The following is a 72089-nucleotide window of genomic DNA, read 5'->3' on the forward strand; positions in this document are numbered from 1 at the left end:
TATGTCACACTGCAACTATACACGAGTCTCAATGAAGCTTCACCACGTATGTCCAAATTCCAACAGCTTATGAGCTCAACAAATTAAAGTATACTAATTAATTTTCTCCCATTTTTTAATCTTAAAAACATCATCAGCCACCTTTTTTCTTAAAATAAAATTTTATCCTAAACATGAAATATATATAATTTGATTTGTGCTCGTCATAACGAGTTGCACGGATATATACATGGCATTTAAACAGATATGCATGATCACACAATATTAAGCAGCGTCCACATGCTCTTGATCATTTCGTATCAGTTTCACACTCTATATAGAACAATGTGAACTCCTCCAATTAAATAATTGGTGTTGGAGATACTGAAGGGGAAAAAATAAGCATTATAGTTCAAAGTTTGTTGAGGGCTATTGAACACATCTCAACAATAATATAACGACATTCACATAACAAAATATAAATAAATTGTTAGTTTCCATTTGTGGAGGGAGGGAGGGGGGTAAAGGAAGGAGGGGGTGGGGGAGAAAGGTCAACTCTCATGACGTGGAAGCTATTTAGGGCAAGTTCCCCACAAGCAAACGCTAAATTTGCGACAAGTAATATAATTAATGAACTCGATTTATTTGTGTGCAAGTAAATCCCAGATCTTTTTCCATGATGACGAATTATAAGCTTCAGTTTCTTCTTAAAACAAAGATTATGTAGAAATTACCCAACATGCGACGGCTTAGCGAATACAAAATTCGGAGTTTTTTGTTTGAAAATTCATTTTTTAATATTCAAAAGGCAAATTAATAGAGACAAGTGGCAAGAGAAGTTGATCAAGAAAATCTCCATCATCTTGTTAGTAATGTGATTTTCTTAAGGATTACATTAGTAATTTTTAATTAGGAGTTTGTGAGATTGAGTTGTCTCGTGGACACCAAACAGGGAACACAAGATGAACATTATCATCTTATTAAAATATTAATTTGCATGTACTAGTTATATTTTTTTCTATGCATATGTAAGATTTCGAAAATTACAGCTGAATATGATAGTAAAATGGAGATAAAATTACGCAGCTTTTTTTTCTTCTAGAACAAATTATACTTAATAAATGAAGTGGATGAGGTAGACAAGGCGATTAAGCAATGCTTGTATAGTAGGAGAAGGAAGTAATATTTGACGAAATTGTTTCGTTAGCTAAAAGTTTGATGAATGAAATACCAGAAAATCAACGACTTTGAATTATAAGCTTTTTTAGGGGTTTTGGAGTGAGCCCAAAGAATTACTTGCTGGACTGCCACAGTGGAAAAAACCAATGTATCGCATTTTTATTGCTTTAGGGGTATCTTTTCAAGCTTTGAATGTAAAGGGCTATACAAGACAAGTTAACGCTTTTTGGCCGAAATAACTTTGGCCTTTGTTTGACCATGTAACTTGAAATTGAACAATTATCGCATTTTAACTTCTTGTTGTTTTCTTATTCTTCTTTTCTCATAGTATAATTTGCATCTCTTAGCTGTATCGATCTTCCTCTAATTAGGACAAATTTAAAATGGATGATCGATAAGTTCTTTGACTCGCATTCCAAATTTGTTGTAAAGATATAAGCTAAATGGACCAACTGTTAAAGTATCTCACATAGTTGGTTTAAGAGATGTGTGGACTCCTTGTATGGACTTGGGCAATCCTCCCCTCATAAGCTAACTTTTGGGGTTGAATTAGGCCGAAAATTCATTCTTACAAACACATAAAAGCTTTTTTTTTTTTTAATAATGAGTGATAATAAGACTCGAATTCAAAGAAAAACTTGCCTGCTTTATTATAATTTTGAAGTATGTAATTATCGAATATAAAAGTTTAAGCCATTCTCTTTTACTTATTTATTTATATATGTATTCAATTGGCTATGGTTCTATCTATGCCAATATATTTTTGAACGGTCTTCTAATGTAAGAGGATCAGAATCATATTCTTAAACTCATTTCATTTCAATGATTTAATTGCTTACATTTTTATATCATATGGAGTATGTGATGTTTCTCCTTTTAGTCTTGTTTTTTCAAAATATGAACTTACGCCATGAGCTTATGATAGTGTGTAATATTATTTGACATGAAGGGCCACCTTTTATTACCAAAATCTAACTTTTATTTACTGGTATGAACATTGCTTTAAAACCTTCCAACAGAAATTGAAAAATGTTAAATTAGCGTATTCGAAGATAGACCGGAAGATTTAACAAATGTTTATTGGCTAAAGTTTGGTGTGCTAAAGGTGTATGTTATATCATTAGAAAATATAACTTACATTCTTAATGTATACTATAATTTAAAGAAATAAGTATACTGTAATTTTATTCCAACGACGATACATATAGCAAAAGCATTCTACACTGTGCACATTTTACAACCATGCATGGCTTAGAAAGGAAAACGTATGTTGTTAAGCAAGTGAGATTTCAAAGTTGATGTATTGGTGTGTAAGGTATTGTCAATAACTAAAATGTCCACACTGGGGCCACTTGTAATCAGTGGTTGTGATATGTGAGGCTGCTGGTTTTTATCCGATTAATTTTAATCAGCACCGGTACAGTGAGGGCTATGAGAGATCCATATAAGAAGATAGCCTTGTTGACTTGCTCTATTAGATGTAAACTTAAAATGACACTTGTCCCTAGGCTACGTGTATGGTCTTGGAGCTGACCTCATGACAAGAATCCTCAAAGTAGAAATTAATTAACTTAGCGTCTTTTATATAAACACGCGTTCTTTAAAAAAAAAAAAAAGTTTTCTGTAAATAAAAATTAAATCATTTTCTCATAAAGTTCTCTTTTTCTGATTAAAAATGACCTTGGGGCAAAAATAGGTCCTAGTTGTATTGTATTTTCTAGAATACGTATTGATCTCCTATCAATCAGTATGCCGTCCTTTGCCATATTGGGGGTGTGTTGCTCTTTAATTTCTTTGTTATATATTGACTTTATTCCCAATATAGTAGTTGTCCTTGATGCTTTCAGAATACAAGTTCAATCCTCTAATCAGCTGGAACCTTGAAATCTCCCCATTTTAGACATCCTAATTCCAAAATGAAATACTATTAATTAAGAAGAAGAAAGGGAGCAAAGATTTCTTCCTGATTATTAAGAAGAGATTTTAGAAAATGTTAAATCGCCATAACAATATTTGAAGTTTCAATTAATAGATTATGTGACCATTTCATTAGTCAATTTAAATGACCTCTATATTCCACGTGAGCCTAAGGTACATATTTGATAGATTGTCCGTCTGTTTTTTTTTTTTTTTTTGAAAATGACCTAATAATACTACTTAATACCCAATATTACAAAACATAAGGATATTTTTCCTCATTTACAAAACATACCAATAAAATTACAAAGTATACCAGATTTGGGCTTAATCGGATACTCACGATTTTGGGCTTTTTTTAGGAAAAGAATTTGATTTTAAATGTGGGCTTAATTTTAGGATAGTTATCAATCAACTTCTTCTTCTTTTTAAAAAGATTTCTCTCTCTCTCTCTCTCCCTCCCTCCCTCCCTCCCTCTATGATAGACACCATTTCCAGACCTAAAATTCATCTTCTCTCCTAGTATGATACGATTTCAGCTTCATCAACAAACAATTCTCCACCAATTTTAACGTTTTTTACCTGATAGAAATTCTCTGCATTTTCAACTCACTATTTTCAAACCATCTTTCACCATTGTTACTGTTCATCATTATTTTTGTATATTAACACTGTTTTCTGATCCTACATTGTTAGACTTTAATTGTGCTTCGACTTTTGTTTGTGGCAATAATGAATAGAAAATCTTATGAATTTAAGTCGCGGGATATTGGGAGTGATGATATGTTTGCAAAAAAGAAAAAAAATTCTTTAATGCAGCATGTAAAAAAGTTGAAATGTGTGTATGAGATGTGTGTTGTAATTGTGTGTATAAAATGTGTATAAATTATTTATACATTAATAATAGAAAGATTATGATTACTAACATGTGTATTAATTGTATATAAAAATTGGTTTGTATCGTTTTGAGATATATGTGATTATTGTGTGTTTGAAATAAGTACAAATTATATAAACTGTAGTTTTTAAAAATGTTGAAAACTAATATATGTATGAAATGTGTATGTAATCTGCTATGTCATTTTTGAGATATATGTGGTACAGTGTGTATGAAATGCGAATAAATTCGATATGAATTAGTCTTAAACATGTTGAAAACTAATATGTGTATGAAATGTGTATGGAATCTGGTTTGTATCAATTAGAAAAGTTATTATACATATATACTTTCTCATAATCTATACATACTTTGATCAGATTTTATATAATTTATATGTACTCTATCATAATCCAAATATACATACAACTTTTATAAATATTTCATACATAAAAATTATAACGAATTTATACAGTTATACATATTGCATACAAAAATTTATACATATTTATTTTCAGGTGTATGAACTTTGTATGGAATCTGGTTTGTATCAATTACAGATTTATTATACATATTTTCTCAAAATTTATACATACTTTAATATGATCAGATTTTATACAATTTATATATACTTAATCATAATCAAAATATGCATACAATTTTTATACATATAACGAATTTATACAGTTATACATATTGCATACAAAAATTATAAATATATATATGTTTTCTGGTGTGAATTTTGAATGAGAGAATTACTCATTAGAATGAATTTTTTTAGTAAAAGTTGGAGAAAATCAGGGATCAATGTCTCTTAAGTTTGAATGGGAGAGAAAAGTGGATGAAATAAGGGAGCAAAAGTTGGAGAAAATCAAGGAACAATATCTCTTAATTTTGAATGGGGAGAGAAGAGTGGATAAAATAAGGAAATTAGTTTCCTTACCTTATTTACTGTGTTTTATTTGCTACTTTTTAATTTACCTGATTCATATAGATTTTGTAAGAAATCTATTGATATATTTTATAAACTGAAAAGCATCGTCATGTTCTGTAAATATACCATCTTACTATGTACATATACGTTTTTTGTCCCTTTTTATATGTAGATCCTTCAAAATTTCACATTAATTGTTTTTTACTATATTATTATCTCTAAACTTATACTGTCTTCCTCCAAAGATGCATGCACGTCAAAGATTACAATGACTGTAGTATATTTTATTTCACTTTATTAATTATCAAAACTTTGTCTCCAAGATTAGGTCCTAATAAGCTTCTAAAATGTGACACGCAGAGGACTAACTGGACTGAAATAGATACGCTGACGATAGCCTACGTAATTTATGAAATTTTTTGTGGACTATGCATAATGCATATCCCTACAATTTGAATTCAAAAGTTCTAATTTTTGTTACAAAGAAGCAAAAACACTGAAACACATAAAACCTTGACATTATAATTGGTAGGAGAAATCTAACTACCGTACCGACTAATAATTCTCGGTTTGAAGACTTTGATGTTCAAGGTCAAAACCATTAGTTGGTTGCCACCTGTCCCAACTCACTCATCCAAATTTTTCACATTTTTTCTTTTTCCGGATAAAGTCCAAACACTTTTATTGTTGAAGAAAGACTATATTACTACATTATTTTATATATTATTGTTTTAAGTAACTTTTGTACATTTCAAGCTCAAGAGACAGCAGACAGAGATTGATGCATTGACATAGAAGGAGGCCGGCGCCAAATACTATTGACTTCAATCTATTTTCTCATCTATAAATATTGGTCTTCATTATCTTAAGGTCCTACAAGTTCACTTTTGTTCTCTAAAGTTCTTTTCTAGTACTACAACAACTTGAATTTCTCTCGAACACTTCCCAACTTTCTAAGTAATCTCCATATAACATCTAGAAGAAAAAAAAAAGCAATGGGAAGATCACCATGTTGTGATAAAAATGGACTCAAAAAAGGTCCATGGACACCAGAAGAAGATAATAAACTGATCCAATATATTGAACTTCATGGTCCTGGAAACTGGCGAACACTCCCTAAGAATGCTGGTATGTATATTGTTCATCCCAATTGTTTATTGACATCAAGATTGTAGATGGCTTCTTTTTTTCTTCCATGTATATGGGGTACTTTGCGTATAATATTTGATTGAAAATAATTTGCAGGACTTCAAAGGTGTGGAAAGAGTTGTCGTCTTCGTTGGACGAATTACTTGAGACCTGATATTAAGAGAGGACGATTCTCATTTGAAGAAGAAGAAAGTATTATCCAACTTCACAGTGTTCTTGGCAACAAGTAAGCAATATACTTCCATGAAGCTTAAAATTTGTTGTGCAATCACATAATTTAATAGTTTAAATTGTTAGACAGAACACAATTTTAATTTATCATTTATGTATTCTCAAAACTTATGTGCTTGTTTTACGTTTGTGCTTAGGTGGTCAGCTATAGCGGCTCGTTTGCCAGGAAGAACAGACAACGAAATCAAGAACTATTGGAACACTCACATAAGAAAAAGACTTCTAAGAAATGGTATCGACCCAGTGACCCATAGTCCTCGTTTTGATTTATTAGACTTATCATCCCTCCTAAATTCAACTCAATTTAACCTTTCGAGCTTACTTGGACTGCAAGCACTTGCAAACCCTGAAGTCTTCAGACTTGCAACTACTCTTTTGGCATCACACAATGAAAGTAACCCAGAATTATTACTACAAAAACTTCAAGAAAATCAACTGTTGAACAGTCAATTTCAAAATCTTGAAGGGTCTGATTTGTTGTTACAAAAACTTCAACAAAATCAAATATTATTGAATACCCCACTGCAAAATCAGCCTCAATTTTACCAACTCCAAAATCAGATTCAAGAAATACCCAATTTCACCACACAAAATGTTCCTTGTTCATCTGCATCACAGCCCATGCAAGGACACGTGGAGGAATCCTATTTGATGAATGGCCAAATGCTACCTCCACAAAACTATGGTTATTGTAACTCTGATACTTCTGATAATTCCACCTTTCAATCACTGAACAATAACAGCAGCAATCAGAATTTCAGCTACGATTCAGTGTTATCGACGCCCACAGAAGATGAGAAAGAGACCTTTTGCAGTAATTTGATGAAATTTGAAATCCCAGAGAGTTTAAATTTTGATGATTTCATGTAAATATCGATCGACATTGTCCAAATCTTAGTTTCTCTTTTTTGTATTGTTGTTGTTGTTTTGTTTTCTTCTAGGGGCATTTGGATGGAACCGTTGTTACATTTTTTAAGTTTTTGGTGCATCCAATTCTAAAGTTGTATTGTTAGGTGGATCTTGTTTTAGAATTTTATTTATACATACCAGTTGTTTCTTGTCTTATTATCATTCATTTTTTCAATGTAACCGGTGGATATATGCATATACTTTTGAGTTTGAGAATTTTCTTTCCCTCTCTTCTTGTTTCTTTAAGTAATATTCTTTATTCATTCGTTTCTAGTGTTTATTGTATTTTAAACGATTCGCAATCAAAATTATGTACCTAGAAAACCAACTCTAGTGATTTGATAATTTTTTTTATGGTATGTTCTGTTACACGGACGTACGGCATGTTAATGCGTGTCTTCTACTTTCCTTTTTAAAATTGTTTTCCTAATTAGCTTCGGCAGGTTTCAGTTTATAAGGAGTTTGAGGAAATCACCTTAATCCGTGATATTATGAAGAAATCACCTTAATCCTCTATGTTAATTAAAATATAGGAATAACACTTTTGGCCCTTAATTTATTGATAGTTTCTGTTTTGTCCTTGTGATACATGCCTTGGCATATCCATCTTCAATAAGTTAAAATGTGTCTTTTTTATCCTTACACGTAGAAAACATGTTATATTTGAATATTTATAATTAAAACTATATCACGGTCAAATATAAAGTAAATGTACAAATTTAACGTAACACATGAATTATTTCTCATTTTCATGGTATTAGTTCAGGTTTTTATTTCTTATTGTGCATGGTATTATTCATCTTCATATGCATTACTGTTTTGCGTGATTCAACAAAAAAGAAAGATGAAAATGAAAGACGACAGAAAACAATATTCAGATGCGAGAAATTAGAGTTTTCCTTTCTGTGCATATATTATAGTCAATCGTTGCAGTTTAGACCTTATATTAGGCAACCCAAGAGAGTTGCGCTGAGCAGTGTTTTAAAAGGCAGTTTTGGGACTTGCCTCGGGGCTCGCCTCGGGGCAAGGCACTAGCAAAATGTCCCAGGGCTCATGTGCGGGGCTTAATTCCTGCAAGGCTTACGCCCTAATAAGCGCCCGATTGTACGCCCTAAACACGCCCCAACGCTCGGGGCTCGCCTAACAGTTCTTACACAATTATATGTTAAATTCCTTAATTAAAACCGTTGACCCTCATAATTCTTTAACAAATGATTGATACTTAATAATTTTTCATTTACCGAAATAAGAAGATTGGGTATAACTCAAATAACAAGTCGTAGTATTGCCTATTTACTATATGAGAACATCGTGAGGGTGAATATCACTTAATATTTCTTTTAAGAATACATAACCGAATTGTGAATTTTCACTTGTCATTGGTCTTTTGTCCTATGTATCAAAATTATCATATTTTATTATTTCTCTATTTGAAAGTAATTTTATTTTTATTCATGAAGGAGTTACGTTTCAATTATAATACTGATAAAGTTGTTTATAGGGAGATAAAATGAATAGTATGATAGTAATATTGTTTTAACAAATTGTGATTTTTTCATTGTTTGAAAGTTAAGATGTTAGAGTTGATTTGCATTTCATAATAGCTTTTATTTCATTGTATTGTTTATACTTGTAAGGTTATATATATATATATATATATATATGCTTTTCTTTTATTTTTTATGTAATTTTACCTATTTAAAAATATTTATTATAATTATATTATTTTATGAATACAAAAAATTAAATACTCATGGGCTTACGCCCCGTGCCTCGGGGCTTACGCCTCACTGAGGCATATGTAAAACGCCCCGCCTTACGCCCCTGCCTTTTTAAACACTGGCGCTGAGAAACCATGTTCTATATTAAGCTGTGTGTCTGTTGAGTCCGACATGGACTCAGTTAGGGATGGGGGATCTCTTTATATGGTCTTGAGTATACTTCTACCCAAAGGCGGATTTAAGATTTAAATTTTAGGGGTTCAATTTTAAAATTTTAAGTATTGAACCCGTTATATTTTTAAAGTTATGAGTTCATATCTACTATGTAATACGATTTTAGTAATTTTTTACACGTAAATTTAGCTCCGCGTCGAAAGTTTGGGGTGCAGTTGAACCCCAACTGGTCATGCTAGATACACCGCTGCTCCTACCCCATGAAATAGCTTTTGAGATTGAGTTAGACTCAAGTCCATTTAATTATGGGAAAGCTCCATATCAAAAGAAGCATGACCGGTAGCGGTAGGGAGAGAGAAGTTTGGAGGCTCAAGTCCAATTAACTATGTCAAACGGAACTTCCCCATTAATCATTATGCTGAAACCTCTGCCGGTCCTTCCATACATGATAATCTGATCATGAAAAAAAGTTAAGGAAAAGAAATAGAATAAGTGAAGAAAACAAAATATAGGGCTATTAAAGCTAACAAAATATAGGACTGCTACTGATAGAAACAATATAATTTATTTTGATTCATAAGTGTTGACGCAAGTATATGTGTTTTGATTATTGACAAAGTAAAATGAACAAAGAAAATAAACCAGATCTGTAAACACATGAAGTGATTGAATTAGACAAAGGCAAATCATGAATAAAGCTACTGAACGAGATGAGTGAACCTGGTCTAGGGATATGTTCTAAGAAATGTTCTCAGGATCCTGAAGTAGATAGTTGCAGACAAGCAAAACATCTTAACACATGAACCAGGTCTGCAAACATGTTCCAACATAGAGCCAAAGTGCAGTAAACAAATCAGAGCTAGATAAGGATAGATGGACCTAGTCTATAAAGATGTTCTTCAGAGTTCAGATATGCAGAAGTGAGAAAGTTGTCACGACCCAACCCCGTAGGCCGTGACTAGTGCCCGATCTGGGCACCCAGACAAATCTATCAAATGCTATCTCAGATTTTATTAACCGCATTCAAGTATATAGCATAAGCCGACAAGACTATATTTTAAATTTAGATAATTTCCAGAAAAATTTCGGCAGAGTTTCCTTTGTTTTACGGACTATCCAATATACCCTGCGCACAGAAAATACCAACAAAGGCCACACAGGACCAACAAAGCAACATTTAAACATATGCGGACCGGCCGCCGCGGCGAATGGGATCGCCCAAACACAACATATACACGCATTCATACAGGAAGACCCCCAACCCACAAACATGTCCACAGACCTCTAAACAGACCGACAGAATAATATGACGGGACAGGGCCCCGTCGTACCCCTGAGTGACGTACATTTATACTATAGCAGGAGACTGTACCAAAAATATAGGCTCCGGATAAGAGAGCGCCTCGGAATAGCAGAATAAGATCCTAAGCGGGCGGATCAGCGAACCTGTCGTATGTACCTGCGCGGCATGAAAACGCAGCCCCCGAAGAAAGGGGGTCAGTACGAAATATGTACTGAATATGTAAAGCCTGAAGTAGAGAAACCAAAATCATAACCGGAAACAAAACGAACAGAAAGGAATGCAAAAATCCAGAATACCAAATGCATATTTCAAAACATAAGGAATGTGTACAGAAACATATGCCATATCATGCCCGGCCCCCGCCAAGGGACTCGGTAGGCAGAACGTGGTCACCCTCCCGACGCTGGTGCCACAACACATAAGGATCAAAATAGGGGATAACCCCATAACATAGCATGTCATGTCAAATGGTCATATCATATCATAATAGTGTACATGGCACAGCATACTCCACAACCCATGTACACGTATACCTGCCCCCTCACCATCGAGGCACGGCGAACAATGCAGAGGAATACGCTTGACAACATATCCTGGCCTGGGCTCAGTGAAGGAAACATTGAGACATCCACGAGTGGAGTAGTGAGAAACTAATGCAATATGAGACATAATACATTTTACAAGGACTCGGTGGAGTATTCCGAACAACAACCGTATTAATGAAACCGCACGATAGTCACGGTGCGTATATTTCGGATAACAAAAATAGATTATGTGATAATAGTCTTCTTGGGATCATTTCCATATGCCAAAATAATTTATAAGACTCAATAGAATAACTTAAACAAGTGTCATTTAGTAGTCAGAAGAGTAGTTAAGACGTTTCCTTTAAAACTTCTCAAAATAGGTTAAAATGCAATAAGAGTGAAATCGAGCATAGTGGGCCCACCTCGGGTCAACTAAAGTGATAGGCTCAATTTACGTACATTAAGTCTATAGAGTCATCCCTGGAGATCTTCGAACAATCTCCTAACTTTCCAAGCAATTTGTGTAAACTTACCAAATTCTTTAAACAAAACGTACTTATAGGATTCAATTCTATTGAATGAAAAATGAACATTTTCAGATTTAGTTTGCTATAAACAGAATATCCCCCGAGGTTCAATTTCAAACCTAGTACATCTAGGACATACCAAGAGAAAGAAAAGGATAACTTTACATACCTTTAGCGTTTAGTCGTATTATAACCTGTACTTGCTGCCCAATGGTACTTATCCTATATCAAGATATCAAGAGCTACGATTAGTCTACGAGGGAATTCAATACGTACTTTAACGTTAGCAATCCCTTTCAAACATTTAGACCACGTTTCGTTCGCATTCAAACCAAATACATACAACCGATCCAACATCAATAATCATATGTTCAATACCAATCCGGACAGCCCACATAACATTCCAAATAGCCCACATTCACAACATTCCATAACGATTCACATACGGCTATTTCATTCTCAAGTTACTCCTAATAATCCGTAGCCTTAACGTTTTCGTGTAGCAACTTCAAAACAACCCAAACAACGTAAATACAATATATATTCTTAACTATCATTAGTCTTTCCAATTTAAAGAAGACAACATGTCCAAAACAGTTCCTAACCACGACACGTCCAAAACAGTCCCTAACCAACAACATAAAGGTGCCCGGAATTCTTGCGAATGTTTACGAACATACCAAGCAAACCACATATGATTCTTACACATTATTTCATGTCTTCATTTCATATAATTTTAGTAAAATACGACCAGCAGTCACACGATAAATATATCACCAAATTCGTACGCAAATAGCTACATTGTCGACACTAAAACCTTACAACGACAACAACATGTTTAATGACATTACTTTCATGATTCTTGGAACTGTTTTAGCATCATTTCCATTCTTATAACAGCCCACAATTCATTCCAATTTCAACTTGAATCATTGCACTTCACTTTCACTATATGTTCATAACAACATTCAACATTCAACATACACTAATTCACTTCTAACCTTAAAACAGTCCACAGTTTTGGACTGCTTGTATACTTCAACATGATTCGTTTCTTTAACACCTCAATTCACATATTCAACATGCATACAATACACCATAATGCCCATAACAACAACAATCAAAATATGGCACAAAACAGTCCATAACTTCTCCTAAAACAGTCCATAACTTCTCCTAAAACAGTCCATAACTTCTCCTAAAACAGCCCCCTACACGGCTTCAACACAACTACAACAACTTCATGATTTTCATTCATTTATCCATACTTCAACACATTCAATTCATTCCCATCATAAAATTCATGACAACAACCATCAAAATACCAAGTAAAATCAGTTCACTATTTTCCACAAAAACAGTCCACTACACGGCCATACTTCATCATCAAACACATAGAAAATGATCAACTCTTACCTTAACAAGTTGGCTTCTTAACTTTGCTAGAATCTTGTGAAATGAACTAATACTTGTTCTTGTTGCTCCAATGTATACTCCACGTTGCTATACACCTTGATAAGGGTTGAAACACTTGAAGAAAATATATTTTTTGAATCTACTTGAAGAACCCAAATCTGGCCGTGAGCTATAAGAGCTTGTATGACATGTTTATGGTTTCTCCTTCGCTTGAAACTTAATGGTGAATGTGCAGAACACTTTAGGGACTTATTGGTGAGATAAAAATAGAAGGGATGGCCGTGCAATGGTGGTGGAAATGCCATGGCTGGCCGTGGCTCTCTCTCTCTCCTTCACTTGGTGAAGATGAGAGCCTCTCTCTCTAAGTTCACTTTGTCTAGTTGGGAAATGAGTTGGCATGCAACTTTTGATCAACAAGGAGACCATTTTGCTGCCCAATATAGTCATACACGTTCCCCCAACTAAGCATGGGCAAGAAAATCTGATTTTGTTATGTGCTAGTGGACCCCACACGGCCACTAGTGCAAAATTTGTGAACATTTAAGTCTTAATCCCCACTTAATAATCCAACTTGCATCGTCCATATATCCTTATCCCGATATTATTTTGACGAGCGGTTTGTTGCGTTGCAAACTAGACTCGATTAACTTAATTTTAAGCTTTTGAAACACCTTAAAACTCCTCATATACAAGGAGATATTCCTCCAACAATATGGGCTAAATATCTGGTTCGAGATTTTATTGAAGTTGTTCCGATTCATTTCGTTTAACTTCTAATCCTCTTCCAACCTCATGTAACCTCTTATACATACATATACACACTTATATACATCAATTAAAATCCATATACACGTCTCGAAGGGTCCAAAGAATCACAATAACCTTAAACATAACTAGAGAACTCACAAAGCTTTGACGAAACTCCAATCGCAAAAGTATATTCATATCTTTTGTCCATCCCCTATATCATTAGTAATAATCTCAAATACTATAAAAGGTCACTCGCATTACCTCATATACATACTCATAGCGCGATTTCAAATCCTTTAGGTAACCATGTCACCTTGGGATACTTAAGGAAACCATATATACAACGATATTCTTACTAACTCGATTAACTTTCCTTGAACCTTCTTAACTCATTCTTTCTTGTTTTAATACAAGTAGCCCGGATTAATTTATTTTGATTCATAAGCGTTGACGCAAGTATATGTGTTTTGATTATTGACAAAGTAAAATGAACAAAGAAAATAAACCAGATCTGTAAACACATGAAGTGATTGAATTAGACAAAGGCAAATCATGAATAAAGCTACTGAACGAGATGAGTGAACCTGGTCTAGGGATATGTTCTAAGAAATGTTCTCAGGATCCTGAAGTAGATAGTTGCAGACAAGCAAAACATCTTAACACATGAACCAGGTCTGCAAACATGTTCCAACATAGAGCCAAAGTGCAGTAAACAAATCAGAGCTAGATAAGGATAGATGAACCTAGTCTATAAAGATGTTCTTCAGAGTTCAGATATGCAGAAGTGAGAAAGTACAGAAGATAGGGGGAAGAAGTGTGTAAGAGAAGAGAGTTACAGAAGATTCAGATTGTGAAGATTAAGCTCATCATGAATTAAGCTTAATCTGATGAAGATGGAGCTGATTGAATTAAGATCAAGAACATGCTGACCCCAGAGATAGGAGAATGAGTCAAAGTGTCACGACCCAATCCCGTGGGCTATGACTAGTGCCCGAGTTGGACACTCGTGTACACACCGGTTATCTATAATCATTCCGCAACCAAACATAATATGGAACCTATAAAAATGAAACGTTGTCTCGGAACTGTCACATATACATATATCAAGGCAACCTGTCTCCTGAGGAGTCACAACCATCAAAAGATAACACAGCACACAAGCCGACAAGGCTGTCATAACGTATGGGAACGTCCCAGCTATACATATGCAAGCCGACAAGGCTGCCACTACATACAACATCCCAAAGTATGTATATACGCAAGCCGGCAAGGCTGCCACTACGAATGGGAACGTCCCAAAATATAAGTCATGCTAACACAGCCGAACAACATCTATACACAACCCACACATATGTCTACAGACCTCTAAGAGTATCAACAGTAACATATGACGGGACAGGGCCCCGCCGTACCCCTGGAAAAACACACACACACACACACACACACATATATATATATATATATATATATATAGATAAAGGATCTGTACCAAAAGTCTAGGCTCCGGGACAATGGAGCACTCCAAAACAGCTGAATAGAAGTCCTAAGCTGGCGGATCACCAAAGCGAGTATCTGCACCTGCTGGCATGAAACACAGACCCCCGAAGAAAGGGGGTCAGTACGGAATATGTACCGAGCATGTAAAGCATAAGAACATCAAGTACAGATAAATCACGAAAACCAGCCTCAATAATAGAATGCATCTGTGGCTAACATCTGAGAATATCTGCATAACTCTATATGACAGAAACTGCTCTACGGCGTATGATAGGTATAGACTATAATGTAACTGATAGTGTTGTGGAACGTACAGCCCGATCCATATACAATATAGTATGTTAGTGTCGAGGAATGTACAGACCGATCCATATATAATATAATATGTTAGTGCCGAGGAACGTACGACCCGATCCATAAATATAATATGTTAGTGCTGAGGAACGTACGACCCGATCCATAAATATAATATGTTAGTGCTGAGGAACGTACGACCCGATCCATAAATATAATATAGTACATATACATGCATGTAAAACTCGGGAAAGGATACTCTGAACTCTTCTGGTTACGTAAGAAGCTAATATAAAAAGTCTCTGGGAGTTATGGACATAAAACATAAGAGGCCAACGATACAAATATGCCTACACTCTCCAAGAATAGAGTCTTTGGAACCACAGACATATGTCAATATAGTATGAAACGGCTCATAGAAGTCAAGGACATCAGTTATCGTAGAGTTTCTAGGAATAGAAGCTTATATATATCGACTGTTATCCAACGTATAGGAAACTGAAGAGGGAAGCTCAATTCTAACATCAAGAAGTGAATAAGAATCATGAACCACACTCAAGACTTATGAATAGGATTACCCCAAAGCTCATATCATTCATCACTTAAATCTAAGACATGCCAAAAGAAGGAAGGGGCAGCTTTACATACCTATTAGCGACTATTCGTAAATCCGTTCGCCTCGTCGCTCTTTTAGCCTATTTAATATAAGAGTAACGTTATCGTTAGTAACTATATTTTCTAGTTCGTAAATCCGTAGGCCATCGCTTATAGAACTTATTCTTTTAACTTATATTCCTCGTTTAGGGTTTTTCTCATTATTCAAGGACTTAACAAAAATCGGACAACATTTCCCCTATATATTCGCCTAACCCGAATTTCTAATTGTCCTCCTCTCAACACAGAAATACCAACAACAATGATATACACATAAAATTCTCACAACTCAGCCCATAACAATTCTAAATCCATTTCAACCCACGATTTCACAAAATAACAATTTCATGCATTTTCGTACTTCCAATTTCGTCCAACCCAATTTTATTAGCTCCATTACAACACTATTAACACAATTACACCATAGAACAAGAAAATTTTACCTTAATTTTCTCGGAGGAATTTCTACTCTTAATTGCTCCAATTTCGCAATTTCTTCTTCCTCGATTCAATATCCAATGTTGCTATCACCTCCTTGAACTTGTAATTCACTTGAATTTGATCCAAATATTCAAAGACAACAATTTTTTTTTTTCACCACCATGGCTGGCCGAGAGCAGCCATGGCTGATTTCCTTTTTTTTTTTTTTTTTTTGAATTTTTGTGAAAAGTTGTAAAAATGAAACTTAGTCACTAAATCTCATGTATATATATGCTTGATCCTAGGGGGACACGTGTCCCCCCCCCCCCCCCACACCTTGTGAGTCATTATTCCACTTTCTTGAACATATTTTATTTATTTATATATTTTTTTTTAAATAATTAATTTCGGGTGGGGCCCACTTTAATAATTAAGCTTAATAAATTTGATTAATCACTATTTCTCATTTATTAATCTAATCACAATTAATTAATTCCTAATCTCCAATAATATTTTTACACTAAATAAAAATTATAAACAATTTATGTGCTTAATTAAAATTGAAAATTAAAGGTTCCTATTTCATGTCCGAAAATTATCCCGTCTTTAACTTAAGTCGATTTGCTTGCGAATCATTTGACGTATAAAAATACGGGATATAACACAAAGGTTGCTGCAGATACGGATGAATGAAATAGGTTTATGGGCATGTTCCATCTCAGATAAGTGAGAAGATCTAGGGAAGAAAAAACCAGGTGCTTGGACCAGGTTCAAGAACATGTTCTAGCTCACAGTCCTACTCGGAGTAGGATTTCATGTGTTTTATGATAAAGACTTGGCGGTCACGATTTGTAGGATTCCTTGCCATAATTATCAAGATACTTCAAACTCCTACAAGGACAATGATGCCACAACAGTAACTACATAACATGTGTTATTGCAACCTCCAGAGGCGGATCCAGAATTTAAATTTTATGGGTTCAACCTTTCAGGATTCTTATTTGAACCCATTGTTATTTAGAAGTTATGGGTTCATGTCTACTATTGATTGCAATTTTAATAAATTTATGCTCCGCGCGAAAGTCAGGGTTCTATTGAACCCCCACCTTGTATGCTACATATGCCCCTAGCTACTACCAAAAAAGGGCAATTTGTGGAGGTTGAAAGTTGTAATTTGTGGGGGTTTTAGCCTCCTCTAATTGCTTGAGGAGGCTAAAACCCCCACAAATTACAACTTTTAACCTCCGCAAATTACTCATTTTTTTGTATATAGCAACCGCTGCCTTATATCGAAAAGGGGTGCGATGAGGGAACCCTCTACTTCTAACAAAAGGGCTCGGGTTCGTGTCATGAAAATAGAGAAAAATACCTAGTAATTAAGGAACACTTTCAACTTTATGGGTCAAGCAGTACGAATATTAATTAGTCGGACTATGGTAATTTTTGGATACCAAAAAAAAAATACCCCGTAAATCAAAATCTTGTTTGAGCATTTAATACTCTTACTTTATATTTTATGTGTTATATTAAATCATGTTATTATCTTACATAACAAATGAGACACCATAATACTACATGATATTTAAAAAATAAATCACAGGAAATTTATCGATCGTATCAATAATGTAAAGAAACTGAGATGATTGAAATGATTTCGAAACGCCTAATTTGATATTATACAATCTAGTAATCGAAAAAATTAACATGATATAAATTTATTAAAATAACTGATTGAACCGAACCGTTAACACCTACTGTAGATATATGCTAGCTATTCTTCCAAGGATACCCTTCCTCTATTGAGCCTACTAATTCATCCCTTTAGAAGGATAATCTTTACAATCTAGTACTAATACTTTAATAGTTTATCTTTTAATAGTTTATCTTTCATACGCAGATGATGTAACATAAATTTTACAGTATCAAACTCAGTTAAAATATTAGTAACTTAGAAGATTAGATAAAATTTTCTTATTAAAACAAGTAAATTTAAATATATTAATAGTGTAAAAAAATAACGTTATTAATGTATAGAATGAGTTAATCGCATACTCCTTCCTTCCCATTTTAATTGTCGTTTTAGCTTTTTCACGCCCACTAATTATTACTATTATTATTAATAATAATAATAAAATAAAATAAAAAATACAAGGTATAGTATATTAAGTTACAACTATTTATTAGGCGCTTTTTGAAAATTGAGTAGTATTAAGGAAAACTACGTATTTGATGTTAAGGGTATAGTTGGAACAATATCAAATGTTGATCTTGAATTCTTAAAATGACAATAATTTTGGGATAATCTTTTTGTGAATTAAAATGAAACGAAGGGAATACTTTTTTATTACTCCATCCATCTCAAATTATTTGTAGTGATTACTATAAATAGTTGTCTCAAATTATTTGTCGTTTTAGGAGTTCAAGGCACAATTAATTATTTTTTCCCATTTTACTCTTAGTAGAATTCTGTCATTAATGAAGATGACACATAGATAGAGTAAACATTTAATGGAGAGAGATTATAACTTAGATATAAATAAGATTAATGTTAGTCAAATACCCTCCTAATTAATCCTCCCTCCGTTTCAATTTATGTGAACCTTTTCGAAGTACGAGGGTCAAACTTTATAACTTTGACCTTAAATCTTGACATAGATTTTTCAAATTTGTAAAAATAAAATTTATATATTTAGAAACTACATTAAAAGTATTATAAGTTATGATATTTATTATTACAATAATTTAGAAAAAGTTATGGGTTCACATAAATTGAAACAGAGGGAGTATTTCTTAAGGGGTGTGTAAAAAACAAAAAAAAAAACGATAAATAATTTGAGACGGAGGGAGTATTATTTCGTTGCTCGGGTCTCTCATTTATCCTAACATTGAGGGAAGTAATGCCACTAAACATTTGCAAGATGTAGTTTTTTGGTCTTTTATGTGTCGACTTCTGTTAATGATTTCGTTCGTCAACACAATAAAATGTAACACGTTCAAAATTGCTTATTCATGAATTGGGTCAAGGAAGTAAATGTAGAAACTACATTTTGTGCCTTTAACTTTACGTAGAGAACCACTCCGCTCCTCATGAGTTAGAAACAAAATTCGAGAACATATTCTTTTAGTTTGAATACCCCAAAAAGTGTATTTTTGTCTCGACATACACTTGTTTCTCATGAGGAACATGTGGTAGAGAAGAGAACGAGTATAGATTGAGCTTTATATGGCTCAAATTCTAACACCAGTTTTATGCAGAAGACTTGACTCAGTCCGTTACCAAAATATTAATACTGTCCATTTTCATCTATGATTTGCGTTCAGACACATCAATTCTATATAGCCCCTGCGGTTCAAAATGTTTTTCAATTCAATGATTGGTAATTAGGTGTCTCGATGAGAATTATTGATATCTCTTTTGCGTGATTGATCGAATGCTTGAATACAATAATTACTTTATGGGAAAAGGGTTAATTACTCTTTAATTTTACGCAATTGTCCAAATTGGTCATTCGTTAATAGTTGGAGTCAGATCTACTTTGGCCATTATCAATAGGGAAAAGGGTCAAATTTGCTGCTCTACTATGCAAAAGGATCGATTTTACCTAGGATCAATGGCAGAACCAGTGTCAAATCCGGACTATTTTGTAATGTTTAGGAACACATTTGGACTATTTTGCATAGTTTAAGAGTAAATTTGATGACCAATTTCCATTATAAAAAGGGTTCACGTATTGAAAAATTTATATCGTTACTCAATAAGGAAATCTAACTTACTTCTTATAACAATAAAATTTAATTTAATTTTAAGTGATAAAAGTATAAATGTGAACCATTTCACAAAGTTCGGACACAAATTTTAGACCTTTTTCCCGTATATTAGTTACGAAAGTCGCTTGACGTAGGACCTCACGAAACTGAAGGTAAAAATTGTTCGAGACTAATAACTAGTAAGAAAATGGCTATTCAGTACAAAATTCAGGTAAGCCAGGTAATATATCAAAGAAATTGAGCAAACCAAATTTAATCTTCAAGTTAAATACAAAAGGTAGACTCAAACTCCTTTTCATAGAGCTTTTTAACACTTTCTCCTTTTCTTTTTTGATTTGTTGTGTGAGGTGGTAGAGGACGATCTTTAGGAAGGTGGGTGATTATGGTTATATTGCATGCTTTAAGGTTTTAAAATTGACCATATAATCTTAATTCTTATCTTAACGCCGTCCTCACAAATCGCAATCAGAATATATTCTTGACATATTGCATTGAGTATTTCTTAAAACTTGTGTTTTGCTGTTAACCCAAATTGCACATTGCAATCACATATTAATGATCAGTCCCCTTCATCGAAATGAATGTTACTCGGTTAAAGTACGAAAGTTAATATATCAGATATTTTAAGTGAATTAATTCAAATATAGTGTTGATTTCGTAACTTTTATAAAACAAGATTTACATATTTAAAACTACATTAAAAACATTATTAATCACATTATTATATAATAAAATATATGTCAATGAAAAATTATTTAATTTCTGAATTTGAAAAGGAGAGATTATTGACTTATACATAAGCATATCCGTCTCTGGATTTGGTGGTGGAAAATCTGGCATCATAGTTGAAGAAAAAATATCCAAAATTGCATTGTTTAATGTACTAGTATTTCATACTTTCCAGCTCACGTAGTATGCCTTACCTTATATTGTCGTCATGCTTATATCTATTTCAACAGCTTGCATTTATATTACAAAGTTATTATTATTGTAATTGTACGCAGGGCCAGTGCCGGCGGTCCCCCCGCCTCCACAAACGCACACACAATTTTCGTAAGTTTCAAAAAGTTGCTATACAAAATTAATTTTGCTCCATATGTTTTTATTAGATATTCCATTACCTTTTTCAATATAAGCTGTTCCTTCCATATAGAAATCTGGCAACACGAGTTGAAAAACTTTGGCCCAATTTCAGTAATAATTTTCGCAATTACATGAATTCAAATTGCTAGCTAATCAAATATTTGCAATACGAGTTATATAACTGTCATTTTATTCTTGTATGTTGAAATTTTTTGGCCCAATTTCAGTACTACCTGTCATACAATTTTGGGCAATTCGCAGTAACGCCCTTATATTGGGGCGGTCTTTAATTTTTGTCCATCAAAATGAAATATTTAATTCGCCTAAAATCTCAGGATTCCGGGTTCACACCCCTGCTCATGCAAAAATTAAAAAAAACAATCGCTAGACAGAGGTTGTCTACAAACTCTGCCCCGACCAGGCAAACTATGCCTTAAGGTAGAGTTTTGCAGGGAAACTATACCTTAGCAAACTTTACCTGATAAGGCATAGTTTGCGGTAAACTTTTGGTCTGTCTTCCAGGTACACACATGCATCTTGCTTCTCTATTTCATGCCCTTGATTTAATGTCATTATTTATTGTACTACTTTTGTACACAAAATTCTGCCCATGCAAAACTCTGCCTTAAGGTAGAATTCTGCCTAAACCTTGTATGGTCAGAATTTTGCAAATTTCTGCCTTAAGTCGGAGTTTTGAGGCAAAACCCTGCCTTACAAATCAAAACATCTGCCTTGCGAAAATTCCGTCATTTTTTTTACTGAGCTGGGGTTCGAACCCAGAACCTCAGAGTATTAGGCAAAATTAAAGACCACCAATTTGAAGGCCAAAAATTAAAAACCACCCCAAATGAAGGACAATCCGCGCACAAAGTACAGTTTTCGCAATTACATGATTTCAAATTGCTAACTAATCAAATTGTTAGTATTTCTCCATCAAAGTTCAAACTACTCCAAATTGATCCATTAAGATTAACTTATGTAGTTGGTTTACTTGGGCCGGATGTTAAGCAATTTGTGAGAACTTGTATTCTCTACCATCCATGGCCCAGCCCAAGTCATTATTTTGAAAAACACTTTGTACAATATGAATGGTCTAACGGGTCATTTGCACTTTTATCCTGTTTTGTACCGGTCTTTAATTTTTACCTCTCAATACAAATAATTTTTTCGCTCGGTATAAACTTTCGTATCATAATATCCCACAAGTTATGCCGAGGCCCTTAAAAAATTATGTCCCCCTAGGCATAAGTTTAATTTTGAAGGGTGAAATTAAAGGCCAACCCGTTTGAAGGGAAAATCGTGCAATTTCTTCTTGTCTAACCCATCTATGGCCCAACCCAACTTATAAAATCTAAACTTCCAACTTGGTTTTGTCTTGGAGTAAACTAATTGTTATTTGCGTGACCCAAAACTACACACTCGAATTGTGCCAATGGCTTCACTATCTCTCCACTCAAGATGATGCTCTGCATTTTGAGTAAGGTGGGATTGTTGAGTAGAATTTGTTATTTGTTTATTCAAGCCTTAATGCCCTTGAACTCGTTTACAAGAAGAAATTCTTAAGAGGCACTTACAGAAAAGAGTTAATCATATCTTGCGCGAAACTAAAACTTTAGTAGTGCTTATACCATTAACCCTTACCCAACAATGTAATTGATTCATTTTTCCCACAAAGAATTGCATAAAAAAACAACTCTACTACCATTAATAAGGTCAAAATTTTCAATTCGTTGTGTTATTATTGGAATATATTGTAATCTCTGAACAATTGAAACTGTTCTTGGAAAAAGATAAAATCATTGTATTTAAAAGGCGACATGCATTTTCTAATTTTTTGTATCTATTATTAACGAGAAAACAGGGTAGAGTATATTGTTGGAATAAACAATTATGGTAAAGGACAAAGCTACTCCTATGATTGAAGCAATCAATGCATTCTCCATTCTAGGTATATGATATTCCAAGGTGGAATCTTCTTTATGTCTTAGCACATGTAAAGTGGAAGATGACTTTGATATATCAGTAGCTACAGAATTATATTTGCCTTGTTCTGTTTTGGACTTGTTACAAAAGTTGAATCAAAGCCAAAGGGGTACTTGATCAATCATGCTCAACTTTCTTACCCACTCTTCCTCTTGGATCATTTTCAAATAATTTTTCCTTGACTATGTGGTCCATATTTGATAAGCCTGATTCTTCCAATGTTGTTTTGCTTTAAGTTTCATTTTGTAGTTGTTCTTGAAAATCATCATTATAGCTACATTTGATGATTCCGACGACTAGAGATTAATTGTAGTTGAAATGTTATGGTAAAGATAATTGCTTTTTTACGGAACTCCTTACTTTTATTTTGTTGAATTCAAATTTAGTGGGAAATATTACCGCTGACCCATTCTTTCAAAGTTGCTGGGTATGTTTTTGTTGGCATTGTCAAATATAGCCTAATTTTAGATGACTAAATTTTTTTTGTTTCCCACTCATTATTCAGCGTTCTGTATTTATATTGAGGCTCAATTAAATTCAAATTAGTGTAGTAAAATCTGATATTGAAGGATGAAGCATTTTCTAACAATTCTTATCCAGAATTTGTATCCAAAACCTAAAAGTACTTACCATCTTATCATATTCTAAGTCAGAGGCGGATGAAGCATTATAGTTTGGGGTTCGATTGAACCCCAAATTTTCAATGCGGGATATAAATTTATATGTAAAAATTTACTAAATTTATAATAAATAGTAGATATGAATTCATAATTTTAAAAATATAATGGTTCATTACTAAAAAATTTAAAGGTTAAACCCAAGAGTTTAAATCATCTATCCGCCTTGTTCTTAAGTGTAAGATCACAATTTTTTTTTGGTTTTCCACCCAATCACAAAACTTTAGATCAAACACGTAACATAACTTTTAACAAGGGTAACAAAGTGCCGAGGAATAGTAGTAGTAGTTTTTAAAATAGAAGAGACAGAAAGAGAGGATTTACGACACCATCATTGCTTATCTTTTACTTGCACTTTCCGTGCTCAATTACCAAAGCTGTTTTCTTTAAGTCATTTCATCTCCTTTTATTTACATTAGATTTCTAGACTTTTATCATTACCAAAGTTGAGAAAGGATTTGAAAATTGTTCTTTAATCTTTTACTCTGTAGGATGTCTACTTCCTTAATACTTGAACTTTTTGAAGTGCTAACGTCCCTTCTTCGAGCGTGCCTAGCACACGAGTACCCTATAGCAGGAAGGCACTCGAGGTAGCTGCGAAAAAGACCCTTGTGGTAAATCACATAGGTATACTACTCATATAGTGAATTCTAAGAATTAATCATTTAAAAACAATGTGTATGCTAATGAAGATTTTGGGACTCATTTTGATAGTGCTTTTTCTTTCGCATTTTTAATGGAGAAATTCAAAGAATTTAGGGGTCGTTTGATTTGAAGTACAAGCCAAAACTAATTATGATATGTAAGTTGATATTGTTTTATATAATGTTTGGTATGAAGTGTAAAATTATGCATTAACAATTAATCTTCATATAATTGTAGCAAAGACTAAGTTTCTTGGTCCAAATTTATGAACTTCTATTTGAATTATAACCTCTAAATTATTTAACCTTTTAACTATCAATTTGAGAATTGTGCGTAAAAATAACTCAAAAGCTTAAATCATAGACTAACGTTAAGAAAACGGTAACCAAACGCAAAGGGTCCAAATCTGATGCCATATAGAAAGTAGAAAAGAAAGTGGAATTGTCTTTTTGTTTCTTTTCTCTTGTTTTCTTCAGAGTGGAAACTGGGAAACACGAGTTGGGCTACTAGCTTTTTGCAAAGAGCCTTTTTACAGAAATAATTCAGCGTAATAGGCGCTTTTGTATTGCCTTGAGACTAAAAGTACACAAATCTCAAGCTAATTGCTTTTCCACTTTACCTACTTTTTTAAAAAAGAAAAGGCCAGATGTGTGAGTCTGTTTGGAGGGGCTTATTCCAAGCTAAAAAAAAAAAAAAAAAATTTGGATAATCTAACTTATTTTTTTTAATTTATAAATTGTTTTTAGCTTATAAGCTGCTTTAGATAAGCTAAGTCAAATGGGCCCAATCATTTTTTTAAGCTTATTTTAAGCACAAAATGACTTTAAACTGATCAGGCAAACACTCAAAAAGGCTGAAAATAACTTATAAGCCAATCCAAACGGGTTCTAGTCGTTTTTGCACTAAACTTTACAATTCCGATTTGTTAAAAAATCAAAATACTTTATATGTGGTCCTTCCTGGTGTGGAAATACACGAGATAAAAAAAATTGAGATAAAAAAATTTATTCGACTCATATGTGATTAGGACCATCGTATACACTATATTATTATGTTATATTACTCAAACTAATTAATTGGGTCAATTGCAGATTGAATTGTCATGATTATATAGTACTATATATTATGAGAAAGGCAAATTTAGGCTCATCTGGTATTAACGTTTACAATATCCTGCATACATTTCTTATGCGCAAATATGTTTTGCACTACTAGCCAGTACAAGACGAAGCTCTATTCGAAAATTAAGATTTCAATACTAGAACTAGGAAGTAGCTATGGGCAAATTCTGTAGCTAAATAGAAAAATTCATGGCTAGTTCTATTTGTAACTGCTTATCAATAAATTATGTTAGCTATAAGCAATTTAGCGACAAAGCTAATAGCTAATTCCAACTCTTTTATGTAGTGTTTTGCGATCTACATTTAGTTTACTCTAGGTAATTTAAATTACACTAATATGCATATTCGATGTATAAATGAGACGGATGAGTAATTAACAACAATTTTTTAAATTTAATAACAACAAACTATATTTTAAGATATCTTAAAAAGAAAAAAGGTTGAGACATGTGAAAATGCTCTAAGCAAGACTTTTGTCCAAGTGAGAAAGCGCCAAGGATGCGTATCCACGGGCTTAGGTCGAGAAGGTACAGCTGACAACATTAGATCAAAAGCCACATACGCCCCTCACCTTCCCAAGGTAAAATGGACTTCAATGTTTGTCGGCGAACTCAGGTTTGAACATTAGTTCAAATTTCTCCTATAGTTCATTTGAATTATTGGTTCAAAAATCTTATTAAGCTAAAATATTGAAGTCGGATGAACCGTAACTTATATTTTACATTTATAACTCCTTGAATTTGTTAATAAATTTTATGTAGACGTTCGAATTATAATTGATTTGTACCTACTGAGCACGTGATCACATGGCAAATTTATTAGGCCATCTCCAACCCACCTTCATTTTTACCTCCAAACTCCATTTTGGAGTAAAAAATGGAGGAATTTTGCTCCAACCTAGCTGCAAATTTGCCCCCATTTTGGAGGTTGAACACTGTCACTTCAAATTTGGAGTGACACTATTCATCCACTCCATCACTATTCCCTATTTTTTTTATTATTTAACTCTGTTAATTTATCATATTATATATACCTAATTATGTTTATGTAATATCTTTATAGTATTAATTTTACATCTTAATTTTGGCGTATAATTTTGATAAATTAATCTTCGTGCATATATTATTTTTATGTAAAATTGAAAGTTAATTTTATTATAAGTTATAATTGTATAAAAAAATATATAACCATCACAAAAATGAAAGGTGCAAATATAAAATATAAGATGTTGCTAAAATTGAACAGTGAAAATTGAAAATACATTAAATAAAAATACAGGAAATATATTTTTTCTGTATTTTTATACCCTTTTTCGGTCATTTCTTACATGGGCGTGTCAACATGAAGCAGCAGCGCGTGAGGGCATTTTTTAACATGGCCACGTCAGCACCATGTCAGAATTTTTTAAAATTTTTGTCTTTTCCTTATTATTCATTTGACTTTTCTTTTATTAATTATATTTACACTAATTAAACTCTAATTAGCCATTAAAATCATCCAATAATTTTATCTTCTTCATCACTAAACCATTTCACCACCACATCTCACCGGAAAGACCATATCCGCCGCCACCTCCGCCATCAATTTCACCACTACATCTCATCTGTTTCAAGAGTAATTTTTTTATTTCAAAATCAAAATTAGTACCTTTTTATTTCTGCTTTATTTTGGGGTATCAGTTTTGCTATATGGTATTGATAGATCAAATGGGTAAATGGGTCGGAAGAGAAAATGGAAATTTTTGGGTTTCAAATGGGTTCTTGATCAAGTACCATGAGATAGCCAAACATGGTGGATCAAACATGGCTGAAAATGGTGAAAATAAACAATCTATTTTTTTCCGAACAAGTACCATGAGATAGCCAAACATGGCTGAAAATGGTGGATCAAACATGGCTGAAAATAGTGGAATTAAAGAATCTATTTTTTTGTCGAATTTTTGTTACTGAATTTCTTATTCTAACAGTTGAAATTTTATTTAGTAAGTGATTCGATTTTCATTTTGGTTCAATTTTTTTATTTCAACACCCCTATTGAGTTTACGATTTCAATTAGGGTTTGGTGATGTAAAGAAGAAAAATTGAAGAGACTATAGATTTGAATCAGTTGGAAAGAAAGAATTGAACAAACTGAAAAAGTGGGGGTCGTGTAAAAATGACCGAAAAAGGGTACAAAAATACAGAGAAAATAAGGCCAGGGGGTAATAGGTAGCCCGTAAAGGTTGGGTGTGTCATAATTAAACAGATCAAACGTTAGGGTGCATTCTAGGCATTTTCTCTAAAAATACATTAAAATTGGAAATACATTAAAATTGAAAATACATTGAATTGAAAATACATAAAAATTGAAAATATATTAAATTAAAAATACATAAAAATTGAAACTGCATTAAATAACATAATAATTTAGTAGGGAGGTAAGTCGTTTCCAGATACACCAAATCATTAAAGAATTGAGTGAATGAGGCAGAGGATTGTTGTGGTTGTGATTGTGGCTGTGGAAATTGTTGACTCCTTTTATCCATTATTCGTTTTTGTTCTTGTCGCAAAAATTCACGACGATTCGGATCGACAACATAATCCACATCGATGAGTAATTTTTTTTTTCTTTGAGGTCTTTTAGTCTCAAAGCTTATTTTTTTTTGCCTTCAAAGTTTTTTATTTTTTGTCCCATTTGAATCTTTCATCACCTCAACAATCTGACTGTTTTCTGATTGAACCATTTTCATATAATCTTCATCTATTTTTCACTTCATTTTTGCTTTCTTCACCCCACCGGGTCGTTGTTGTTATACCCCACATTTTCATAGCATGAGCATGACACGTGCTTCCTAAAAAAAATTGATTATGTTGTTGCTACGTAATTTAAACTCACGTTGATAGTGTTGTATCCCATATTTTAGTACGTCGGATTATTTGTTAGTTGAGGTGGGGCCCACACGTCGAGATTTTTTTTGGACATGTGACAAATTATATGAAGCACATATGTGAAGTTAAACACAACTCAAGAAGGACCCTTGAGCCAAATCGAAGTGGAAGTCCTCCAAACAAATATTTTTAAGTAACGTTTTCGGGTGATCTACCTTCGAGGGGAAAAAACGGTATTATACGTTTGGAATTTGGAAAAATACTAAGCAATAGAAGTTGTATATAATTGAATTATCTTTCCAACCATAGGTCGTGGGTCCACAGGTGACGTCGGGACAAGGAGATATAGACATTTTAAGGCAGAAAGGTCCGTGGGCTAGGCCCAATCCGAGCCCAACCGGGTTGGGCCCATGACCCATGTTTATTTAAGTGCAACTTCGGCCCTTTTCTCCTCAATTTTCATACCAAAACACCAGAAAATTCTGGAAAAAGAGAAAGAGGAGCCTTGGAGAGGAGAAAAACCAATTTTGACCAAAACTTGAGCCCCGAATCCCGAAGCCCATGAAGGGAAAAGTGTTGTACACTGCGTTGTCTTCAATATGAGCTAAAAATCAATCAAGAAATAGAGGATGGACGTGATGGCTGCACACTTGGGGTAAGATTACAATCCCTTTTCATTGTTAACAAGTTTATTTAAAGTTTTAACGGATTAGAACGGAGAAAATAGCGATATAAATTCGTTTGTTGATGTTGTTGAATTATGGTTTGAGTTTGAGGAGAACTTTGGATAATATATATATATATTTCTTATAGGATGTTGTTATTAATGTTATTGGTATCGATTTCAGCTTCTCTACGGAAATAAAATTACTAAATAGTTATACCGCAAATTGGTTGGTTGAGAAATTTAGAAAAGAGTGTGTGGGCTGTTCTATGGCATACGTTGGTATTGGAAATGATGTTAATACTATTGGCATTGTTGTTAATGTTGTTGGTTGCTCAATTGGAATTCGGGCTAGGCATATAAACAGGGGAGATGCTACCGATTTTCGGCAGGATATAAAATAGTATGATTTAAAATATGGTACAAATGTGCGATGAAAAGGCTAACGTTAGCATAAATCCCTTCAAATGTAGATTTACGAGCTCGGACAAATAAGCGTAGCTAATAGGAGATTGAACAGGTATGTAAGGCTTACCATTTCTTTCTTTTGGCATGATCTTTGTGAAACCAACATGACAAAGTATATGTATATGATTCCAAAGAAACTCCCATTCTTAGAGCCACTAGGATGGCTAACGTTCTTGATTTCCATAAGCTGTTTCATATGGTTTTGATGCGTATCTATGATGTCCGAAGTTCTGTTTGATATGTTTCCGAATGGCATTCGAAAAATAATTGATATGACTAAAGTTTTGATTTTCAAATGATAGCACGTTTGATTATTCCATTGAGTCTTTGATATATTTTGATACGTACATATGGTTCCAAGAGCTCTATCTGATTTGATGCATAACGATATTCGAAAAGTACCTAACATGATTAGTGTTCTGATTTTCCAAAAATGGCTTCTAAAACGTTCGTAGAAGGTTTTGTACTTAAAACGCCCATAACTTTCTTATACAAAGTCGGATTGACCCAAAACTTGTTTCTCAGCCTTCAGGTGTCGGTAAGTATACTTGTCTATCGAGTCTTGATTTATGTGCATATAGTTTCTCACGACTTTGCTCGTGCATGCATTAATGTATCCTCCACTGAGTCCCGGGCCAGGATATGTTCTCGTGCGTACTCCAGTGCATTGTTCACCGAGTCCCTCTCACTTGCGGGCCGGGACACGTTATATGTATATGTATATGATGATACGGGGATGGTGGCCAGGATGGCATATGATGACTTTATTCACCGAGACCGCAATAGAGGGCCGGGACACGTTATGTATATATGGTATATGATGCTGGTATGCATGATTCTATCCACCGAGTCCCTCAATAGAGGGCCAGGACACGTTATATGTATACATGATATATGATGTTGACAGGCATGATTCTATCCACCGAGTCCCTCACTAGAGGGCTGAGGCACGTTATATGCATACAAGATATATGATGTGGATATGTATGATGTTATCCACCGAGTCCCTCACTGGAGGGTCGGGACACGTTATCTGTATATATGATATGATGTGGATATGCATGATTTTCATTTAAAAAGGCAAGTGCTTTGATGTTTTAAAATGTCATACTTGATTCTGGTAAATCTCTGTTTCAGTTATGATCCTCTTTTCTGTATTCCATGCCTTACATGCTCAGTACATATTCCGTACTGACCCCCTTTCTTCGGGGGCTGCGTTTCATGCCACGCAGGTACATCCAGATGAGTGGAAGGTATTATTAGAAGACTTGCTAGAAGGTGTTCCCAGGGTAAAATGGACTTCAATGTTTGTTGGCGAACTCAGGTTTGAACATTAGTTCAAATTTCTCCTATAGTTCATTTGAATTATTGGTTCAAAAATCTTATTGAGCTAAAATATTGAAGTCGGATGAACCGTAACTTATATGTTACATTTATAACTCCTTGAACTTGTCAATAAATTTTATGTAGACATTCGAATTATAGCTGATTTGTATCTATTGAGCACGTGATCACATGGCAAATTTATTAGGCCATCTCCAACCCACCTCCATTTTTACCTCCAAACTCCATTTTGGAGTAAAAAAATGGAGGAATTTTGCTCCAACCTAGCTGCAAATTTGCCTCCATTTTGGAGGTTGAACAGGGTCACTCCAAATTTGGAGTGACACTATTCATCCACTCCATCACTATTCCCTATTTTTTTTTATTATTTAACTCTGTTAATTTATCATATTATATATACCTAATTATGTTTATGTAATATCTTTATAATATTAATTTTATATCTTAATTTTGGCGTATAATTTTGATAAATTAATTTTCATGCATATATTATTTTTATGTAAAATTGAAAGTTAATTTTATTATAAGTTATAATTGTATAAAAAAAATATATAACCATCACAAAAATGAAAGGTGCAAATATAAAATATAAGATGTTGCTAAAATTGAAAAGTGAAAATTGAAAATACATTAAATAAAAATGCAGGAAAAATGCCTAGAATGTACCCCTAACGTTTGACCTGTTTAATTACGACACACCCAACACCTAGCCTTATTTTTTCTGTATTTTTGTACTCTTTTTCGGTCATTTCTTACATGGGCGTGTCAACACGAAGCAGCAGCGCGTGAGGGCATTTTTTAACATGGGCACGTCAGCGCCATGTCTGAATTTTTTAAATTTTTTGTTTTTTCCTTATTATTCATTTGACTTTTCTTTTATTAATTATATTTACACTAATTAAACTCTAATTAGCCATTAAAATCATCCAATAATTTTATCTTCTTCATCACTAAACCATTCCACCACCACATCTCACCGGAAAGACCATATCCGCCGCCACCTCCGCCATCAATTTCACCACTACATCTCATCTGTTTCAAGAGTAATTTTTTTATTTCAAAATCAAAATTAGTACCTTTTTATTTCTGCTTTATTTTGGGGTATCAGTTTTTGCTATATGGTATTGATAGATCAAATGGGTAAATGGGTCGGAAGAGAAAATGGAAATTTTTGGGTTTCAAATGGGTTCTTGATCAAGTACCATGAGATAGCCAAAAAATGGTGGATCAAACATGGCTGAAAATGGTGAAAATAAAGAATCTATTTTTTTTCGAACAAGTACCATGAGATAGCCAAACATGGTTGAAAATGGTGGATCAAACATGGCTGAAAACAGTGGAATTATAGAATCTATTTTTTTTTTCGAATTTTTGTTACTGAATTTCTTATTCTAACAGTTGAAATTTTATTTAGTAAGTGATTCGATTTTCACTTTGGTTCAATTTTTTGATTTCAACATCCCTATTGAGTTTACGATTTTCAGTTAGGGTTTGGTGATGTAAAGAAGAAAAATTGAAAAGGCTATAGATTTGAATCAGTTGGAAAGAAAGAATTGAGCAAACTGAAAAAAAAAATCCAACGAAGTCTGGGCGCGTGTATCTCACCTAACAATAAAAAAGTGGGGGTCGTGTAAAAATGGCCGAAAAAGGGTACAAAAATACAGAGAAAATAAGGCCGGGGGGGTAATAGATCGCCCGTAAAGGTTGTGTGTGTCATAATTAAACAGATCAAACGTTAGGGTGCATTCTAGGCATTTTCTCTAAAAATACATTAAAATTGCAAATACATTAAATTGAAAATACATAAAAATTGAAAATATATTAAATTAAAAATACATAAAAATTAAAACTACATTAAATAACATAATAATTTAGTAGGGAGGTAAGTCATTTCCAAATACACCAAATCATTAAAGAATTGAGTGAATGGGGCAGAGGATTGTTGTGGTTGTGGCTGTGAAAATTGTTGACTCCTTTTATCCATTATTCACTTTTGTTCTTGTCGCAAAAATTCACGACGATTCGATCGACAACAGAATCCACATCGATGAGTAATTTTTTTTTCTTTGAGGTCTTTTAGTCTTAAAGCTTTTTTTTTTTTTTTGTCCCACTTGAATCTTTCATCACCTCAACAATCCGACTGTTTTCTGATTGAACCATTTTCATATAATCTTCATCTATGTTTCTCTTCATTTTTGCTTTCTTCACCCCACTAGGTCGTTGTGATGATGTGGAATCACGTGCAACATCCTCATTTAAATTTAATGTAAATGATGATAAGTTAGGAGAAGATACAAAGGGTGAATCAGGGGTAGGAGTCTTAGACTCCGATGATATATTAGTATAGCCTTGCTTTCTTGTTTTTTTTCTTCCAGCATCGCCATCGTTAAACTTCTCAAAATCCTTCATTATAGCCCACACATGATCAAATTTAAAACCTTTTTTGAAGTTCGGATCTTGCATAAGTAAGAGCCCGTTTGGATTGGCTTATAAGTTGGCTTATAAGCTGTTTTCAGCTTTTTTGAGTGTTTGGCTGGCCAGCTTAAAGTCATTTTATGCTTAAAATAAGCTCAAAAAAATAATTGGACCCATTTGACTTAGTTTATCTAAAGCAGCTTATAAGCTGAAAACAGCTTATAAGCCAAAAAAAATAAGTTGGACTACCCCAACTTATTTTTTTCAGCTTATAAGCTGCAAACAGCTTTAAGCTGTAAGCCAATCCAAACGGGTTCTAAATCTTTTATTTGTGTAGTCTCCAATATTAAAAAAAATTAAGGAACATAGTAAATAAATATATACAAATAAAGCATAAGTGACTACAAAATAAATACTCACAATATCTTTATATGAAGCACTACTAGGACGTAAATTTTCAACTTGGCATACACATCCATTTAATTTTCTTACAACCTTCTCAATCGTTTGAATTCGGCATTGCAACGATTTTTTGGTGCGAATCTCCCAACTCTCTAACTTTGCATTATTGTATCCATCCACGACTCTACCCCAAAAATGATCTTTGGATTGATTGACTCCCGTTATTGGATCTTGAGAAATATCTATATAAAATCGGCATTATAGAACATCTTCATTTGTATAATATTTGCTTACAAATTATATTATTTAAAAATTCATGGTATAAAATAATTTTATTTTAAATGGTTATATAAGAAAGAATTATGAATTATATGGGATGAATATGTAAAAAAGAAAAAAAGATAGAATTTGTTTAATGGAAATAAGAAAATAAAAGATAATAATATAATATAGAAGAGAGAGAAGAATATAAAAAGAAATATTCTTTTTTGGAGTAAAAATGGAGTAATGGTTGGAGTTAGTTTACTCCATTTTGGAGTAAAGATTTGGAGCGAAGGGTTGGAGATGGCCTTATACATTTTCGATTCAAATTGAGACATTCTTGCGCGTATTTTCAAGCGTCTATTAGTTAGTTATGTTAACCACATAAAATGCGGCGTCTTCTTTAATGATACGCGTCAGCATCAATAAGAAAAGGGACAACTACGTATATATACATCTTAAGGAGAAATCTTTACGAAATGTGACGATAGTTTTATATTTACAAAACATAACATTACAAACCCTATAAAAAACATGCTTTTTTTTTTTTTTTTTTTTTTTTAAATATTTTTTTCGCTAAAAAATTTATGTATGAAAGTTATATGAGATATGTATATCTCGCTCAAGGCTTAAAAAATTCGCTCAAAATTTAGTATATGAAAACGGTATGAAAAATGTATGAAATGTGTATATCTCGTTCAAGGCTTAAAAAATCCGCTCAAAATTGTGTGTATGAAAACAGTATGAAATTTTTATCTCGCTCAAGTCTTAAAATTTCGCTCACATTTTCGTGTATAAAGTTCATGTTAGATTTCTATAAAGTTGAAACAACTACAACAACATTGCATACAACTTTGTTAAGCATTACACTCAAAATTTTATGTATGAGAATGGTATGAAATGTGTATATCTCGCTCAAGACTTAGAAGTTCGTTCACATTTTTGGTATATAAAGTTTGTATTAGGTTTCTGGAAAATTAATACAACTACAGCAACATTGTAACAACTTTCATACAATATTCAACGCTTAAAGTTTTCGCTCACAATTTTGTGTATGAAAATTGTATTAAAAATTTCGCTCACACATACACATTTCATACAACTTTCATACAAAAAAATTTGAGGTAATTTTTTAAGCCTTTGAGCAAATTTTTTTTAAAAAAATATATAAAAAAATGAAAATATATGAAAATCCTTCATGTAAGGAAAATTATCTATATATTTTGTAATAAAGAATCTTAAGTAAGAACCCTATGTAATTTTCTTATAAGAAAACGTCTGAGATTTTATGATTTATTGAGGTGAATGCGTATAATTAAAAGAGGTGACATATTTTTAGTGGTTATCTTATTTACATAATGAGTGTTTAAGAATACACTGCAGGATTTTTTTTTAAAATTTGAACTGAAGTGTCACATTTTATCATATCTTCAGGTGCCCAATTGAAACACGATGTAATTCGAGTATCTAACTGAATGAGGCTGTCAATATTAAGCCTTGAGTTTATTGTTTAAACTTTATTTTCTTGTTTAGGAACAACATATTCCAAAATTAGTTGAACAATATAAATCTCTTCTTGTAAATCGAAAATTTAGACAAGCTGTTTTGATATCAATCTGATAAATAAAAAGCTTATTAATTGAAGATAAGAACTTAAAACTAGAATAGAAGAAACTCTAGCATGGTGCAAAACATCATGATTGTAAATAAATTTTCAAAAGAAAATTTTGATCCTGATAAAGCTTTAGATAGATATAAAGTTCGATTAGTAGTAAAAAGAAATTCTCGAAAAACAACAAACCGAACATTCCCTCAAAACATTTATAAATCATTAAAGATCACATTTCTGATCCAACCACTCCATGTTTTCAAACTAAACAATTCAAGTTTTGGCAATGCCAATCAGTCACAGCACATCTGCCCGATACCATATTATCATATATGAACGGAAAACATTTGTTTATTCATTTATTTTAAAGTAATATTTAGATAATGAAATTGGGTCAAAATATCTAGTAATCCTTTAGCCATATGAAAAAAGGCTATACTATATATATTACTTTTAAGTTTCAGTACTATTTCAGCAAAAGTTTATTATCAAAATCCAAATACAACAAATTTTAAGCCATTTCTTCCCAAGTCAATTGTGACTAAATCCAAGGGAGAACTAAAAAAGAATAACTTATTTATCTCGCAATACAAAGTGTTATACGCAGGTCGAAAGTTGTATTTTATAACAAGAAGCACACAAAGTTGTATACGTATACTTTTAAGTCCATTATTCATCAAAAATAACATATCATAGGGAAAAAGATTAAAAAGACTTATAAACTATTTGAAATAGGTCAATTTTATCTTCCGCTTACATTTGTTTGATAAAAAATATCTTTCGCCTAATCAAATAAGTCGAAAATGCCCTTCCTACTACCGTTAACTGTGGATAAAATCAACATATTTTAAGTCCTTTTCCCTCTATTATTTGCAGTGTACAACATTATCTTTTTATTAGTCCACTTATTCATATAATGAAAATTAGAAAGGCAGAAAAAAGCAACTTTCACAATCACACAAGAGGGGTTGACAGAGAGAGTGAGAGAAATGAAAAAGGAGAATGAAAAGGAAAAGGACAGCAGAAGAAGCCAAATCCCTAGACAGCCTTTCCACTCTCTGTTTCGTCTTTTCTTTCTGATTTCTCTATGTAAACAAACGAATCTGTATGCCTCAGGGACCCCACCACCCCATCTTCACCTTCCCCAACTTCTTCATTTTCACATTATCAATCACTCACTTGATTAAATTCTAATTCACTTTTAGTTTAGTACTAATAGGTTCACTAAAAAATAAAATAAATGCATTGTACCAGAAGATTTTTCAGTTTTGCAGTTAAATGTGAGTGAGTGACAATAATCCCACTTTAACTTGTAGTAAAAAGTAGATATTGGATCCAACTTAATTTAGTATCAGGAGAAGAAAATTATTGAAGATGCATATTGGATCAAACTTAATTAATTCATGATCTAATTCACTAGATGAAAATTATTCAAGATTATCTAAAAAGATCAAATTTTCATCCGGTAATTGATGTGGGACAAACTCAACACCTCCCACACCTGTCAATTAGAGACGGTACAACATAATATAAGAGTTCAACATCAAATAAACTAATAATTGAGATGTGTTTAACTATAATATTATGGTAAGAAATATGAATTCTAAGCCTAATTCAATCCACCGACTAATGAGGTAAGAATTGTCTAAGAAAATATAAACTATAAAGAGACCAAACATAACGGATTTGGAACAAACTCGAACACCTTTTTTATAGTAGTAATAATTTTCACAAATTCTTATCAATATCTAAACAACAACATACTCGTGTAATTCAACAAAAGTGGGTATGCGAAGGATAGAGTATACACAAATCTTATCTATACCTTAGGAGGTAGAAAAACTATTTTCCGTAGACCTCGGCATAAAGATCACCAATTCAAAACAATATTAAAAAAAAAAAAAACGAAAGCAAAAAAATCCAATTATAATTTATTTACTTAATATTTAAATCAAGATGGGCAAATAATTTATCAATAGATGACATATATAGAACCTAACCCAAAACCTCTGTGCTCGATTATATTATGTGATCCGTCACCGTCATCCATCCATATAAAAAAACAATGTTGTGAGTTGTGACCACCCACTCCCATTTCTCTCACTCTCCCCACTCCACCTTTTGCACAGTGAGAGTCCTTTTCTTTTTTTGCTTCATCTCTTTCATGTAAAATCCCACCTTAGTACTTCCTTATACACATCTCCTGAAACTCCCCCTTTTTAGTTTAAAGCAAACGCACAGAGAAAAAGGAAAAAAATAAAGCTCCCTCCCCATACCATAACATAAAAAAGTTCTCTTCAACTTCCAAGTCATTTCCCTTTGCTTTATTTTCTTTCTTTCTACAAAGAAAATGAGAGTCGAGTTGAAAACCCGACTTTGCACGTTAATTATAACTCTACTTTATTTATGCACCGGTTCATTTGCCGGTTTACTTGCTGAACCGGCTGAACCATTAAAACCGGGCGATTACAACACTGTTCCAGCATTTCCAGTTCAAACGGAGTCAAAAACATGCCATTTAGATTTATCCGATGAACTCTTCGGTGGGGTCAGTGCAGCATGTGGGTCAAACCTTGACCGTAGCCGTTGCTGCCCCGTACTCGAGGCATGGTTGTTTGCAGCACACGCGCGGTCAGCTTTGCAAATTTCGGGTGCTGTCGCACCAGCTAGTTCGGAGTTGCCTATGATGCCTGATGACTCACAGAAATGTGTTAATACGTTACAGACTTCTTTGATGAGTCGTAATATAAGGTTGCCTCAACCTAATGCCACGTGTGATGCTGTGTTGTGTTTTTGTGGTATTAGGCTACATCAGATTACTAGTCTTAGTTGTCCGATGGCGTTTAATCTTACGGGGTCCAAGAATGCTACTCCGACTGCTGCTGTGAGGAATCTGGAGAAGAATTGTCGGAACTCTTCTTATTCTGGTTGTACAAAGTGTCTCGGTGCCTTACAAAAGGTCAGTAACGTAAAATCAAAATTATTTGGACCCGTTTGGCTAATAGTAGTACTACTATTTGTCTTTTTTTCAGGAATAATTTCACTTTATTTGTGTTTGATAATGAAAATTTCAAATGTAACTTAAAGTTGTATTTCTAAATAGGCGTTTCCGCGTTTGGTCATACAAATCAGATATTTTTCTCTTTAGTTTGAATTTTTGAAATTGGAGTTGTATTTAGTTATGGTTGCAAAGTATATTTTGTTGCTTGAATGTACTACAAGTGAAAAAAAAAAATGAAAATATGATTTTAGGTATGTTTCAAATTCTAATAAACCTCGAGTTTGAAATTTTCAGGGCCAATTGTGAAAAGAATTTTTTGAAAAAAGTGAATAATTCTCGTGACTAATTGAGTTTGAAAAACTACTTCTACCAACCCCGCCCCCCTCTTTTTTTTTTTTTAAACATGTAACTAATTATATTTAAGTACATTAAAGCATGATTGTTATTTGTAATATTCTTTACAAAAGATATGAGCAAACACCTTCATCCTCAACTTTTTAACTCTATAAATTTTAAATAAAGTGAAAAGTATTTGAATTTTATGGCCAAACGTCTACTTGGAGTATTTCTTCTTCTCCACTCAACCTATATCCGCTTATTATTTTCCTCATCCTATACTACTAGTATTTTGTATTTTACCGAAATACCCTTTATTTCCATTATTTTACTATCATTCTGATTTAGGATTTTTACATTTCTGTAGCTTAACGGTGACAGAAAAAATCGAACACACAAAATGGAGGATCACGATGGCGATAGTAGAGTGAGCAAGATGTTAAGTAGAGACTGTCAGTTGATGGGATTGACATGGTTATTAGCACGTAACAAGACGGCGTACATACCGACTGTTTCTGCTGTATTGCGCGCTATCATGTACAGTGCGCACCCACCACATGAATCTAAGTGTAGTCCAGACCAGGAAAACATGCCATTAGCCGTTGATTCATTACAGTTCGTAAAAACAGATTCATCCTCACCGTTCGTTGGGGTTTCTCGTTTTGCTGTTTTGTTTCCCTTTTTGGCCCTAATCATTCTGGTTGATTTTCTCTTATGTTAGAGAAGAAGAATCCCTCTATTATTTTTGTTCACGTGAAAAGCTAGTTGACAAATTGGATGGGTGTGGGGGTGGGTGAAAAAAGGGGTTATTTTGTCTTTTTACCTCACTGTAAATTCAGGTCATTATTTGCAAAGATAATTTCTTTTTGACATCTAGTGCCAGGAAATTATTACTTACCCTTCAACTTGTGTGATTATGCTGTTCTGCTCCCTCTCATCGTTTTTCTGTTGTCAGTAATTTTTGAATCTTTTCATTATATTGGTTCAATTTTTTGCTCTGCGTCTCTTGTTTTATTTATTTAATTGTTTAAGACCTCATAGCATGTTAAAACATAATAGTGCTATTGACTGAGACAAGTTTATTTTGCTCTGTAACTTGGCTGGTTGAATTTCTTTACAAGTGGTAAAGGTAAAAAGTACTCTTAACTTACATAAACAACTATAATTTCTAGGTTACTAACCAACCTAGCGACTGATTTTGTAATTACAATTTGTAGCTATAGTGTCCGCTGTATTGAGCGCCATCATGTATAGTGCGCACCCACCATTAGCCGTTGATTCATTACAGTTCGTGAAAACAGATTCATCTTCACCGTTCATTGGGGTTCCTCTTTGCTATTTTGTTTCTGCTTTTTCCCCTAATCATTCTACTGAATTCTCTCTTATTGTTAGATGATCACTCTATTATTTTGTTCATGTGATGTGATTTGGGTTCACGGGAAAAGCTAGTTGATAAATTGGAAGGGGGTGAGAAAGGGGTTATTTTGTCTTTTTGCCCCACTGTATATTCAGGTCACTATTTGCAAGACAATTTCTTTTTGACATCTAGTGCCAGGAAACTATTACCCTACTTGTGTGTGAATCTGCTGTTTTCACCTCTTGTCGTTTCTCTTCTTGTGAGTAATTTTTGAATCCTTTCATACTTTCATGATTTTGGTTGAGTTTTTTATTTCTCTATGGATCTTGTTTTATTTAATTGTTTATGACCTCATAGCATGAAAAAACTTAATACTGCTATTGTCTGAGACAAGTTTGTTTTGCTGGTTGAATTTCTTGGCAAGTGGTAAAGAAAACCATATTTCTTTTACTTTGTTGGCCTAGTGAAATACTTGGACATCTCAACTTTTCTTCCTGATACTTGAATTTATGTAAAGCCAGCTCTTGTTTTGTTCTTATAGATCCTTTATTCAGAGTTGTTGCTTACAATGGCTAAAAGTCAAGAAGTTCGGATGTTCAAGGACTTAATATATTTTTTGTATAGAAAGTAATATTTGGCATACATATACACCGTATAATCTTTTGTCATCGGTAAATCTGTCCCTAATTAGTGGTGAAATCAGAATTTCCACTAATAGGAATCAAAGTATAAAGAAGTAAACACAGTAAATTTAGCACAGTACATATCCTATTTACAATGTTCATTTAAGCGGAAGGGTATCAATTGACATCCTCATTGAGCAAGGTGGCTCCGCCAGCCCCTAATTGCTTTGGCATTTGGGAAGTGTCCTTAATGGTAAGAAAGGTAACAGAGTGTACAACTTCTAAATTGGTGTTAAAAATCTTAACAAATTGGTGTTAGATGTCTTAGAAATCCAAATTAGCGAAAATATATTCACTTCATATGTATTTTAAGTTTGTCAAGGCGATGAGCTATTTCTTATGATCACCGCTTTATCCCACAAATAACATTAATATTTTGTTCATGTAACGAGGTTTTAGAATGACTACATAAAATGTAATCGATAGAGCATAAAATTAAACCTTAATTAGCTCCCCCATTCTTTTTAATTTTACATACATTATTCAGATATAATACAGTTAATTCCTTTCTTAGGAAAAGTAATTCTATAATTTAGAAAGGAGAATGAAATGTAAGGATAGACTGCTAGTGATGTCTGATGTACCCAACAAGAAGCAAGCTTCCTCTTGGCAGAAAAAAAAGTTTGGAAGGAAAAGGACAAAAGAGAGGAGAACAAAAAAAAGTGAATACTACTTATTAAAAGGAGGGGAATCTATAATGGAGAAAACGATGAGAATCAAAAAGTTTGATCAAGGTTGGGTATGAACAAAACTAGGGGGAAGAGCAATTCAACTCCCCAGGACTGAGGCATGTTGGTCGTATAGTTTTAGGAAATGGCAACATTGAATATTGTAACGAGGAAAAGGGTGTTTTGTTAGATCTAAAAACAACTCACATGTGGACAAACACAATGGTTTTCAATAATCAAATTTTAAAAAATAGTTGTTGCACATGTTTACGGGAGAGAATCACGGTAGGATGTTTGTCACAAGGAATTAATTAACATAGGCATCCCTTTCTCCTTCTTCGATTTTATTATTTTGTTTTTCTTCTTAGCAAATAACAGAGTAAAAATTAGTTCGGATGGTCAGTTCTAATTTAGGATCGCACATTAATAATGGTATCGTTTGAAATGTAATTGAGAAATAACAATCTTTAAGGACGGAAATAACATTTGGATAGAAATACACCTAACTAAAAATGTGTGTTGGAGTTCAAAGCTTTGAGGAGGGTTGAAACATTTTACGGAGTTTGAAACTCCATGTATGATTCTGGGAGTTTAGACTTTCACAATCTTAGTGCAAAATTTCATTTCGCATTATAAAATCGTAGCTACATTAGGCATTTTCGCAAAAGACATATGACGAAATACACTCAAATACAAGGATAAGAAGTTAGAAAAAATATGTACGAATAATGTGGTTGGTTGGGTTCGAACCTGGACGGGCAGGGGCAGAGTACACAACTCAATAACGACTCCAGCCACGGTCGCTTGATGTACTTTAGTATAGCTATGAATTATAATTTATAAAATCATTGTAGCTACTAAATATAAATAAATTAAAAGGTAGTTATTATCAATAATTACCTCTTAGAGATAGCTATGCCGAGTAATTATTCCAATTTTGAAATGCTAGCTAAAACTTAATTAGTGGTTCAGAAAATGACTATTAGTGAATTTCTCCGAATAACTAAAAGGGTTCTTCTGACCATAGCTGCTCCTTCCATTCATTTTTTTTGTGCGGACTGTCCTTCAAAAGCACTGGCTGGGATTCGAATCTCAGCTCAGTAAATAAATAAATAAATTTGCAAGGCAAGTTTCGTAGCAAAAGTAGGCCTATTCGGCCAAAAGTTAAGCTTTAAGGCAGAGTTTTTCAAAATTTCAGCTGAGTAAAAAAAATAAAATTGCCTTAATGCAAACCTCTACCTGAAGGCAAAACTCTGCCTTAAGTAGAGTTTACAGTCAAACTCTCCCTGATAAGGTAGAGTTTGCAGTTAAGCTGCCTTAAGGTAAAGTTTGAAACTCTGTCTTGCGAATTTTTGACTGAGCCGGGATTTAAACCCGAAACTCACGAGTTTTATGCTAAGGCCAAAATTTAAAGACCAGCAATTTGAGGGACAAAAATTAAAGACTACCCCTGAATAGGGACAATCGTGCACATTGTCCCCAATCATTTGCATAATTGGGTTTTGAAGCCCAATACATTCAATTAAGATATTATTTGGTTAGGCTTTTCAAGGTCGTGATTGGGCTCAATCCAAGGTCCTTTCGTATTATTATTTAAATTGAGAGAAGCTCTTAATGTTTCATGATTTGTGAAATTCTATTTGAAAAACTGAGACTAAACTTTACGACTGTTGTAAAATATATATGAATGTCCATATAGCCTAGGTTTTTCACATGTCCTAAATAAGAATAGGTACATGTACATTTGGTGGCAAGGTACATGTACATTTGATGGCATGTATGAAATGAAGAAAATGAAGCAACACAAGTTTGATTTTAATTCTTGGTGTTGTCATTGATGACTTCATCAAGAGATTTACCATCTCTATAAATAGATGGTTAAGTTCTCAATTTGAGATATCAACAAGAAGTGAAATATAATCTCTCCCTTCTTTCTACAAAGTTATTAGTTTGCTTCTCTTGTTTATTTCCAATTATATAGTTTTATAACACGTTATCAGCACGAGACTCTACCGTCTCAAGGAATTTTTGAAGGTTAAGGTACTATTTTTATTCTCTCTATTTTATGGCTAACCTTACAAAACTCGAGTTCGTTGCCCTTGATATTTCAGGCAAGAACTACCTATCATGGGTGCTAGATGCTGAAATCCATCTTGATGCTATGGGTCTTGGAGACACCATTAAAGAAAATAATAAAGCATCCAACCAAGAAAATGCCAAGGCTATGATATTCTTGCGTCATCATCTTGATGAGGACCTGAAAATTGAATATCTTACTATTAAGGATCCACTCGTTTTATGGAAAAACTTGAAAGAAAGGTATGACCACCTGAAGATGGTCTTCCTCCCAAAAGCGAATGGATCAATTTAAGGCTACAAGATTTCAAATCAGTTATGAAGTATAACTCTGAGATGTTCAGAATTACTTCTATATTGACACTATGTGGAGAAAAGATTAGTGATTCCGATAAACTGGAAAAGACGTTCTCCACTTTTCATGCCTCGAATGTGCTCCTGCAGTAGCAATATCGAGAGAAAGGTTTCACAAAGTATTGTGATTTGATTGCCCATCTTCTTGTGGCTGAACAAAATAATGATTTGCTGATGAAAAATCACGAGAATCGACCTACTGGCGCTGCACCACTCCCGGAAGTGAATGAGGTGTATGCCCACTACTCCAGGCGTGGAAAAGGTCGTGGCCCCGGTCGTGGTCATGACAATAGTCGTGGTCGTGATAATAGTCGTGATCGTGATAATGGTCAAAGAAGAAATTATTTTCCTGGTGTTAATCACTCTTCAAAGAAAAATCACCACCAAAAGGGGAAAAAGAAGGATGATAGGCATGAAGTGCCAGAAGCACGTGGCTCAAAAAATAAATGCTATCGATGTGGTGGAATTGGACACTGGGCACGTACCTGTCGTACGACAAAGCACTTGGTTGAGCTTTATCAAGCATCAATTAAAAGAAAAGAGAAAAATCCCGAAGCTAATTTTATCTCTGAAAATCAAATTGACATCACACACTTGGATGTAGCAGATTTCTTTGAGCACCCTGAACGAAAGATAAATCACTTGATTGGTGATGGTTCTGTGGTTAGAGATGATTAAGTTGTTTATTTTAATTTTTACTAGTCGTAATAGTTGATGAATAAAAGACCATGTGACAGTAGTTGTTTATATGAGTACTATTTTTAATTAGTCTAGATTTAGTCAGTTTGTTATAGTTAGTTATTAATATTTAAAAAAAAAAAAAAAAAACTGGTTTGTCTTGATTAAATAATATTTTAATATTGATATTAGTATCCTCTGCTTACTAATTATAAAGGCTCAGTGAGTATTTTGGGAGATTTATAAACTTATGACACCAATTCAATGGAGTTTGAATTATTTATATCTTGTTACTTCTTCTATTCCTCTGGCCGACAAGATTTTTCATTTTATATACACTTTACATTCTTTTAATCACTACACTTTATACTTGAAGTATAATAGAATTAATATACTACTAAAGAGCGAACTGGAAAGATGGAAATTGGTTTATCAAATCTAGTGGTAAAAATTGCAGTGTTATGCTATTTCATTTTTACAGTTACATATTTAATTCATGTTTCTTGGTATACTTCATTTTACCGGATAAAATACGTGAAACTATTTAGCATTATCTAACCTCCTTGACTTTATATGTGTATAAGTGTTAATATTTAATGGGTATTCATTTAATTTTGTGTAATTTCACTTGAAGATATGGATTATTGTCAAAGCAAGTTTGGATTAAAATCCAATTATGAAGACATTTGTTTGATTGATTCTGCTACTACACACACTATATTCAAAGACAAGAAATATTTTACTCATTTACTTATGGGTAAGGCAAATGTTAATACCATATCTGGTAGTACTAGTTTGATTGAAGGCTCCGGAAGAGCCGCCATAATTTTGCCTAAGGGAACAAAACTCATTATAAGCAATGCCATGTTCTCTCCTAAGTCCAGAAGGAACTTATTAAGTTTTAAAGATATCCGTCAAAATGGATACCATATTAAAACAATGGATGAGATGAATCTTGAATATATTGGTATCACCAAGGATGTCTCTGGCCAGAAAGTTGTTATAGAAAAGTTTCCTGCTTTGTCTTCTAGCTTATATTGGACAAAAATTGGTGTAATTGAGGCACACTCTGTCGTAAACCAGAAGTTTACTGACTCCAATACGTTTGTACTTTGGCATGATCGATTGGGACACCCTGGATCTATAATGATGAGACGAATTATAGAAAATTCAAATGGGCACCCATTAAAGAACCTGAAGATTCTTTTAAACAATGAATTTTCTTGCCCTTCTTGTTATCAAGGCAAGTTAATTATTAGGCCATCACCTACAAAGGTTGAGTTTGAATCCCCTGAATTTTTGGAACGTATACATGGGGATATTTGTGGACCAATTCACCCCCCTAGTGGGTCATTTAGATATTTTATGATCCTAATGGATGCTTCTTCTAGATGGTCTCATGTGTGCCTACTGTCATCTCGCAACCTGGCGTTTGCGAAATTATTGGCACAAATAATTCGAATACGGGCACAATTTCCTGATAATCCGATAAAGTCTATTCGCCTTGATAATGCTGCAGAGTTTTCATCCCAAGCATTTAATGATTATTGTTTATCAATTGGGATAAGAGTTGAACATCCTGTAGCTCATGTTCACACTCAAAATGGCCTTGCAGAGTCATTAATAAACGTCTGCAGTTGATTGCAAGACCATTACTCATGAAAACGAGGTTGCCCACAGCTGTTTGGGGTCACACTATTTTGCATGCAGCAACACTTGTTCGTCTCAGACCGACAAACTATCATAAATTTTCTCCGTTGCAATTGGTTTTGGGTCAAGAACCTAATATATCCCATCTAAGAATTTTTGGATGTGCCGTATATGTGCCCGTAGCACCACCACCTCGCACCAAGATGGGTCCCCAAAGAAGATTAGGAATATATGTTGGGTTTGAATCGCCCTCCATTATTCGCTACCTTGAACCATTAACCGGAGATTTGTTCACTGCTCGATTTGCAGATTGTCAATTTCATGAGACAATTTTCCCAAAATTAGGGGGAGAGAATAATGAAATAAAAAGGAAAATTTTGTGGAATAATTCATCATTGTCTCATCTTGATCCACGTACTTCTATTTGTGAGCAAGAGGTTCAAAAGATTATTCACTTGCAGAAAATAACAAATCAAATGCCAGACGCATTTACAGATTTGAAAAGGATTACCAAATCACATATCCCTGCAGAGAATGTCCCGATTCGGATTGATGTCCCTGTAGGACCATTTACTAGTATCATAGCAAATGAGTCCAAAGCACGCCAGAAGCGTGGTAGACCATTGGGTTCTAAGGATCGAAATCCTAGAAAAAGAAAAATAAATGGTCAAGATGACACTACGAAAGAACCTCACAAAGAAATTCGAGATTTGAGCAATAGTGATATTCTTGAAGAAATCAATGAGCCTGAGACTCAAGAAAATGAGGAAATATCAATTAATCCAATTAATGTTGGGACTAATTTGAATAGATTGGAAATAAATGTGGATTATGTCTTTGCCTATAATGTTGCAACAAGAATTATGCAAGATAGTGAGGATCTTGAACCCCAATCTGTTAAAGAATGCCAAGAAAGACGTGATTGGCCAAAGTGGCAAGAGGCAATTCAATCAGAGTTAAACTCACTTACCAAACGGGAAGTTTTTGGACTTATAGTCCAAACACCTAGTGGCATTAAACCCGTTGGCTATAAATGGGTTTTTGTGCAAAAAAGAAATGAGAAAAATGAGATACAAAGATATAAGGCACGCCTTGTTGCACAAGGATTTTCACAAAGGCCTGGTGTTGATTATGAAGAGACATACTCCCCAGTTATGGATGCAATAACATTACGTTATCTCATTAGTTTCGTTGTCCATGAGAGACTTGAGATGCATTTGATGGATGTGGTTACAGCCTATCTATATGGATCACTTGAAAATGAAATATACATGAAAATCCCTGAAGGATTTAAGATGCCTGAAGCATGTAGTTCAAAGTCTCGGGAAATGTATTCAATCAGATTACAAAGATCATTGTATGATTTGAAGCAATCCGGGCGCATGTGGTATAACCGCCTTAGTGAATATTTGTTAAAGGAAGGCTATACAAATGATGCAATTTGCCCATGTGTTTTTATAAAGAAAGTAATATCGGAGTTTGTTGTACTTGCTGTATATGTTGACGACATAAACCTTATTGGAACTCCTACAGAGCTCAAAAAGGCAATTGATTATTTAAAGAAGGAATTTGAGATGAAGATCTTGGAAAGACAAATTTATGCCTTGGTTTGCAAATTGAACATTTGACAAATGACATTTTTGTCCATCAATCTGCCTATACAGAGAAAGTGTTGAAACGATTTTATATGGATGAAGCACATCCATTAAGTACTCCGATGGTTGTTCGATCACTTGATGCGAATAAAGATCCATTCCGACCTCAAGAAAAGAATGAGGAAATTCTTGGTCCAGAAGTACCATATCTTAGTGCAATTGGTGCACTAATGTATCTTGCCAATACCACAAGGCCTGACATAACATTTTCAGTTAATGTGTTAGCGAGACATAGTTGTGCTCCTATAAGGAGACACTGGAACGGAATTAAACACATATTGAGGTATCTAAAAGGGACTATCGATTTGGGCTTATTTTATTCTAGCAATTGCAGTCCCGATCTTGTTGGTTATGCCGATGCAGGATATTTATCTTACCCACACAAAGCTAGATCTCAAACAGGCTATGTATTTATTTGTGGGGGCGCTGCCATATCTTGGCGATCTACAAAGCAGTCTATTGTGGCTACCTCATCAAATCATGCTGAGATAATAGCTATTCATGAAGCGAGCCGTGAAGTTGTGTGGCTGAGGTCAATGATACATCTCATTCGAGAAAAGTGTGGTTTGAAATGTGATAAAATACCCACAATCTTATATGAAGATAATGCAGCATGCATTGCCCAATTGACAGGAGGATTCATAAAAGGAGATAGGACAAAACACATTTCACCAAAGTTGTTCTTCACACACGAGCTCCAAAAGAATGGTGATATCAACGTGCAACAGATTCGTTCAAGTGATAATATGGCTGATTTGTTCACCAAGTCTCTACCAACCGCAACTTTCGAGAAGATGGTGCACAAGATTGGAATGCGAAGATTCAAATATTTGGACTGAAGTTCTCATCAGGGGGAGTTAATACATGTTGTACTCTTTTTTCCATACAAGGTTTTGTCCCACTGGGTTTTTCTTGTAAGGTTTTTAATGAGGCAACCAAAATGTATATTATTAGAAATATGTACTCTTTTTCCTTCATTAGAATTTTTCCCACTGGGTTTTTTCTAGTAAGGTTTTAACGAGGCATATTATCTATCAATGGACATCCAAGGGGGAGTGTTGTAAAATATATATGAATGTCCATATAGCCTAGGTTTTTCACATGTCCTAGGTACATGTACATTTGGTGGCAAGGTACATGTACATTTGGTGGCATGTATGAAATGAAGAAAATGAAGCAACACAAGTTTGATTTTAATTCTTGGTGTTGTCATTGATGACTTCATCAAGAGATTTACCATCTCTATAAATAGATGGTTAAGTTATCAATTTGAGATATCAACAAGAAGTGAAATATAATCTCTCCCTTCTTTCTACAAAGTTATTAGTTTGCTTCTCTTGTTTATTTCCAATTATATAGTTTTATAACAACGACGTTATTTTTCTATTAAATAAATGTGCTTGAAGTGGACTGTTTATAAATTTTCCATTATGGTTGTTTCCCCGGCTGACCTTTGCTCGTGAGAAATTGGACGGTATACTTCGATAACCAAAAAACAAATCTCATACGCAACAGCATAGTTTGCCTTAAATGAGTTTACTTTGCTGGAAAAAGGAGTACAGTCACAACTCTCTATAACAGTATTCGCATATAACAGTACCTTTGTATAACAGTTCAATTTTTTTGGAACCGATTTTTTATATTATATTTTACTTCTCTATAAAAGCGTTTTACTTATAGCAGCAGCGACCAACTTATAGCAGTACACTCTTTATAAAATTACCCCCCATATAACAGCTATCTTCTTTTTTTTAGTAATATAATAATTAACCATCATATAAAAAATAGGATATCTATGATTACTAATAATAAGTGTAGAGACTTTGATCAAATATTTGATCCTTTAGTATACTATTTGTGACAAAGAATATCATATGAATATCTATTTTCGTTATTAAAAGATTTCTTTTGTTATAAAAAGTTTGATGAAGCTTAGAATTTAGCAATTAAAAATGAGAAATGAGAAATGAGATTTTATGCATTTTTTTGCCCATAACAGTGAAATACTATTTAAACGTCAATGCTGTTATTGGTGGATAACAACAATTCTGTACAACAGCCAAAAAATTTCAGACCCAATGATGCTGTTATAGAGAAGTTTGATTGTAGCGTGATTGCTTGCAGATATAAAATACTTTATTCTTTCAGCTGCTTCTTGTTTTGGTCAGCTTAAAATTCTATTTTGTGATATTGTTCGGAGGTATATATATTCTTCCACATTGATTGTAAAAACACTAATAAGTTTGGGTGTTTCAAGCATGACACAGTAGTTTAACTTGTGATACTCATCAAGTATATCGACAATGCCAAAAATTGAGTCTAGCTATTCCAAGACCTTAACATCGAACATATATATAGTTTAACATGTATGTAACGGTGGTAGGTTAAGTTAGTTACCATATGTAAAGGTTATCAATGAATGCTTATCATAGAATTTGTTTGTAATTATCTTGTAAATTATCTGATTGCATAAGTATTTTTTACATATTCAAATGCATAGAACTTAAAATAGCATATGAACTTGAGGTTCAAGTCTATAAAATGTCAATCAAAATGTATTAAATTTGACTGGACTCCAACAGGGCTAACAGAGGTAGAATATTCGATGATATAGCCAGGCATCAATTTTTAGGGCTACAATCGCTGCACGGTTTGCCTTTAAATGGGCTGGTCTTTAATTTTTGCCTTTTAAAATCGAACTTAAGTTTAGCGGGACATAAGTTAGCCTAAGTTCTTTAATGATGCGGGACATAAGTTAGCCTAAGTTCTTTAAGGATGCGGGACATAATTTGTGGAATATTATGTTGCGAAAATATAACTTATGCCTAGCGAAAAAGTTATTTGTCTTGAGGGTCAAAATTTAAAGACCAACAGAAAACAGGGTCAAAAGTGAAAAACCTTGCTAAAAGTGAGTATTACAAGCAATCTTCAAATTTACAGTTACTCCAAATTGTTCGATATGGGCTTCAATGTTAAGATCCGGTCCACACTTCTCACTCGAGGGGCTAGTCCATTTTTGAGGTTGTGAGGGGTTGGGCCACAGCCCACTAGTTCAAATTCCAGCTCGGCTCTATTATTGTGCGCTAGTGCGAGTATATCGTTTTCTTTCTTGAAAAATTTATTTGGCATAACTACCTCTAAAAGCTATTTATGGATAATAACCACACTTTATATTTATTACCATTCGTACCTATATTTTCCATCGGTAGCTTCACCCTTAAAATACATCTTTCACGCCTATAAGCCCTTCTCCATTCTCTTTCTGTCATTCTTAATATTACTCCTAGAATTTGAGACTCAAAAAAAAAAAAAAAAAAGTTCCAACCAATAGACATTTGCACAAACGGCTACCACCACGACGACGCCACTGCCAGCGGCGGCTACGGTAATTTTGTACGGAGATGCAGCCGTATCAATGGCAAAACAGTGGTGGCAAGAATCCTCCTCCATCATCTTCACCGCCAGACTGAAAATACCAACTCTCTGTCTGAAAAAGAAGCAACAGCCACCGCCACGCTACCGGCGAGCAGCACGCTCTTCTATCTTTCTAAGATCTAGTCCTATCCTAGCCACCATGGCTAGATCTGGTCCTTTAAGAGGATTTGAATGTATTTTTCATTTTTTTTAGTGTAAATATAGTAGTATTTTGTATTTCATCGGAGATCCGACGGATGCTATTGTATTCTTTCTTCTTAAATACAGTGTATTTTGTATTTTTGCCGGAGTTGTGACCAGATTTGACTGTATTCTTCATTTTTGTCATTTTTTTGAGTGTAAATACATTCAAATACAGTCGGATACATTCAACTGGTGCGACATCAAGCGACGACCTTACTGATCTTAACTCGAATACATTTAAATACAGCCAAAACAAAAGGATTATCAGTATATAACTACAATGAAATACACAACTCCTTCGTATATTTAAAGAATTTACTCCACTCTGCTTTATGATACGTGTGTTTCACTGTATTTAAAAACACGAAAAATACAACCGAAATTCCTTCGTGTATTCAAAGAATTTACTCCACTCTATTTTTATGATACATGTATTTCGCTGTATTTAAAAGCACGGAAATACGGCCGAAACCATATAAAAGGTAGCTACGGTTTGTAAATTACAAACTTGTAGCTATATATTGTTAAGAGCTTATAAAAGGTAGCTGTTTATGTAAGTTTTAATTCTTTCTTTTGCTTCATTTTCCAATTTTTCGGTACACAAGACAAGAGGGTTGAGAATGAGAAGGGATCAGGGGTGCGCATAATTTGGGCCAACCGAAAATTTAAATCAAAATTCGAAGTTTTTGGATATTGGTTTGGATTTTTGAATTTTGGATTTTTTTAAATTTTTTTATGGATTTCAGATAAGATATGAAATTTAGTACTATGAATTTTTGGTTAAAATTTTTAGGCCTTCTATTCATCCTTTCTCATATCATATGTGCTCATACTAATAAAGTCCAATTTCCAAAGGTCCAATAGATTAGCAGCCTATGGCCTTACTCATTATACTATTAAGCCTAATATGGAATTACACGACATGGGAGGCAGGCTGGCCCCTTTTTGTTAACTGTAGAAAGTTATACATTCTAAGTAGCAAACTATTAAGTGAATTGAGGTTGTTAATTGTTATGGCATGTCTGAAAGGCTCAAAAGTCAAAACAAAAATTTGAAATATCCAAACCGATTAATCAAAAATTGAACTTAAAATCCAATCCAATCTGAATTTATTTGAATTTAATTTAGATTGTAATTTCGTCAATCTGAAAATCAAATATCCAAACCGAAATTTTCATATCCAATCAGAACGGCCTGAACGCCCACCTCTCGAAGGAATAGTGAGAATCAAATTTACACAAATGTGCTCTATTAGGTGTTATCACCATCATACTATTAATTTATGTGATTTCTAAGGTTATATATGTGCTATTGTTAATTTTGTGACACCCCAGCTTAGGAGGAAAGTACCGCATTAGCAAAACACAAGAGAGATGCTGGATATATAAGTAAACAGGCCTTACACCCTAGTGACGCTTTTTAAAGTCGTGCGGGCCTAAGCCCAAAGCGGACAATATCACTAGTGGGTTGGATCATTACAGATGGTATCAGAGCACTCTTGTGTCAGTCTTGTCGATGGTGAGTGAAAATTCAACTGAGTTTAGGAAAATCCTGGGTAGGCGGTGCAAATCTCAGTGCTGAGTCTAGGCAAATCCCATACGGTGAGGCAAACCTCAGCGAGGACGCTGAGTCCATAAGAGGGGGTGTATGTGACACCCCAGCTTAGGAGGAACCACATCGACAAAACACAAGAGAGATGCTGGATACATAAGTAAACATGCCTTACACCCTAGTGACGTGTTTTAAAGCCGGGTGGGCCTGGACTCGAAGCGGACAATATCACTAACGAGGTGGGTCGTTACAAATTTCTTTTATTGTTAATTATACTATTTGTGTTTGCAATACATTTTTGAAGTATGGAAAATAAATTGCAATCCAAAACAATTTGAAAAAAGGAATTTTAGAGATGAATATTTATGAGTACGATTCTATGTATTTCTTTGATTCTTTTCTCTGTGATTCAAGGGCTGAAGCAATTTTTATCAAGCTTAGAATAATGCAGACCTCCGAGTAATGTATATGATTTGCCAAGCACGTCAGGCAACATTTTGATATTTCGGGTTGATCTTCGAAAAGAAAACTGTGTTCATGATCACTTCTCTCGTACTAATGAGAAATGTAATTGATGATTGATCTCCTTGCTTGCGCATGCCTTCACCAACTTCTAAATTTCTTAGGAATTTATGGATGTCTTCTTGCCAATTCTAAATGTCCCAAAAGAGATACGTAATCGCTTTAATATAGCTGTAGAGTGTAGAGAGCCCAAATACATATGAACTCGCTTGATTCTGATTAGCTCATGTTAGTCATCAAATCTATCACAAAGGCCATATGATAGACTTGGAGGTAATTAATTAGCCAAAACATGCCATTTAGACACTTAGCGGCCTTTGATTGGCTAATGTTCTGACTTAGCGTTGCTACATCATTTGAACACGTTATGTCATATTGTTGACCTTGAATTTGACTGGATATGCCATGTCCACTTAATATGTCGCATGAGCTGGAGTCTCAAGATCAAATAGACCTTGAACTAGATAATAATAAAATGAACGTACTTAACTTGTTACTTAATTTGAGAAGTCAAATAATTAATTAATATAAATATTTTTTTAGAATTTAATTTAAATTTTGTATGGACTAAACTCAATAATATTTACATGTCTACAATTTTTTACTTGAAAAAAAAACAAAAAAAGGAAACCAAAAGATAAATCTAGAAATTTCCGAACCCCAAAGATAAATATAGTAAAAGTACGTCATCGTGATTCAAATTTATACGTACTCATTTCTTGCTTCATCCCTTCTAATCATTTTGGGAGATCAAAACGTCCCAAATTCAAATTGTGCAGTTGGCCGTTTTGAAGAATGAGGATTGGAATGATTTGCACCTTTCCCATTTGGAAGGAGCAAAGTTGTCTTTGAGTGCCTATTCTTTTGTCCATGCCTCTAAAATACAACGAAAGTTAAAATTTGTTCTTATCATGGATAGGTAGGTGATCAAATTTCAAAGGCACCGCTTGTCTAGAAGGATAACGATGAACAACACAATATGTTGTTGGAGGGGAAACAGAGAAATCCAAGTTTCTTTTCTTGTAGTTTCTTTGCCTTTACTAGTATGCATGGAGTTTTTGTTACATTTATTAAGTTGAAAAGAATTGAAGTTAGTTTCTTTTATTTTAAACTACTGTACTTGTCCGCGTTTTGCACGATCATAAAACAAATAAATTTTAGTGTTATAATTTTTACAAAAGAAATAAACAAACGTCTTTTTACGATTGTATTTTTTTTTTCAGGGTTCTTTTGATAATATATATAATCTTTTGGTTGAAAGTTTATTTAGAGATATCAAGGTCGAATATGAAACTACTCATTAAATCAATGTATGTTAACTTGAATAGAAACAAAAACAAAGGTGGTGAAGAAGTGAGAAAGAAAAAAAAAAAAAAAAGATAACGTAACAATTTGGTGATGCAAATCTAAATGGTAGTTTGGTTTTGTTTAATACTTTATAAACCATCTAATATGAATTCAAGATATACACGTCATATGTTAATTAGTACTAACATAGAATTTAATTTTAGTGATCGTGATCTATTAATATTAAAATAAAACCTTTTGGCGTGTAAAACTAGTGGTAAGAAATAATCGATAATTTTTGTAGATTCTTTTTTACGTTCTTATTCTTTAACAGTATATGACATCTCCAATAACCACCTATTAAAACAAAGAAAAAATATAGGTACCTAGCTAAAATATTGAACTAGAGAAGATCAAACTCAAAAAATAAATAAAAAAGAGCAAATAAACAATCAATATAAATAAAATTAAGTCATCTAAATATCTAGATTATAAGATAATTAGATACCTTGCACGTGGAGAAAAAGATATTGAATATTTTTGGCTCCCAATTGAAAAGGCACAAGAGAGAATAGCATACTCAGAAAAAAAAAAAAAAAAAAAAGAGAATAAGAAGATATATATAGGCCAAAAAGTAGAATATCAAGAGCCAAAGGCATGAATTATCACTATAATTATCCGTAATGAATTGTCACTATAAATATTATACTACGTGGTCTGATTAGTGGGTTACTTGGGTTTTATTGCAAAGGGCATTTAATACATATATATTGGAGGAGTAACATTTCGAATTTAAGAGAGTAGCTTTTTTGATTTATTTTGTTTAATATATAACACATTAAAAATGAGAGAAAAGTCCGAAAAAAGGAAACAAAAAGGAAAATACTATTCTAGGCCATAGAGAGGTGTCACATCACCTTGTTTATGCCTAACTTTATATTATATATAGATATAGATAATTATGCTCAATTTCATGTTGACTAATCAGATACTTGGTCAGACAAACAAATAAATTGTATAATTACATTCAATTACACTAAATCTAATCATAAAATTGACTTCAAAACATGTCCTAAAACTTGCGGATATACGTTGCATTTTGATGGTTACAAATCGATCCAAGTGATGTAGGGTTCGGGTTTCAGGGTATTTCCTCTACTTCCTTCCTCATATCACGACTCTGCCCCTAATTTGATCAAATGTGTTTGAGAAACGTCCAGCTATGCAAAGAGTAGTAAAAGAGAAAGAAAAGGAACTTAAGATTTGATTAATATAGCACTTCAGGATGTGGCCTAATGGTTGATGAAGTGAATTTAGAACTATAAGGACTCAATTTCAAATTCTAGCATAGATAAAAACACTAGGTGAGTTTTTCCCATTTCTCCTAGCCTTATGGACAGAGTTACCTGGTACCTGTTGTCAGTGGGAGGTGACAAGTATCCCATGAAATTAGTCGAGATACGCGTAAGGCATGCCAAACACCACGGTTATAAAAAATACTTGATTAATATATGAGATGATCATTGCACCCTTCCTAGAAGATGGCTTTGAATTATAGGTCCTCTATAGATGTATTGGTTTCTTGCTGATTAGTGGTAATATTTACATATTTAGTATGTTTGTTTGACCAAGTAATGACCTGTCAACATGTAATCTATATTTATATATAATATAAAGCTAAGCATAAACAAAGTGATATGATAGCTCTCTATGGCCACCATTGATATTTATCTCTTTTCTCAATTTTTTTTTACCTTTTTCTCTTATATTTCTCTGAAAATATTGGTTAAAAAATAAAGTCACTCTATCAATAAATGTATAATTGTTTACATTCGTTGTTGAATTAAAAGGAAAAGGTACTTAAGAAGTTTTTCTCTTTCAATTACTTTTCTGTTTCAACTTTTCCTCTCCCTCATAATTTGGTGCGCAAAACAGCTAAGAGCCCGTTTGGATTGGCTTATAAGTTGCCTATAAGCTGTTTTCAGCTTTTTTGAGTGTTTAGCTGGCCAGCTTAAAGTCATTTTATGCTTAAAATAAGTCCAAAAAATTAATTGAGTCCGTTTGGCTTAGCTTATCTAAAGCAGCTTATAAGCTGAAAACAGCTTATAAGCCAAAAAAAATAAGTTGACCTACCCCAACTTATTTTTTTGTAGCTTATAAACTGCTTTTTTTAAGCCCATCCAAACAGGCATCTGAAGAGGTTTACCGCATTTATAACCCCTCTTAATTTTCACTGTAGAATTGCTTCACTCTTCCCTTAAAAATTTACGCGACTCATATCCTTTGATTGTCGCACTTTTTTGCTCCTTTCTGTTCATTTTTCTGTTTCCAACCTTCATATTTTGCTTGAGGCAATTTATTTCGCTTGGTTTTCTTTTTAGATAATTTTCATTCCTTTTAATGTTTGTGTTTATTAATAAAGGCATGGTAAGTGAAGAAAAATGAACCAGTTTTTCCTTTTCAGATTTCTAATGTTCTCCATTAAAATGAATATGTCAATCCGTGTGCCTCTTCATATTCATTAGTGTATATACATTATATCTATAGAGCAACAAAGACACCACTTACACCATGGTGTTTGTTGTTTGTTTGGCTTGGGAGACTCAAAAGAAGACGATGAAAGCTCGGAAAAAATTAAGTATTTTGAATAGTTTGGTGAAACTCTTAGAGGGTGTCAGACATTACCGGTAAGATATTGAAAGAATTCAATGTTATCATCCTATGCATATTTGCAATAGTTGTAGAACTAAACGAGCACCATTGGTCACGTTACTATTAAAAAAATTGCTATATAGTTCTTAAATTAGAAAGTAATGTTATAAGTAATATATAGTGTGTAAGTAAGCAAGCGCGATTTATCATGATTCATGTGTTTTGTGCATAAAAATTATGATAGTCTTGATGTCACGTCCCAAACAGACGTGAGTGACACTCACACTAGTCCTATGGTGGGCGAACCGATCCCTTAACCCATTATCAAGCCAATTTCAATTAATTAAACCAATTATAAAATATTGCTCACGAATAATGGAATAAAATGTCTGACGATAAAATAAATATATAGCAAGTGCGGAAATCTAGCTATTACATCCCTAAAATCTGAAAGTCACCGTAAAAGGACTCTAACCAACAATGTCTAAAGAGAAGAGATACTGTCTAAAAATAAACATAATGTCTGGGATGAAAGATAGACATCTGAAATAAAGAAAGAACTTCAGGCGGCATGACACAGATAGGAGCTCACCCTCTGATCTTGGTAATGAATAACCTCAACTAGATGCGAGGCTTGGAAGACATCTCTGGCTCAAAATCTGCACTCACAAAAAAGTGCAGCAAGTATAGATCAGTACAAACAACACGTACTGGTAGGTATCATAGGTCGACTAGAATTAGTATCATGCATACACACATAAAATCAATGGAATAGGCAGACATGCACAACAAACGTGAATCCCAATAAATATCCTCAAATAATCCTCTTTCAGAATCAATCAACAATTATCAACAATGATACACCAACGCTCAAGCCGAAAGTAGTAAAATAAATAATAAAGTTCCTAGCTCTATCACACAATCTGTACACACATGCTAAATGGTATTGTTATCCCCAAATAGCCATGACCTATAGGGGACCCATGATGCCCACGTACCACTCATTCCGGAATGAACCTCGGACCACGAGCTCATAACTAGGCTACATCGTCATCCCGTGTCAAATGTGCCGTAAGAGATGTATATATTCCATCTCAATCATCATCAATAAATGCCTCATAATCACATCACAATAATAGCTCAAATACACGTGTCAAGTCAACACCAATGAAGTATAATCAAATAACACAAGCCACAATAAGACTCACAAATATTCTGCTCAATAATAATATAATATGTAGCTATCTCAATTCATCTCTGAAGGGTATATATGAACAACTCCCTTTCAACAGTCTCAAGAAGACAATTCAAGTTTATCAACCTCAGCAATGGAGAATAACTTCACAGAATTAAATCATACAACTAACAACGAACACCAAACTCCAAGTCCGAAGACCTAGACATGTTTTCTCCCATAAATTCTACGACATATACAATCAACTAATCAAAGTCTAACTCAAGTAAACCGTAACCTACCTCAAAGCAGATTTGAGCAATGAAATCACTTCGCAACAACCTTTCCCTTTCGGAATGTCTCAGAACGTTCAAAGTCTAGAAATCATGATGCTAAGTAAGTAATGGAGTATTAACTCAATTTATGGGTTCTATAATCAATTCAACCCTATAAATTCGTTTTTAACCAAAGTTCCCATTTTTATTGGAACCCTAGGTCTCAACAAACAATTTCCATCATTGAATATCCAGTGCTCATGCTATGAAGTGATAATCTCTACTCTTAGATGATTAAACAACAATAAACAATACCTATTCATAGTCTAGGTTTTTTTTTTGGTAATTGTGTTCTATCCTTCAATTCCCATTAAGGGTCTTTTGATTGAAACAACAATCAAATATGAACATTAAGCGAAGAAAGTTAGTGATTAAGGGTTATCTTTGATAGAGAATAGTGCCCTAGCCTAAGGAAGTCGCCTCTATGCTCTTGGGAGCTGTCTTGGGGATTATGAGAAATGTGGGCACAAATTAACTACTTGAACTTGTCATTAAACTTAAGTAGTCTTCGTTGCAGCGACCAAGGTTTCGCTGCAACTGATTTGTTACAGCGAACAGGCGCTTCGCTGCAAGGAACCCTGGGAAAATCCCACTATTCGTTGCAGCAAACACCTTTCCTTTTTGACCAGTGAGCAAATTTCACAACTTTTTATACTTAGTTTCTCAAAATCATTCTAATGCCATATGAACACAAGCCAACAACAAACCAAGTTAAAAACACAACACAGAATCACTTATAAGTCACAAAACACAACATACTACATAACCAGATTATTTAGGTCCGTTCATTTCTAACCTCGGGAAAGTACTAGCAAGGGTGGAATGGTCAAAACACGCATAACGATCAAGCGGGTCATTACATCAGATACCAATTGAACAACTGTTCGTCCTCGAACGGACAAAAAAGAAGGAAACAAGGGAAAAGGTACTTGACTTAGCTAAAAGATGGGGATACTTATTATGCATATCTGACTCGGTCTCCCAAGTGGCTTCCTCAATAGGACGATTCTTCCACTAGACCTTAACTGTCGCGATTTCTTTCAACCTCAACTTACACACCTCCCTATCTAACATTGCAACAGGCTCTTCCTTGTAGGACAAATTATCATCTAAACAAACCGAATCCCAATGAATGATATAGAACCCATCACCATGATACATTTTCAGCATAGTGACATGAAACATCGGACAAACCTGAGGGTAAAGCTAACTCATACGCTACCTCCCTCACACGATCGAGAATCTCAAACGGGCCAATATATCTAGGACTAAGCTTACCTTTTTTCCCAAATCTCATCACACCCTTAATGGGTGAGATTTTCAACAACACTTGTTCCCCCATCATAAACTCAATATCCTGGACCTTTCGATCCGCATACTCCTTTTGCCTACTCTGAGCCGCTAAGAGCTTCTCTTGAATCACCTTGAATTTATCTAGAGACTTTCTCAACATATAAGTACCCCAAGGTCTTACCTTGTACGCATCAAACCACCCAATAGGTGATCTACACTTCATCCCATAAAGTGCCTCAAACGGAGCCATATCAATACTCGAATAATAACAATTATTATAAGAGAACTCCGCTAATGGTAAAAACTGGTCCCAATGACCACCGAAATCAATCACACATGCACGAAGCATGTCCTCAAGAACCAGAATCGTCCGCTCGGACTGACCGTCTGTCTGGGGGTGGAAAGTTGTACTAAGGTCTAGCCTAGTACCCAATTCCAAATGCAAATGCTTCCAAAGCTGAGATGTAAACATCGTGCCCCTATCGAAAATGATGGAAATAGGAACCCCATGCAGTCTAACAATCTCACAAATGTAGATCTTGGCTAACTTCTCGACATTATAAGTAAGCTGGACTAGAATAAAATGAGCAGACTTAGTCAACGGGTCAAAAATGACCTAGATCGAATCAAACTTACCAAGGTCTTTGGAAGACCCACCACAAAATTCATGGCTATGCTCTCCCACTTCTATTCAGGAATGGGCATCCTCTGAAGAGTACCACCGGGTCTTTGGTGCTCGTACTTAACTTGCTGAAAATTTAAACACTTGGAAACATAATCAGCTATATCACGCTTCATCCTAGCCCGCCAGTAATGCTGTCTCAGATCACGGTACATCTTCGTAGCACCAGGATGAATAGAATATCTAGAACTATGAGACTCCTCTAAATTTGTCTAGATCAAGTTATCAACTCGAGGAATGCACACGCGCCCCTTAATTCTCAACATGCCCTTTTCATCAATCACGGCCTCCTTGGCCTCACCACTCATTACCTTATCCCGAGTTTTGCATAAACTCAGTTCATCATATTGTTTTGCCTTAATCTGATCTAGAAGAGATGCCCTCGCCTCAATAAAAGCCAACACTCTGTCAGAACCAGATAAATTAAGTCTCACCAAACTGCTAGCCAGAGTCTGAACCTCCATGGCCAACGGACGCATTGAAGTGATCAAACGAGCCAAGCTTCCCATACTAGCTGACTTTCTGCTCAAGGCATCCGCAACAACTTTTGCCTTACGAGGATGATATAAAATGGTAATATTATAATCCTTCAACAATTCCATCCATCTCCGCTGCCTAGAATTTAAATCCCGCTGAGTAAACACGTGCTGCAGGCTATGATGATCAATGAATACTTCATAATGGACACCATAAAGATAGTGCCTCCAAATCTTTAGTGCAAACACCACTGCTGCTAACTCTAAGTCATGAGTAGGATAATTCTTTTCATGAATCTTCAATTGCATAGAAGAATAGGCAATAACTCTTTTATCCTGCATCAACACAGCCGAATGGGAAGCGTTACAATAAAACACAAAATCCTTACCCTCCACGGGCAAAGCAAGAATCGGTGTTGTAATCAACAAAGTCTTGAGCTTTGGAAAGCTCTCTTTACATTCATCGAACCATGAAAAGGTACCTCCTTCTGAGTCAAATGGGTTAAGTGCGAAGCAATGAAAGTAAACCCCTTCACGAACCGACAGTCGTAACTAGCCAAACCCACACAACTGCGGATTTCTATCACTGATATGGGCATAGCCCAATCTCTGACGGCCTCAATTTTTTTTGGGATCAACCATAATCCCCTCTTTCGAAACCACATGCTCCAAGAAGGACACTGAATCAAGCCAAAATTCACACTTAGGGAATTTGGCATACAACTCCCTATCCTTCAGTAATCCAAGGACAACTCTCAGATGCTTTTCATGATCTTCCCTGCTCTTCGAATAAATCAATATATCATCAATGAATACAATAGTAAAAGAATCTAGGAATGGATTAAAAATTCGGTTCATCAAATCCATAAAAGAAGCAGGGGCATTAGTGAGCCCGAAAGACATGACAAGAAACTCATAATGACCGTATTTATTCCGGAAGGCTATCTTAGGGATATCCTCAGCCCGAATCTTTAACTGATGGTAGCCCGATCTCAAGTCAATTTTAGAGAACACACATGTTCCCTGAAGCTGGTCAAACAGATCATCAATGCGAGGAATAGGATATTTATTCTGGATGGTGACTTTATTTAACTGGCGGTAATCTATGCACATCCGCATAGTCTGTAGCAGTTCTATTTTTTTCTATTCGTATTTGCACTTGCCCAATTTAAAAAGGAAAGTATCCCGGGAAAGTACGGTTGCAATCGTACTAGGAAAAATATACTTCTACATGGATGGTGCTCTAAATGGACATTGTTTTTAGAGTCGCCACCTAACTTATAGGTAAGTTAGGAAAATCAGTTCGAAAGGGTTCTTTTAAAATGACTAAGTTTTAAAAGAAACCAATCTATACCAAAGTCTAGGTAAGGGTTTTGTTGATCCCCCCCGAGAAAGGTGTTAGGCACCCCGGTATTAAGGACCCGTAAAATACAGTTGATCTACGGGTTCTAATAGTATGCCTTGTAGATATAAATTATTTTTGATAAAAACTGCTTTTGTTTTATATTTCCGCAAATGAAGGTTGGTCATTTATGCAAAAAATACTCATTTTCAAAAAATAAAAAAGGTAGATTTTTGCCCAAAATTGGGCGTTTTGAGTTTCGGACTAAAACACCTAGGTTAAAATCCGAAGGCGTTAACCTAAGTAGAACACTATGTAAGCCCACCCGAGTTTAGAAAAAGGCTTTTAGTTTAAGTTTTATAAAATCATTTTTGGCATACTATTATCATCCATATTTTAACTATATTTTATATTTTTAGATTTTAGTCCAAATTAGTCCAAAAATATTTAAGTCCATTTTGTCCAAATTGTCCAATTTGTCTCAAATGTCCATAAAATTTGTCAAGTCGTTTTTGTCCAAAATCATGATTTGCATTTAAAGAATGTCCATTTTTTATCCATAAGACAGTTTTAGTCTCAAAAAATCATTTGCACGTTAACATTTATCAAAAAAATAATTTTTATGACTTAAAAATGGTTTTTGGCAACTCTAAATTCATGATAATTGTTAAAGGGTTTCAATAAACGCGTTTCATCAATTTTGCTAAGTAAATAATACGAGGTAAAGGGGGTTGGTCCTACCAAGCCCAACAGAAATAAATGCAATTTTAAACTTATCGGCTCCAATTGTTCAGCCTATCCATGATGAGGTTGACTCGATCTAAGTGAGCTGGTGGGCCTCGTTGGATCGACCAGCGAATGAGGAGGTTTACAAATAAAAGGGTATAAAATACATTAGTATTTAATCTTAAGGACATAAATTAGATTTACAAGGCCAAAATTTAAATTACAACACAACTGGGCTAAGCCCATAACTATTAAATAAACGGGGAAGGGACAGATATGCAAAAAGGACATTTCTTTAAAAATCATATATCGACTAAACTAGTGTACAGGACCAACTGGCTCAGCTTTTGAAAACATGCATGAAATTTTCTAAGTGTTGAACCATGATATATATGGTATACTTATATATAGAGAGCAAAAACTTTTAAAAAGGCATACCCTCCATACACACTAATATACACTATATTCCCTTAATATTCGTCCTTCAAACAACTCATCCAAACTACCCAAAAGTCATAAAAAATTCCCAGAAATAATAATAAAAAAAACTTAGCAATTCCCAGGTTCAAACCACCAGAATTAAGCAAGTAGTCAAGCATATATGCAGTCAAGGTTATAGTCTAAAATAACAGGTTTTAGGCAAAAGCAAATCAAATGATGTTTCGGTCAACCAGTAAGACAAGATCAGCAGTTTTAAGCTAAAGAATGTTCATGTATCAATATCCAAAACTCAGTACACAAAGCAGTTTTTTGAAGTCAAATTATCACTTGAAGTTCATGATTAATCCAGTCTAAAATGAAAACAATATTTAGTCATTGAAGCTTTTCAAAATTCCAATTTTAAGAGGTTGATGCACAGGTTATACAAACACAGTTCTCAATCAAGATTCTTTAATTCAACTTAGCCTATCTTGAGGATTCAGTAATGAATACAAATAGAAGATGTACTATAATCTTCAAACTCAATTCATAAACTAAGCAAGTTCATTCACATATGTCAAGTTATGCAAGGTTTCTGTAGGCTCATGTCATAGACAAAAAGGTTTCCAATTCAAGTTTGGATGGTTCATAAAGATTCAGAGATAAGACAAACACACAGATCTCTATGGTTTCAAAGCTACAATTTCCAATCTATTTTTCAAAGTTTAGCTACACACAGCCTCCTAATATAGACTCAAGTGAATCAGTTTTACAAATTCAGGCAGTTTTAAGTAATGAACAAGTACGGAGAAGATAGTGATTCAAAGCAACAAACAACAATTGTGATAAGTGACACATCCATGCACAAATGAGAAGAAAGAAACAGAGAATGCCTTATGGTCTTATAGGTGCCCCTAGTTAGCAACTACGTCAAACTCAAATAGGATTCAACAATGCACAGTATCATAAGAGGTTCAAAACAAGATGGCACACTAAGTAGAATGAGGAACAGCTAAATTATTCAACAACAGCTTCACATTTTCAGAACTTTCAATTCATTTCCAAATTTCACTAGTCAGTTTCTAGCACAAGCAACAAGTTTTAAACTTATCATTTTTGAATATTTAGCTTTTCAAGTAGGTTCTTAATTTCAAATGTAACAAGACAGTGAAGTGGAGGTGATATAAATCAATACATAGACAGTCAAGTAATACACACAGAGAGAATTTTTTTTCAAGTCAATTTAAGTTTTTAAAATCTCAATGCAGTATGTCTTTAAATAAGCAGAAGTGCCATTTACTTTAAGCAAGAAATTTCCAAATAATTGACAAGTTGTGACGTCAAACAGTGTCCTAAAATGTCTACATTTTATGCCCTGTTTGATCAACCAATTTTATGTTAAGTATCAACTTTTGAGAAATTCTACCTAAGGGCGGGATCAGACAAACAAGCAAAACAAATTCTAGTTTTTGTCGGTTTCATAAAAGAGGTCCTCAATTCTCATTTTTAATCAACCTGTTTATCAACTAACTCAGTGAACAAACAAGCAAACTAGGATCCAATATGGCAATTTCAGTACCCTATTCTAAGTTGCAAATCAACAATCATAAGGATCACATAGGGGAGAGGCAGTCATGACACAGAATAAATTTTTATTCAATTTTGAAAATCCAGATTCAAGAAGAAAAATAATTTGCAAGTTACAAGATAGCACATAGCCACAGTTTATCACTTCAAGGTCAAAAACAGGTTCATTTTAATCCCTATATGAATTAAGTGATTCAAAACAGGAGTAAGTGTCAAAACAAAAGGGAATTTCTAAACTTTTTGTTATTTCAACTCTTAAGACTTCAACTAAGCACACATAAGCCTTTAAGAACTGATTAGGCTCCATTTTAACAAAACAGGTTTCCATTTTTATTAACTAACTCCCATATTAACAATTTATGATCTCAAATTCCTACAAGTTATATACTAAGTCATTTCCAACCCTATTAGACTACTCAGTCTAGTTGATAGGTCATAAAACTCATTCAGTTTCTACTTTCAAAGTAGTAATGACACTTAAGCAATTTTCAAAACTTCAAACTAGAAATCAGCTTCCATGACTTAAGGCCATCTTGACAAAAAATTGTGAATACATTAATCATAAACCAAGTTATAAAGGGCTTAGCATTAGTTTTGTACCATATTTTAGCAATCTAGACAGTAGAGGGGTAACAAAAAATGATCATCAAACCCAAAGTAAACTCAAAGTATCCAGTTTTCAAATAAAGACATTTAAGACTAGCAAATGATTCCACTACTTCATTCAAAAGAGAAACTTACTAACTTAAGACAGTTTCCATATATCAAGCAAGTATAATACTCTAAAATGAGTTTAGTAACTACTAGTAATCACATTTAGCTAATTTAACAACTAGATGTAGTCCAGTGACTAAATAAACCAAGGTGGGTCACTTTTAATCCTTAAAAAATGATTTCAAAGCCACCAAAGGTCATTTCATCAAAACAGTCTTAAAGCCATATTTTTTACAAAAAACACAGAACTTAAAAAAGGTAAAAGATTATAGCCTAAATGTAGATTATTTTCATCTAAAAATTTCTTATCACATTTATCTAAAACAACTACCTCAAACAGAAACTTAAGAACCTTAAACCCCTCTTGTTTTAGCTATTTATTCTCATTTTTTGAACCTAACAAGGTATAATATTTACTTAGTGTAACATAAACTTACATTTAATCCATTTTGTAACTTTAAATGATCAAAACAAAGGCAGAATCATCATCATAAAGTAAAAACTGACTGTTTATCACATTCTAAATAATAAGCAAGCTAAAAATAGTAAATGCTTAAAATTGAAAGTAAAATAAGATTGAAGAAAAGGGTTTACCTCTTATAGGGGCAACTTAAAGACCATAGAGGGATTCAAACTCCAACTTCAAGTAAACAAATTCCTTTTTATCTTCAAAATCCTCTTTCTAATACTTTCCTTCTTATATATATCTATGTATATTTGTTGAATATTTATAGTATTTTTAGTATTTTTCTTTGACTATTTATGTATTGGTATAGCTCTTAGGTTTTCAGGCTTATGCTCTTAAATTTCGAAAAAAGGATCCGGATCCTTCTCTTCCTCTTTTTCTATCTATTTATAGACTTATCATATTTAGGGAATCCTAGGAATGGAAATGGACACCTGACCCTAGATCCCCCCCCCCCCCCCCCCCAAACCCCAAATTTTGTACCTTATTACTAAAATTCAAAATTTCATCAGATAAGACAACAAAAATCACAACTAATTGTATCCTAAAATCCACAAAAAATCCAATAAAAATCAGAAATACCAGGATAGTACGAATACAACAAATTTTGTACCATTCTAACGGTTCAAATGTACCAAATAGTACATTGAGGATAAAGTTCCCAAATTGTACCTTAACCGTGAAATATCTAGGAAGTTTACCCTAGATTCTTTATTTTAGTGCATATGATGCACAAGATGGCTAAGGGCTCAGGCCCTGCCCATGGCAACCATAAACACATAAAGAATCCGAGTAATAACTTAGTATGATTCAATTTAGGTATGAAAAAATGAAATTTGAATGAAAATAAACCTGGAAATCATGAGTATTCATGATTGGGCGTGAAAGCCCTCAAGAAATTGGCCAGAAATAGCCCTGAATCGCCATGAATTAGCCATAGTATATGAAACCCTAATAAAATCGCAAATCGCCTCATGAAGGAGATGAGGGAGTCGGGTGAAAATGAAATAAGAATGTGAGGTGTGAACACCATCACACCCCTTCTTTTTTAAAAACATTAACCCCTTTATTTTTTAAAATAACAAATAAAATCCCCCTCCCTAATTTAAATCAATTAAAAACTATATATTATAAACTCGCGCATTACTAAGTAAAATAAATATTTAGGCTAATTAAAATTTAAAACTCGCAAATCAAAATATTAGCTTTAAAACAAGCCTAATATTGGCATAGTTCCGAGCATTATTTTAAATGTGAAAAAATGTGGTCAAAATGAGCCGTAATTCATACGTTGTTTAAATTAACAATTTTTCCGGACTAGACGGAGAGGGATGAAAGTAAATAACTTGTATTTCTTATATTTGTCAATTTTTCAGAAAGTAGTAATTAGAAGTCATTTTTGTAATTTTCTCGGGATTTTTAAAATGTCAAAATTGAAAGGAAGTATCCTTACTCCGTCTTTGACTCGAGAAATTTGAATATTAAAATACGCGTCTTATGAGGTGAAAATTAGGTGTCAACATAGTCCCATCCTTCTTTTTCACAAAAAGCACTGGAGCAACCCACGAAGAGACACTCGGACGAATAAAACCCTTACTGAGAAGATCTTGAAACTGTTCTTTCAATTCTCTGAACTCTGCTGGAGCCATACGATATGGAGGGATAGAGATAGTGCGAGTCCCCGACTCTAAGTCAATGCAGAAATTAATATCACGGTCTGGTGGTATACCGGGTAAGTCCACAGGAAACACGAACTCACAAACTACAGGAACTGACTCAAGTGGCGGAATCTCAGCGTTAGTATCACGAATATGCGCCAAATAAGCCAAACACACCATATCAACGAGTTTCTTAGCACGAAATAAAGAGATAATTTTCTTTGGGGAGGGATTAAGATTTCCTTTCCACCCAAGTCTAGGTATCCCGGGCATAGCTAAGGTGACGATTTTATCGTGACAGTCTTGAATCGCATGGTAGGGAGATAGCCAACTCATACCTAAAATAACATCGAAATCAACCATGTCTAAAATCATTAAGTCTACCCAGGTACCATGACCCTTAATTATAACAGTGCAAGATCAAAACACTTTATCTACAACCACATAATCTCTGACTGGAGTAGACACAAAGATAAAAGTATTAAGCAAGTGTCAAGTCGTATCAAAACTCCTAGAAAAGTAAGTAGAAACATATGAAAACGTGGAGCCCGGAGCAAATAGTGCAGAAGCCTGCCTGCGACAAACTAAGATAGTACTTGTGATAACTGTATTTGAGCCCTCTGTCATGACCCATTTTACAAGGACGTGCGGGCACCTATCGTTCCCACCACGATAGGCGAACCCTTATACCAATATAACCAATTTAAGTAAAGGCGGAATAAATAAATATAGAATAAGTCCCAAGTCATCCATATAAGATAAAGTGCGGAAACACTAAATACAACCCCATAGATTGGTCTGGTCATACAAGAGCACTAACTACATGCTACGAGTCTGAAAGATGATAAATGCTCATAATACAACTGTCTCGAAATAAGAGTAAGACAAGTAAGTAAAGGAGAGAACATTCGGGCAACGCCCGTCATCGTGCTCACCCTAGAATGACTCTACAGCAGCCTCGCCAATCATCCCCGAGGGAAAAGAATGGAACCTGTATAATACTATGCATCCATAAAAAAATGCAGCAAACGTAGGTCAGTACAAAACAACGGCACTGGTAGGTATCATCGGCTGACTAGGAATAGCTAACACAACTCAGATAATAAAACAGATAAGCAAATAAACCGACAAGTATAAGAAAATGTAATCAAATCCAAGTATCCGTCATCGCCTATGAAAGCATCTAATCCCAAATGTACCAAGTCCGAATATATCCAATCCAATCCAACATCACAATACAACACCAAACATCTAAATCAAGTCATAATGCGATGCAATGCGATAATGTATGAATGCGATGCAATGCCATGCAAATGCGGTATACGCATGTACTCCAGACGAAAATATCGACGTCTCGGTAGCACTACCCAGCATGACTCGTGAAGTCTAAGTGCCACCCGTCCCGGATCTTTACCAAACAGACAGATAGGATCTCGGATCTTTGCCCATGGGAGGTTCTCACCGGCACCACCCCGGGGGACCCGCGAAGTCCATGCACTAACAATGATTCCGGAACTAACATCGAATATCGACCATGCAACAACGATTTCGGAATTGATCATCGGACATCGGCCTCTCATATCACTTAAGTAAAAGAGTTTCATCAAGTATCCATTTCACACAATCAACGATTCTGAAATGATCATCGGATATCGGCCACCTCACATCACTCAAGTAAAAGAGTTTTATCAAGTATCAATTTCACTCAAACAACGATTCCGGGATGAACCTAGGATATCGGCCTTGCAGTAGTGTTTCATGAAAATGAGAGTACATGCCATGCATAGATCAACATCGATAATCATGGTCAATATCACAAGTACCAACAATGGGTAAGCCTCAATATATTTGAATCACAAATACCAACAGTGGGTATGCCAATAATATAACCGAATCACAAGTACCAACAGTGGGTACGCCAGCAGTATGTTGTCTGAATAAAAAATACCAACAGTGGGTATGCCAACAATGTATCCGAACCACAAATACCAATAGTAGTTATGCTAACAATATATCCGAATCACAAATACCAATAGTGGGTATGCTAACAATATCGTAATCAAGACGATAAACATAATTCAATATCTATCAACAACTCACGGCATCAAGCCAACACAATAGAACAATCAAACACAATACAAAAGGTGGCCAGTCCCAATACACAACAGGGCCCAACTTAAGGCAATATCCAACCCAACTTCATACCCGAAGGTTCACATGCTATCTCCGACGATATAATCTAAATATGTGCTTCGCTATACAGAGTCTCACCAAGGGTAAGCCATAACCTATCTTGATGGTCGAACCGCAACACCAACAACTTACTCCTTTGCCTTGCCTTTCCGCCAAACCTCAAAGCCAAAGTAGTCTAAGCATAACCAAAATCTAGATTAGAAATCATGAAGAATGATACTAATATTGTTACTATTCAATTTAGGTCAATTCCAACCCTAAAAATTGGGAAAACGGGCCCACAAGGAAAAATGGGAAATTCGGAATCAAAACATCAAATTAAGCACTAACCACTAATTACTAAATTAACTCATAGATTTACCAAATTTCTAATTTGAAGTAAAAACCCCCAATTTGGGTATACATCCTAACCCTTTGATTCCGAAATTTAACACTAGAAATGGAAGATATATGATTAATAGGCTTAGATTCATCAAAATCTAACATAAACACCATCAATTTCATCATTAATAAGCCTAGGGAAAAGTTCATCAAAACCCACTTCCATCTTCCATTCCTAAGGGATTATTTAAGAAAGGGGAAATCTATGATGATAAGTATTAATGAAATAGAAGAGGGACAACAAGATTTACCTCTAAGAGTATTCCCAAAATATCTCCACGAAACCTCTAGAAACGCTCCCAAGATAAACTACTTAGGAATAATAAATGAATGGAAAGATTTGGGGTTTTATGTTATTAAATACCGAGTAACTGCCCGTCAGCCACTGTTGCGGCCACCCGACCGCTATGGCGGCCACCCGCCCGCTTTGCCGACCACCCGACCACTTTTGTGGCGGATCGCTATGGTGCCCACCTGACCACTTTGGCGGCCAGCCGATGGCTATGGCGGCCACCAGACACCAGATAAATTCTGGTGTCTTCCAAACTTAGAATCGACACTCGAAACCATCCCGGAACCTCCCCAACACAAACCAAATATGCAGATATACATAAAAACACGCTACGAACGCACTCGTGGCCTCAGAATTCCTATTAGAGATTTTGTTGACTGAGTCAACAGCCGATACCTCAGAACTAACTTTTCAACCTAAGTCTCAAAATGCAACCGAGTGCGTTGGGAACCAAACCAAACATACATACCTGTTCTAAATGACATTCGGACCTCTCA

The 72089-nt window shown here is 34.2% G+C and overlaps 3 protein-coding genes across 3 annotated transcripts; all 3 read left to right on the forward strand.

Moving 5' to 3' along the window:
- The first annotated feature begins 5786 nt into the window (after positions 1–5786).
- On the forward strand, positions 5787–7329 carry LOC132617501 (transcription factor MYB41-like). The gene is made up of 3 exons (XM_060332507.1): positions 5787–6014; positions 6132–6261; positions 6404–7329. Exons 1-3 carry the CDS (start codon positions 5882–5884, stop codon positions 7134–7136), a joined length of 996 nt encoding a protein of 331 aa, XP_060188490.1. The 5' UTR covers positions 5787–5881; the 3' UTR covers positions 7137–7329.
- A 30482-nt stretch (positions 7330–37811) lies between these two features.
- On the forward strand, positions 37812–39972 carry LOC132617677 (uncharacterized GPI-anchored protein At4g28100). The gene is made up of 2 exons (XM_060332736.1): positions 37812–38724; positions 39470–39972. The coding sequence occupies exons 1-2, from the start codon at positions 38116–38118 to the stop codon at positions 39821–39823; spliced, it is 963 nt and encodes a 320-aa protein (XP_060188719.1). The 5' UTR covers positions 37812–38115; the 3' UTR covers positions 39824–39972.
- A 3903-nt stretch (positions 39973–43875) lies between these two features.
- Positions 43876–44333, forward strand: LOC132619493 (uncharacterized). Its single transcript, XM_060334386.1, has 2 exons — positions 43876–44129; positions 44231–44333. The coding sequence occupies exons 1-2, from the start codon at positions 43876–43878 to the stop codon at positions 44331–44333; spliced, it is 357 nt and encodes a 118-aa protein (XP_060190369.1).
- The last annotated feature ends 27756 nt before the right edge of the window (positions 44334–72089 follow it).

This window comes from Lycium barbarum, chromosome 11 (genome assembly GCF_019175385.1).
Source record: "Lycium barbarum isolate Lr01 chromosome 11, ASM1917538v2, whole genome shotgun sequence".
NCBI lineage: Eukaryota > Viridiplantae > Streptophyta > Magnoliopsida > Solanales > Solanaceae > Lycium > Lycium barbarum.

Excerpts from the sequence above, each read along its gene's own strand:
- LOC132617501 (XM_060332507.1), top strand. The coding sequence starts at position 5,882 with ATGGGAAGATCACCATGTTGTGATAAAAATGGACTCAAAAAAGGTCCA. Across the intron at positions 6,015-6,131 it reads AACACTCCCTAAGAATGCTG|GACTTCAAAGGTGTGGAAAG; the intron begins GTATGTATATTG and ends AATAATTTGCAG. Across the intron at positions 6,262-6,403 it reads CACAGTGTTCTTGGCAACAA|GTGGTCAGCTATAGCGGCTC; the intron begins GTAAGCAATATA and ends GTTTGTGCTTAG.
- LOC132617677 (XM_060332736.1), top strand. The coding sequence starts at position 38,116 with ATGAGAGTCGAGTTGAAAACCCGACTTTGCACGTTAATTATAACTCTA. Across the intron at positions 38,725-39,469 it reads GTCTCGGTGCCTTACAAAAG|CTTAACGGTGACAGAAAAAA; the intron begins GTCAGTAACGTA and ends ACATTTCTGTAG.
- LOC132619493 (XM_060334386.1), top strand. The coding sequence starts at position 43,876 with ATGGCTAACCTTACAAAACTCGAGTTCGTTGCCCTTGATATTTCAGGC. Across the intron at positions 44,130-44,230 it reads TGGAAAAACTTGAAAGAAAG|AATTACTTCTATATTGACAC; the intron begins GTATGACCACCT and ends TGAGATGTTCAG.